Raw genomic sequence first — 60,948 nt, 5'->3', positions numbered from 1 at the left:
TTTTTCACTCCTCAGATGAGCTTGATAAGGCTGAATTCATCTCCCTGGTGAGTTCTGTTTCACCCAAAAATAGCCTAAAAGTTGGCTGAGCAGCTTCACATCATCATGGTTCTCCTCACCTGCAAAAGGCTGTAAATGCCCAGAGAAGCTGTGGCTGCCCCATCCCTGGAAGTGTCCAAGGCCAGGTGGATGAGGCCTGGAGCAACCTGGGCTAGTGGGAGGTGTCCCTGCCCATGGCAGGGGGTGGAGTGAGATGATCTTTGAGATCTCTTCCAACCCAAGCCACTCTGCGATCTTCTGTGTTCATCTTTACACTGAATTCCACATTCCAGCACCCCTTCTGTTCCCTTTCCTCATTAATTTCCTGCAGAACTTCCAGGACACATGCTGATAATACCTGTTTGCCCTTTTTCCATCTCTTACCTAGTTTTATTTTCACCTGTTCACTTTCTCTTTATAATGATTGCAGAAACTGTAGAAAAAAAATGTTGAAATAATACTCTTTTGTTTAGTATAGAGCAACTGCAACACAGGAAACCACACTGAAGGTATAATTAAGACTAAAAGCCAATCCAGTATTTCTGTGACACCTGCTGGGAGTTTATCTCTTTTCACAGTCTTTCACCAGGTTTTCTTTCACAGCTGACATGTTGGTTGATAACAGAAACAGGAAATAAAGAGGAATGAAAGAGCCCTGTGCTGTACAGACTGCTGGCTTCTCTCACCATGAAATGCTCAATAGTGAATTATGCAATTGTTGAAAAGGTATTAGCAAATACTGGAGTTAAAGGTGGAAAAAAGACTTAACAAGTGCAATATTTTTCCTTCTCTGATTTTAAAGAAGTACCTTCCCAGCAAATAGAACAACTTACATAGCCATAAACTCATTTAAATCTTATTTTTCATTGCTGTACTTCTTGGATACTCCTTTGGTAACTGATTTCCTGCCCTATGCCAGATGCTGTTTTCATTCACAATGGAATAACAGTGCTCTGGGAGTGATATCACAGTATAATTGCACAGCTCTTATTGTGACTTCTCAAATTTAACATTCTGAAATACGCTCTTTGTTGGTTGTGTGGGGAGTTTCAGATCTAGGGTTTGATTGAAGTCAGCCTATAAGAAAAAAAAAAAAAAGAGAGAACAGAGCCTGGAGAACTTGGCCAGTTTGCAGTGTGCAGAAAAACATGGAAACCAAAGAAGGGCAAAAAGGAAAAATTTGACTATTTGATATGTTCTTGTATAGGTGGAGGGAAAGCTTGAAATAAGACTTGTGTTAAGTCCTTGTTTTTTAGGTTTTGAGGTGGTGCAGGTATTTAATTACTGACACTGCCAAGGGATCTACACTGTGCTCATGCTGGATGATCCAGATGATGCTGGATCAGCACGTGGTGTTGGCCAGGGGGGACACCTGGCTCAGGGCTGCTCTCATTTCACCCTCTGGCCACAGCTCCAGCTCTGCACCCACGTGCTAAAGGAAGTGCACCAAATACAAATAATTTCTAGTTTTTCATCCAGACCCAGGTTTAGGCCCTTCTAAACACAGGCCAGGAACTTTGCAGTTCCCTGTTGTGAACTGTAGTTTTCCTCTCATGCCAGCACAGTTCCAACCTTTGCTGGGATAAGGTTTATGAAAACTGGTGTATGTGTTTGTGTCAGTGTCCGTGTGCATAGAAATGATTCTTTTGAAGGGTTATGTAAAGATATATTTTCCAGAAGACAGAACGAATAGAAGGAATCCAGTTGAGTTACTTAAGGCCTGATCGTGCATGGAGTGGAGCACTCTGAATTTTAAATGCAGATCAGAGCACTTGCATCCCACAGTTGCCTCTAAGGTTGCAGGGTGTGTCTGTGTGTCTATGCATGTGTTTAAGCATAAATTGAGCTAAGGACATAATTATATATGCTTATTCCCCCCCTTAGAAGTAAACTCGTAATTATGAAAAAGAAAGGGAGATGGAAGACATTCCTTTGGCAGTTGGGAAGAGAATATTGATTTAACATCTTTGCTAAACAGACACTTCTTTTGGATTGCTTTTTAGCCTTCCCCGTCAAAAAAAGGAGCTGGCAAATGGGTCTGTGGTCCAGCCGTATTTTCAGGAAGTATGGAAAGGGTCTCATTAGACTTTCGAAGAGACAAGAGGGAGATCTTTATCATACACAATGGAATATTGATGTATTTAAATGTGTTGATCTAGGAGATTTTAAAAAATAGAAAATGCAGTCAAATTTTGCCTTCTTTGTAGTCCACTGAGACTGCACCAGGTAATATGTTGAGGAAAAACTTAGCCAAAAGCAGTTTTGAGGTAAACTATTAAAATGCAGATAAATGAAGATGTCTGCTGACCCCAAGGATCTGCATTCACGTGGCGAAGGTTTCATTACTCACACTGCAATGCTTTCTGAAGTATATTTTTGTATCATCATTTCCCATTTTAAATTCAGCTCTTAAATCCCAAAAGGGAATTAACTACCAGCCATTTGCATTTTAAAGGGAAAACTCAAACCTCAATAGAGTGCTCTACTTAAGGCTCCTTTTATGTAACTTAACCAATGAGCTGCATCTTGGTGGAGACCTTGGGGAGTCAACCAAGTGACTAGGACAAGGAAAAGCCTAGACTTGGAGGAATCCTTGTAATTTGCTTCAGAAAATGCTGAATATGCTGATATCATTGTGAAGCTCTCCTGCAAAATGGTGTTTTTCGTTATTGTAGTGCAAACTGTCTTTAATGTTGTGGGGGAAAAGGAATCTTTCAAGTCTTAGTGAGCTGGGAGGGGAGAGCACAGGCTGTTCTCTCTTCCTGTGTGTGAGGGAAAATCATAGTAAAATACAGTTGTAAAATAAAGGGAGCAACTTTGAATTCAGCCCTTTGCAAGACATGAGAAAAGACCGTTGGAAAGTTACAGGATGGGGATTTTTATTTTTATTTTTTTTAAAGATCTCTCAGGAGCTGACTCATCTTCTGAGAAAATGTGATTGAGGAGAAGAACTGAGGGGGCTGTGCTCCGCCTCGGGCCATAGGTCTGGGGTGGAAGTTGTAGGCAGCCTACTCCTTCCCTCAGAGACACTGCGATTCATCTTCTCACATGGCCCAGTTCCTTTCAGCTGTGTTCTGCTCTTTGCCTTTATTCACCTGACACTGACTTCAAATACATATATTTCTCTATTTCTTATAACCACAGAACCTCTATCCCAACTTCTTGCTGCTTTAGGAGTTTAAAACTGCCAAAGCACTGCTACGTCTCATTTTCTTATGGCCCCTCCAAAGAACTCTGTTTCAAAGGTTATAAAAACCCTGGAGCACAATACGAAGCCTCTCTCTTGAATGAGTTTATAAATCAATAGTGCTGGAGAGCCCTGTCTGTGTTTGGGGCATTGGAATAAAAAACTTGTAGAGTGAGTTTAGAGGTATGAGTTCCTGTGACTGTAAATTTGAGTATCCCACTGATTTTTATTTTTGTATTTCCCCCCCTCCCCAACTCTCAGTTGAGGACCAGGCTGCTGATTAGACAAGGCCCCTCGGTTGCTTCCCAAAGGTGACAGTGCTGGAGGGCAAAGCTGCAGGTCCCTGTGGCTCCTGGAGCACAACTCCTGCGTCTCCAGGGTGTGCATTTCCAGCACCTAAAGTAAATATTCCTGTGTTGAAATAAGAAGAATGACTGGGTGGTTGGGAGCTGTGAGGCTCCTAAGGGTGATTGTAACAGGAAATGTCTTAATATTTGTTTAAATAGAATGATGCAAACTGCAGCTTTTTGTGCTGATACTGGATTAAAGTGAGTAAGGAGGGGATTTTTGGAGTTATTTTGCTTCTAAGTGGACCAGAAAAATAAGCACTTAAAGGTATCGTGCAGCTGATGGAAATCTACAGTTCCCAGTAATTTGCATCAACAGGCATGATGTGTCTCCTAGACATTTTAAATTCCTTGTTGCCTGTTCCTGTGTCATCAGCTCCTTCCTCACACACCCTGTTGGTTGCAAACTGAGTAACTACTCAAACAACTGATGGGGAGAAATAAAAGGTGACTTTGGTGTGCCATGAAAGAGCTTGTTAGCACAGGTTACTCCATGATGCCTGATGGAGCAGGCACTGAATCAGACCTGATTGTGGAGGGAGGGGTAGATTTTTTTACTGTTGAATTGCACTTATCTTCAAAGCTACTGCAAACGATTCCACGTTTATTCAGCAGAAGTCTTGAGGTTTTTATATTCCATGTTTTTCATTGCTGTGCCATTTGTTAAGATGATTTGGCTTTTAATCTACCAATGAATACTAAATGAAGAGTTCAATCATGAATCAGATCTCTTCTTTTGCTTGCCAGTAACACAAGCCATTTTTATTTTCCATTTCAGGTTTCTTTTACAGTAGAGGACAAAAATAAATTATGAGTGAAAAGAAGTTAAAATTGTTCCTCTTGAGCAACTCTCCTGCATCAACGCTTAATCCTTCCAGTATGTCTGATGTCATTAATCATTCTGCTGTAATATTTGACACACACCTTTGTGGGACAAATGAAGATCTAATATAAAAGCTGCAATAATACTGACTTATGTGGAACTGCAGCTAATTATAACATATTTGAATTTTCATCTTTCATAGAAGACCTCTATAAAATGAACCACCTTTCACACTGATGAAATGAGACTGAGACAGGCAAGCAGATGAGGGGAGAGGGAAGGAACATCCAAGGACAACAAAAGGAATCTCAGCACCACAATGAGCCAATATCTGTGGAAAATATGCTCAGTTGGTGGTGGATTCTTTTCAATTGTGGGATTTTTTTTTTCTCTTTAAGTTTTCAGATGGCTTTCCTACCACGACTGTGGTGTTCAGCTTATTTAACCTGGAGTGGTTTGGTTGCCTTGATACATGAACGACTGATCCTGCAATCTTCAGAGATTAAATGTCACTTCATCTTCACAGGTGGACTAAAAGAAATAAAGAAGACAGGATGCCATTGCAGGAAGATATTACAATGCAAGAGGGTGAGTTTACTACATATTTTCTGCAATGCAGCCTCTCCTTCCTCTCTGCCCCCAAGTGTCTTCACTGTGCCTTTATTTGTAGACCTTTAGACCCTCCGTTTTTTGAGTTCCCTGTGTCAGGGTCAGTGTTTGTGTTCAGCTCCTTGGAGAAGCATCAGGCTTTGCTCTGCCTTGAGATCCTGTCAGTGCCCAAAGCCTCAGATCCATCTGGAGAGAGATAATGAGCAGCATAAATTCCCAGTTTGTGTATTAGCTAAAAAGGAGGTTAGGCTCTGCTATTTCTGCATTTGGGATCCTCAGTCTGAGTGTAGGCTCATTACTCTATTGAATTATATATCACAGGTAATTTCATTTCCTGGATAGTGAATCCTAGAGATGTGCAATTCTATCCCAAAATGGATTCCTTATGTCTCTCAGACACTGCTTTTGCCTTGGGTAGTCTTCAGAAAAACAGTTAAATTCACCATGATCACTGGTTTTGCCCTCCATCTAGAAATGTGAGGAAATCATAGACTTTGGCACATTTTCTGGATGCTGAGATTCATGTGCAGGGTGTTGAAGGAGCAGCAGCTTCCTTTAGCAGCCATGCTCTTGTTGTGCTGGCCTTAAGCATCCTGGATTAATGTATTTTTCATTTTCCAATGCAATGCCACCTTTTTCCTGTGCTGGTGCTTCAGCAAAGCAGTAATATCTCCAAACCTAACTGAAGGGTTATTTTGAAGTTTGTAGTTCCAGGAGAGTGGGGATTTATGCCAGGATTGTTTCCTTAGCAGTGTGTAGACAAGGATTGTGCTGCTAGAGATGAACACACCACAAACTGCTCTTCACATCTACCCACTTGAAACATCTCAGCCCACCTGTGTGGAAGCCAAATTAATGGCACTGTTTCAGGCATGGAACAGAGCAGTGGGAAAATGGCCATAGAGTTAAGGGTTCATAGACAGAATGAAGGGCAGATTTTCTTCCTTCCCTGCCAAGCCTTTTTGAAGATGTTTTTGAGCAGAAATAGAAAGGCTTGTTGTCCACCACTGTGTCACTTCCTTTTCACAGATTCCTGTGCTGCTTCTCCTCACACCTGCAATTATTCCTGCAATTATTATTTATCACTGTTTTTATAGTATGACTCCACTTGGAATGCATCTGTCCTTATTTATTTTCCAGCCTTTCAGTTTCCTAAACTTCACTGTATTCCCATAGAAATCACCTTTCTGTTTCTAAGCTCCTGTCTGCCTTGTGTTATCTCTCAAGGCCTGGAAGCTCTCTGTGCCTTTTTTGTTGCCCTCTTTCTATGGAACACCTTCCTCCTCTCTGTATATCTTAAAGCCAATTTCTCCTGCAGTTGCCTCCATCTCACTGCTGCTGAACTTCCTACGTCTTGTCCCCAGCGTGTTGTCCTTCGAGTCACAGATGGAAGGCTGGGCTGCAAAACTGGACTTCCACACAGAAATGTTGCAGCCAAATATAGATGACCGATTCCAGAGCACGTTGGCAACCTTCTGATGTTATTTCTGGATTTGGAGAAGTATTATTTCCCACAGGCACTTACATAGCTGGATGTTGATCATGTTTTAGTTGGCTAATAACAGTTTTGCACTGCTTTGTGTCCCTCACACAGCCCTGGTGACAGGCAGAGGTTTTTTTTCCAAGAGTTGGGGCAGTTAATTGTGTATAATTTGTGCAAGTTGTACACTGTATTTTTTCTAGAAGCGCTGTTTAGTATTTCTTATATTGCTGAATTGTGTTCAGCAGTAATAACATTGTATGATTGCAATACTCCAATAATAAGTAAAAAGGAGTTCTTTACTAAATCCCACCACATGCTGTAGTTGTTTTCTAACTTTAGTTTGCATTCTACCTCCTAAAACCCAGACTGACTGAACCCTACCTCTGCCAGCTCTTCCTTGCACATACTGGCACACAGAGCTAATGCAAATGATAGGATCTTCCATTTAAATCTTCAGTGAAGATTTTTAATTAAAAGAGCTGTATAATATTACAATTCACAGGCTAGATTGATTTTATGATTTTTTTTTGGTGGAGTTTAAGAGAATGGTGAGACTATTTGAAGACTTTCTTACTTCTCTGAACTCGTTCTCCAGGTACTGGCAGGATCTCATCAGTTTGCTAAAGTTGCTGCTCCCAGAGACTTTAATGGTATACCAAATACATTTCTCTATGACTTCTGTTTGCTCCTTTTATCTAGTTTAACATTACCCTCTCAGAGCACATTTTTGCAATCATAAATATGCTCTTTCTGTTTACACAGTCATGTTCTTGCAAGTGCTAACGGGCAGAGATGTTCACTTGAGAATTTCTTACAGAATAAACAATAGCAGCCAAAGGTGAGGATGAGATTCCTAGTGCTTCGTTAGCACTGACGTCCTGGGGATGGCACCGAGAGCCCTGGGAACAAGCGTGTAAAATGGGATTCTTGGAAAGTTAACAGCAGGAAGGATGTTCTAGGGAATGCTGCAGCATTGATTCAAACTGGTGCTGTTGTCACAGGCAACAGACAAGTACCAGTGCTCACCTGGAAGAGATCTGTACACTGAATTAACCACAACCATTGAGAGTGCCAGCACACCTGCAGTAACCCCTTCTCCCATGTTGACAGCAGTCATCTGAAAACAGTCTTTTCTAAAGCATTTCCATGCTGAAGGCCATTGGGTATTTTTTCCCAGCTGCTGGAATGCCATTTGCATCTTGCTGTATCTCCATCTCCCTCCCTCCCCTCCTGCAGTCGTATGAATTTAGTTGCATCACCAAGGAATGAACAAGATCTGGTGGCTTAAACCTTTTTTTTTTCTGGGGCCTTTTAGTCCTGGGAGGACTGATCTCTGTATGACGGGGAATGTGTTATAGGATAACACTTGGAATCAGGGCTGTCTCAGTCAGGGTTGTGAACGTGAATTAATACTCACCAAGCACTACGTAAATATTAAAAGTATATTAATTTATATAGCACTTTAAATACTATATAAATTCAACCTCCAATGAAAGCTGCTATCCAAAGATTTATAAAGAACTTGTACATTTTTACCTGGGAAGGAAGAAAAATCCCTCCTTTTCTCAAACAAGGGAAAAGCCTAACTCAGAATGTCTTGTTATTTACTCATGTATTTATTTTACACAATAAAATATTTACATTAAATGTGTCAGTTTTCAAAAACAACTTGTTACTTAATTTTTCAACTGAATTTGGCCAAGTGGAAAAGGAAATTAAATATGCCAGAGGACTGCAGTAAAAGAGATATAAGAGTTTTCAAATTGTGTGAGAAAGAGACTATAATAAATGACCAGTGGACTGGTCAGCTGTTTTAATTAAAACGGGGCTTATTGATCTATCATAGATTTGCCCCATTTGCAACATTTCGGCAATATTCCTATTTCAGAAAATAGCACTTGGAAGAGACATTAAAGAACATGGAAGCTGCAAATGGAAAGGTTTTATAACTATGTGACATTTTGTACTATGGTCTTTTTCCATCCTATATTAGCGCCTCACATATCTTCATACAAAAAGGCATAGATTCTATAGAATCTATAGGATAGTCTATCCTGGTCTGGTGGAAGGTGTCCCTGCCCATGGCGGGGGGGGTGGAACAAGATGAGCTTTTCCAACCCAATCCACTGTGTGATTCCATTATACTGCTTTTCTAACTTAATTCTTATGAGTTCACTGTTTATTTGTGCTTAAAAAAAATAACCCTAAAATATATTGGTTTACATCAGATTTTTCAAGGTGTCATGTTCTTCAAACCAGTGGGATCTTTTAGCGGTTGCATCTTCAGTGTGGGCATTTGTCATGCCTGAACTGACTGATGTACATTTCTATTGGGAAAACTAAATAAAGTACTAAAAAGGGGATAATAATTGTTCTGCACCAACGTGGAAGGACTGTGGTATCAGCAGCTTCTGTTGGTAGCTCTGATTTGCTCCTGAAAGGCTTATTTTAAATTTCTGTTTATAAGTAATGTGGTGAAATTCAAATAGCCTCAATGCAAATCTGGCACAAATCCCCTTGGTTTTTAAGCCAGAAATGTGTCTTTAAATAGTGGCTCCAACAGTGGCAGAACATCTGCATTGGAAGCAACTGGTGCCGTGCTCTGGTTGAAAGGAAAGGCACGGCTGTGTCACACCCATGGCTGCACAAACTGGAGATGGTGAATGTGATGTTTAATTAAATATTTAATTAAATACGTGTCTGTTGTTTAATAAAAGTTTGCGTTTTGCTGTGTTTACAGAGGTTGGCAGCACATGTGTTGTCTTCTCTTCCAGGTAGTGCCTGGTGAGTATCCAGTGTTGGCAGCAGGATGAAGAAATTGATGATTATTATTCAATAGTTGTATTTTAAGAATATATATATATATATATGTATATAAAAGCACAACTGTATCGAGTTTTATTGTGAAACAAGAAGGGCTGGGAACTTGCTGCTCCTGTCTTGGGTCAAGGGCTTTAAGGAACCAGGAGTGGATGTAGAGCTGGTTTTTTGAGTGGGAAACCTTGTTGTTTTCTTTCTAGATGAGGAAAACGCCTCCCTTGGCTTTTCCTACCCCAGAGCCCCCTCGCTCACCGCAGTGCTGGGCAGTGTTCAGTCCACAGACCCCCATACAGCCCACGGTCTTTTCGGGTTAATGTCTGTGGCAGCGTGGGGTGACAAAGGCGGGGTGCCGGTGACGCAGCCCAGTCACAGCCCGCGAACTTTCCCCTGAGGGTTCCCTTCAGCCCCGGCCGCCATTTCCTGCCGGGGCGGCCCCGCCCTCTCCTCTCCTCCTCCTATTGGCTACCAGCGGCGCCGGGGCGGGCCTCCGCCCCATTCACCTCGGTGGGCGGGGTCTCTCCGCAGCGCTGCGCGGCGATTGGCTAGCGTGGCTGTCAGTCGGCGCGGGGGCGTGGCGTGGCGAGGCGGGGCCCCGCGGGGGCGCTGCGGCCGCAGTCGCGCTCGGGCGGCGGCGGGTGATGATGGCGGCGATGGGCTCCGCGCTCCTGCTGCTCCTGGTGCTCCTCGGGCCCGCGGCAGCGCTCGCCGGATACATAGAGGTGTGTGCGGGCTGTCGGGGCGTGTGTGCGGGCGGCTGGGCCTCCCCTAGGGGTACCTGCTGCGCCGGCGGGAGATAAGCGGGGTTCGGGGTGTCTCGGCGGGTGTGGAACCCACTCCACCTTGTCCGGCCTCCCCGAGTCCTTCCCGCGGCGGAGAGTTCGCGTTTTCCCCGTGCTCTCGGGAAAGCCGCATCCCTCAGGCCTCTCACCTGGCCAGGAGCTCCGTCTCATCGGGATGCTCGGGGCTGGGTTTTTTTTGGGAAGTGACCTCGGCATTCTTGGCACGGGCGCAGGAGCGGCGAGCTTCAGATGAGTCTGGAAGAGTGTTAAAAGGCAATGTCGTAGAGAAAAGCCTCGGTTAAACGAATCCATTTGTTTGTTGATGGATCTTAAGTAAATCTTCGGGTTGGAACTGGTACCTTGGCTTTCGGGGGAGATGCTTCAGCCGAGTGTAAAGGTTGTGCATTTCACATAGAAAAGGCTTAGATGCTTATATGTATAAATATCTATATACATATATATGGATATATGCACACCCATATACATATATAAACAGACGTATACATATATGAATATATATAACTTTCATATTTATATATATATATATATATGAAATATATACTGCATTTGTATATATGAAAGTAATTGCAGGGGGGAAATTCCATCTTTGTCCCTAAAACCAAACACTCGTGTAATTCAGCTCTCTGAACAGCAAGATGAGTAGGGGAAAATCTTACTATTTTAAAAACTTGATGCTATAACCTGTGTATTAGAGGGAAACAAGGAGCAAAGTATGTGCTGAGCTCCAGACACGTAAATAAGGGTTTAATAATCTACGCCTCGGTGTTGTTTGGAAATGCAAAACAACTGCATCTGTCTTGTGTAGGTTCTGGATTATTTAGGGAGAGAGAAAGAACAGGCTTGTGGCTGCTTGTGAATGGCTTGATTTGAGGGTTTACAGTAAATTTTGGCTAACTTGGTTAAGCAGAACATGTACCTTAGTGTGGTGCAAAAATCCAAAGCCTTGAGCTGGCGATAATTCCTAACGGGCACTAAGCTGGTTTGGGATATTTTTAATATGTGCTGCGTGGAGTTGGTGTAGTCCGTGATTTCTACTTGTTTCACTGCTACTGAGGAACAGTATTCCTCCTACTTTGCACCAATCCTTGTCTTAAATTCCTGTAAATCAAGGGAACATGCTGATAACTGTGGAAGAACTTGTGTGGAGGTTCTCGTAGGAAGGGTGGTGGAGCTGCTCCGAGGGTGTGGAGCTCATCCCAGCTCAGCTTCCTTGGCATTGCCTTGATGGTGGGGACTGTACTGGCTGCTGGTGTCACATCCAGTCCCTTCCACCTGTTTGGAAACTCCTCCAGCTGTAGGTCACTTCCTCCCTTACACTCGAGGCAAATTTGGCTGCCATGCACATCCCTCTGGAATCCACTGCTTATGGACATGTGCTATGAGATACCAGCTCGGAAAACATTATCAGTGGTTTTATTCCAAAGCCTGGTGTCCGTGTGATGAAGCAGATCCCAGGGTTTGCCAGTGCCAGGGTTTGGCACAGAGGGAGACCAGCAGTGTCTCAGCTTGGCTCCCCCAGCCCCGGAGAACAGGGGCATTGACCTTTTGGAAAAGGATTAAAATGAAACCATTCCTGTAATGCAGTTTGCATCCTTGGAAGGCACGGAATCTACCTTCGTCTGCTGGCGCTGTGGCATTCTAATCCTTATTTTTGCTGCGTCCTCTCCCATTGTCTCGCTGGTGGGGGACTGGGGGACTGCAGCTCTTGAGAGAGAGCTTTTCTCAAGAATCTCTCTCGATGCAGAGATTAGGAAGCTAAATGCTTACTGTTCTTGGGTTTTCCTTACTGGATTTTATCAGATAATGTGAGAAAAATATGCGAGAAATTGATTTTTTTCAATAATTGAGCTACCGTTTGAAAGTTAAGGGAAGCAATGTCTGCAGTTATTAGTTGAGTTGCATTGGCACGGTCCCATTAGGTGGATTTTCTATTTTGCGATTATCTCCCAGTCCCTGTCCCTGGAACACCCGCTAATCTTCTTATCAACTACAATTTGTTTTTCTTTCTGTCCTGTACAGAGCAAGGGGAGTGGCAGTTTATTTTTTCTTTTAAATTGTTGGTATCTGAAGCCTTGAAAAGGGCATTCCCACGGGCTGTTCCTGGTGACAGTCAGTCTCCCCTTCCAGATCCTCATGTGTGGATGGCAGATAACCTCTGACAGTCTCTTTTCCAAATGAGTTGGAATATAAGAGCTTAGAGAAACTGTGGATCCCAGCAATTGATGTTTTATTTTAGTGTATGCCTGAATTTTGCTTGTTTTGCTTGTGAAGTCCCAAGGGACCTCAAATAGGACGCTGATGCCAACTGGAAAAAGAAAATAAATCTATGTTAATTTGATCTGTATTCCAATGATAAACTACTTCTGCTGTGCCCTCAAGGCCTTTAGAGATGCAAAGTTTCTTTTTTATCACTTGACCTTTTCATGTAATCAAATCTGAGGCAATGCAGACTCGATATTGCTTTTTTTAATCGTGTTTAACCTTTTTCCAAACCTCTTCTCAGTGCTTACATCTGTTACCTGCCTGTTTGAAATCACCAGGATTTGGGGTGAGACAAAAAACAAGGATGTGTTTTGCAGCAGAATTTCAAGTTATTATTTTTGTCTTGCATTGCTTAAATTCTCCCCGACAAAAATATCAGCCTTATGCCGTTTCTGCAGACCTTGGGGACTTCTAATTGCCTGCTGCATCAAACAAAGAACTCCACCTAGGGAAATTTCCACTTGGTGTTTGAGTCCTGAGTAGAAACAGCTCACAAAAATTCCAGTCCTGAGACCGTGGCCTTTAGTTTGCTTTCAGCTTGTAAAACTTCACTTCCCAGGGTTAGGAAATATGCTTTCCTATGAAGGTGATTATATTCAATGGCTCTTCTGAGCCCCAACAAAAGCTTCTCTGAGGCAGAGATGTGGAAATAAAGCAAATCTGATACTGCAGGGAGGCTCTGGAATTTCTGCTGTGTTGTAGGATGCCACAGGAAGGTAAGCTCTGCTCTTCGGAGGGGGCCTTCGGCTCTCCTTGTTTCACCTGTGAAATCATTATCACACTGTTATTTAGGCATTAATATCTCTACCATGACTTTTTTGTTAATGTGGTTGTTGCATCACCTGAGTTATTCAAAGCCTGTTCTGTGGGTGGCTTTAGCTGTATTATAATTACACACTGAACTCCTCCAGCACTGGGAGTGCAGGGATCTGTGTGCACCATCCATGTGCTCTCTATCACTTGTGCTTCTCTCTAGATGTGACTTGTAAAACTTCTTTTGCTTTTCCCTGTTTGTTCGTCTTTTGGAGGCGTATGGACTCAGTCTTGGAAACATAAGTCACTTTGACTGCAGCATCTGCTTCTACACATGTACTTAAACCAGAGCCTCGTTCCTCAGTTGAAAATAAAAGAGAGATGCAGCATCCCCAGGTATTCCTTATTAGAACACAGAGCCTTTCCCTGTGTTTCTCCACTTGGGCCTTTCAGACTCTGCTCATTAACTCCTCAGGCTTCCTGAATTGACATAATCACTCAGACTCTTGCTCTTGTGCTTCTCCTGTCTTGCAGTAAAACTTGGTGCCATTGATTTCTAGTTCAGGCAGTCAGCTCCTCTGAAACACGGGGCTAATTTAAGATGATGCTCACTTTTAATTGGAACGCTTCAAATACTCACAATGGCCTAGAAACCCTTCTGAGGAGGCTCCTGATTCAGAGCTGTACTTGAACTCACGACACTGCTCCTTTTTCCCCCCCAAAGTGTTGTTTGCAGCCATGATGGACACGTTCTGCTTTCTCTACCTGCAGTGAGTTTATCATATGCAAATGGCATCTCCTGCCCCGGGTTTTACCTGCTGCTGATCTTAAATGGGTCCTTAGGGCTCTGTGCCCGTACATTAACTATACAAATTTTGTAATCACCATTTTGATATTTTCAGCTTTTTGCTGTAGGTACCAGTAAGTCTCAGGTTTGTGAGGAGAGGAAATGGATTGACGACATTGTGCAAAGTCTGAGAGTAACTTCCATATATATATTTATTTATTTACTGTATGCTTACTAGAGTGAGTTACAAAGGAGCAAGAAAGAACATATGAGTGGAGTAAATTGTTAGGTTTCTCTTTACTGTGGATTAACCTAAATTACGTCCTTTTTTCCTTCTGGTTTGGGAGGGCTGATGGCTCCTCATCCGATACAACAGGGTAAAGGCAACTTTAGCATGTTAATAGTGTTACTCATACAGTGCAAGTGGTGCTTCAGATTAGGTGCTGTAGGGGGGAAAAAAGAAGTGAACCCTCACTCCCCAGGGAGTGCACAAGGAAAAGTGCTTTTGAGGAGAAATAATTTGGCTGGATTTGGTTGTTGTTTTTTTTTTTTTTAGAGTAATTTGTTAATGTTAGATTTGACTTCTTTTTAATTTATGAATTTCTTGACCACTGTGCACAGTCAAATGTTGCTGCGCTCTGTGGCATTTGATGTTTTATTTCACTTTTCATTTTCACTGGTGACAATGGGAAGTCAAATCACATGTTGGCTCTGTGTTTCCTGCGGGAGAGGACTGATGGGTGAGGCATGGTCCAGAAAGCCTTTTGTTGTCTGTTCCAGGCAGAGCTGGTTCCTGATCGTACATAGGTATGTATTCATCTGATTTGGAGATCAAGGCTTGATCTCTCCTGGCCAGACTGGCCCGGTGGTGCGTGAGGTGGTGCAGCTGGGCCACTGTGGTGTTGGTGTGCTGGCAGTGCCTTCACTTGAGCTGGTTTTTCCCCTGCTGATTTTTTTCTCAAGGTGACTACATTGGGCTGTGCATTTTGAGCAGGGGTTTGGGGGAATTCTTAGCTCTCAACCTGCAGATCAGTGTCTGCCTACAGAGTTTAGTCTAATCTTCTTTGCATGGGCTTTTCCAGCGGATTCCTCTTCTGAACCTTTGAAAGTTTCAGCATTATTTCAAGTACAGGATTTCCTGCTCAGGTGAGCAGTGTGGCAGGTTGCTGTGGCTAGACAAGGCCTTCAGTGATGAAGCAGGGTCTGAAGTTGTTATTCCATGCAGTGTGTGAGCTTCAGAGAAGCTTATGGAGGAGACGAATCAATAATAGTTTGGCTTGGATGGCTTCGCTGTGCTTTGAGACTAACAGAAAATCATTATGAAATTATGACTTTGAGCTCAAGTTTGTCAAGCCACCAGGCATGAAGGGCATTAAAATCGCCAGCCATTAAAATTGCCCGCCCAGAAAGTCTCACAAAACCCACAGAAGGTGGGAGGTGCCCCTTCTTTCCTGGTTGTGGTGGGGCCCCGAGTCATCCATCGCGGTGTTCTGGTTCCCCTCCTGGCAGTGTGACGGGTCCGTGGTGTCGTGCCGAGGTGCAGGGGATGATAAACATGCCTCAGCACTCGGATCTCAGGCCCTGGCTCCATGACAGGGATGCATTTAAGTGATTTCATACAGTAAGCTTCTCTCTAACAAAATTACAGCAGAGCAAAGTGTACTTTGATCCAGGTCAAGGACAGGGACAGGCAGACACGCACAGGCACACAGGGCTGGCTGGGGCCTTGCTTCCACTTGGCTGTGACTGTGGGTTGATACTCAGCAAAGTTTCCATTTAAGAGTAACCAATTGTCGTCTCCTTACTGATGGCTTCATGTTTAAATAAAAGCAGTGTTTAACCTTGAAAGTTCTCTTACTCATTCAGGTCTCTTTCCCTCCAACATTTTCTGCTTAGGATATGTTTTCAAATGTCTGAGATGTTCTGAGGTGTGGGTCAGGGAATTGGGTTTCTTCAGTTCTTCCATTAGAGTGAGTTTTATTAATCTGTTAACTCTCTACTGTAGCAGGGGCTTGCATTTTCTCATGCAGATGTTGTGCCTGGGTTCTTTAACCTGCTGCCTCAAAGCTCTAAAAGCAGCCATTGAGGAAAGCTCGAAAATCATCTGACAATGATGGTGTTGCAGAGATGAAACAGAGGTTTAGTAAACTACTTGGTATTTTCCAGGAGTTACCCTATGCTAATTTCAGAACTGAAATGCTTAAATCAAAAACCAGACATTTGCATTTTTAATCTTTGGGCTTTTCCTTAAAGGCTCTTACGTTATTTTTAGCTCCAGCTCCCTGCCAAAAGCTTTGTCCCTTTCCTTTTGGATTTTGAGTTGATGAATCCCACTAGTTATGATGTCATTGCATAGTGTGAAATGACAGCAACAAAATGAAAAATCTTAGCAATACCATCTGTTACAATAAATATTATGCGCTCCTGTTAGTTTCCAAGCAGATTTGGATTCCATATTCACAACAGAAGCTGCTCTCTGCTTACACTATGGTACCCTCCAGCATAAAGCCTGTCACCGAATTCGCTATATGGTTCTGGATTTGGCATGACACATTGCCAGGTCTAAGTTTAGTTGGGTTTTTTACTGGGGTTTAATCTTCTCCCAGTCATATCAGGACTAGTAACTTGCCAAAACTGGTCTTTGAGGAATCTGCGTGAATTAGGATAATTCACTAATACCAAGCTCTGGTTGACGTTGGTCGCTGGTCGTCTTACAGTAATTGTGGCCTGAAATAGAGAGGGGCAGATTTGCTTTAATCTGCTGAGTATTCCTCTCAAAAGATTAAATGCAAAATGTTGATTCAAACCTGTGATGGGAGTTCCCAGGGAGTGTATCGCGTTTGGACGGGAGGCTTCCCCTGCATAATTTATCAAAGCCCTCACTGAAGGAATTGAGTTTGATGCTAGTGTCGTGTTGCTGCGAGATCACAAACGCCTTTGGAAACCCTGAAGAGTGAAATGGTGTCAGGATCCAACAGAGCACGGAGCCTGCGTTAGCAGACTGGGTCAGAGAGAAATTCTGAAATAGGGCAGTGCTTGAGTGTGGCCTGAAATGTGCTGCCTGCCAGGAAAAGGGAGGCTTGAGGAACTGGGGAGGGGGGCACGTTATCGGGGAAGGCAGTTATTACTCCTGAATGGAGCAGAATGCTCACAGCTCCGTTTGGACAGGGAGGAAGATTTAAGTGCCTCTAAGTAGTTGGAGTTGCAGGGTTTCAATAACCGCTTCGCTTCCAGAGGCTTTCAGTGGAGCCTCAGCACTGGAAATGCCAGGCAGTGGAGGAGGTTTTTCCTTTGGTAGCTGGCCAAAAAATTGGGATTTTGTGTTTGCGGGGTATTGGTGTTTTAGAGCTCAGCCTTTGGACACGAATGGATGTGATGCTGTGGCTTACCAGGGCAAGAGCCAGACTCGATGGGGTCATGACATGAAGTTATGGTGCTCCTGTGGGTGTGTGAAGCTTGGTTTTGGGACAGAGCATTGTGTCACAACAGGACACTCACTGGAGGCTTTAAAAACAGGGAAAAAAACAGTGTTCCTGTCACTTCTGATAAATGCCGTCTTGTTCGAATTGCATCAGTACTTGCCCTGCAACAAAGCCAGTCAGTATGTGGATGTTGTGTTTGGGGCACAGCCGCTTTCTCGGAAGCAATTTCCCAATCCCAGAGGCAGAAATGAATGCCCTTACAGAGCATGGGCTGGATGCAGTGGAAGGGTTTGCACTGTTGTATTCCTGTTATCCACAGCTGGCTTTGAGGGCTGGATCACAGCTTGGCACTTGCTTCAGTCCCTCTCCTTCCGGCTACGTGCTTATGATCTCGTTTTTATTAATATTTTCATGGTATGGATGTACAAGGTGTATTGGAGTTTGTGAATAACAACTCACTAATCACAAGAGCTGAAATCTATTATCTGCATTTGAATCCATAGTGCTATGTTTTATCTATAGTACTTTTTATTAATCCTTCATTTTAAATCCTTTCATCTTCAGGTTAAAAGACATAAATAAACATCCATCAGCTGATCACCTCGACATCCTTTTGCCTTCTCTCCCTGCCCACCCTTCCCTCAGCATCCTGGCTCCCAGGAAGGTGAACTAGAAGAGCTGGATCCCTCCCGTAGCAGGACTGTTAAACAGCAGGAAATCTTTCAAATTTGCTTAGATGGAAAATCTGCAGCACAGACAAAAGGCATTTTGAAGTTGAGGCTGAAATTCCGAGGTTTGGGTGAATTTGTTGCGCTCAATTATACTGAGCAAGCTTTTGCAAGTGGCTTCACATTAGTGAAGGGAATTAGTGTGATGAGGAGAATACTTTTCAAAGTATAACCGTATGGAAGGCTTTGCCCAGAGCATCTACAGCATGTTAATGCCTCCTTTCACTGCAGGGCCCCAGCAGAATGCAGCATTGTAGTCCCTTTGTAAGAGATGCTGATGGATTTCAGGAGCATTGCTGGTCTGAAATGACCACTGTCATACTTTGTGCTCGTGCAAACAGTGTCTGGGTGCTCCAGACAAGTATATTATGGAGACACCCACAAATTTCATCTGTGCTGTAGCTGAGACATGAGGAGCACTGTTTTCCAAGACCCTACATGGCCTTTTGCTCCAAGCAAAAGCAAAGATGACATTACTTCATTTGCTTTGCTGTCCTTGTTTTCAGTTTGGCTTTTTGAGCTTCATGTTTTTGAAGATTTTTGCAAAAAGTTGCATCGTTATTCCCCATTATGTAAGTGGCTGATAGCATTACTCATAGTTTTCTGTTATTTAATAGGCTGTGATTCTTACATGGATTTTGATCTTATAACTGACAATGACAAACATTGAGCCACAGCTGGCAGCAACATTAAGTGTCTAAGATGGGTTTAATGTGCTAAACTTTGAGCAGCTCTTCCCCTCGTGTTGACTTTGAGGTGCTTTGTGATTTAGAGTTCTTCATTTATTAAGAGGATGCTGCTGTCCTGCTCTAAGCTGCTTCTCAGGCCATAACAGTGGATGGAGCTTTAAATACTCCAAATTGAGCAAAGCAGAGGTTTTTTGTTTTGTAATATTTGCCTTGGAATGAGTTCTGCGCTTTGGAGTGGCTCTTCAGCTCCATCTCTGAGCAGCACCCATCTCACAGAGACTATATCTACAGGGTGACATTCTTCACTGATGAAGAGGATTAAAATAGTCATTCATGGCTAGGCTTCGCGAACGAAGATTTGGGAAAATAGTCATTAAACTGCAGAATACACCACATGTCATATAAAGTATAAACTAAAGATGCAGACAGGCTGAACGTGCTGGAGTGGTACAGTCTGCTGGAATGCATCAGGATGGGAACATCTTTAACTCGAGCCAGATTTCAGATGCTCGTATCACAGAAAGATGAAACTGGGGCTTAGTTTGCATATGGAAACTCTTGGCCTCCTGTCTGCAGATACTTTCGTGCTTTCGTTTTTCCCTTCTGTGTTTGAATGGATAGTTAGTCCCCTCTGCAACTTAAAATCATGTGCTTGGCACTATTTGTTAGGATACTTTCTGTAGTGAATTAACTTGAGGAACAACTCAAAGCAAAAAACTCTTCTTACTCTTCCTTCCTCTCTGGTTTAATATTCACATGCCTTAATTGACAGGTATAATTATGAAAATACAGACAACCTCTAATGTAGTTTTATGACTGAATTTGCTCCCTTTCTCTTTGTTGTCCAGGCTTTAGAGTTGCCACCGAACCTTGACAGCCATGAATCCATTTCGTGCTGTTTGCCTGACCTGTTTTCCTCCTCAAACAGGTGCTACAATCAGATACAGAAACTCTCAGTGAGATATTCTCAGAATGTTCCCAGCCTCATAACACAAATCCAGGTAGTACTAGTCCCAGTAATTCCCTGGGAATCGTGCAGGGAGAGGCAGCCTCCAGCATAATTGAGGCATAGTCTGGTAAAGAGCTCGTTTGGGCTCTCAGTGATTTATTTTTGTTGTAAGATGTCCAAAGTAAGGATATGAGAGTGAGGTATGTTTCTGGCTCTCTCGTGCTGTTGCATCATCAGGCTGTAATTTCAGCACAGCTTTCGGGGGTGCTGATGTGTTATGATGGGAGACATCTGAATAGATTCCATAGGGCTTATCCACAGCTGGGGCTTGCCAGATCCTGACAGAGTTAATATTTGCAGCTGAGATGTGTGCACAGCCGTGTTCCTGAATTAAAAAAAAAAACCCTCAGTGGGCCATGCCTGAAGTCAACCAGTGAAACATAAAACCACCAGTCCCCGGGGTTAGAACTTTATGCAACATTTTCATCGTTTGACTTTGGGAAAGCGGTATTGAAACGACTGAGCCCATGGCTAGGAAAATGGTGAGTGACTGATTGCATCAATACTCAGATCAATCTGCCCTCTAACCACTGTCCCAGTGATGGGATTTGCATGTGAAGTCAGCATTTCCATTGCTATGTGTCTGCTTGGAGGGTCAGGAAAAGCAGAGCTTGGATGGAAGGCTGACCATTTCTTTCTTTTTCATTCAAGTGTGTCTCACGTTGGACAAGAGCATCTGAGCAGGCAGAAAAACATCCTCCCCTGTCTGATAGACTTTTCCAAACAGGAAAATAAAGAGTTGTTTGGAATCCTTGTATTGGAAATAACACATCTGGAAGGTTTTCTCTACAGTTCCTCCAGCTGGGGTATACTCAGTCTTTATACCAAAAAAACCCACAAGCTGCTATGATGGACAGCCTGGGCAAAGGGTCTAAAAAAAATTTAAAAAGTAGTACCTTTCATAGACCTGGAAGAAGAATTTCATTTGAGGTGATGGAAGATCTGGGGTATAGTGGCTCTTTAAGTTATAACTAGATTGTCTAAAACTGTTCTGCCTGCTCTTTTTCAAAGAGCAATTTCCCTCGCTGTTGCAGAAAAGGCAGTTTTTGCTTCCACCTTGGTAATAAAGCTTTCAGCACCTGATGGTTTTGTGCTTCAGAGCCCTTAGTGAAGTGTCACATTCCTTAAAACTGGTCAAGCACTTGACCATCAGTGCAGCTGCAGTGTATAAGTTCTACCGCTAATCTTTTGGTCTATTGTAGTTCAAATAAGTAGAAAGAAAAGCACTTTGTTCTCTACCTTATCTTGAATTTTTCCTACCTTACCTTCCAGAAAATGCTTAAGGAAACTTCAAAGAAATAATGGGTGTCAGTGTACCTAGAGTTCATTCTTCCCACTGAAACCTGGGAGAAATTGTTGACAAGTTAAAAATCTCATTTTACCAAAGATAAAAATCACCTCTCCTGTTTTGTTTTATTTCCATGCGTAATCTTATAAAGCTCAGTAGAGTGAAGAGCTATAAAACTCAGCACAAGAAATTCAGGTGTTCAGCATCCAAAGCCAGTTAAGTGTTCTGCAGTCCTGAAATATTGTAGGTTCGAGGCTTGCTTCTGTCAGGCTTGTTTTACTTTCTGGATCAGCAATTAGTAAAGGGGATCTCAACCCAGCCAGCTTGAGTCTGTTCTATAAATTACCACTTAATTTTCTAATAGCATTAAGCAGCTGTTCTAAGCAGAGCTCTGTTACTTCCCTTAAAGGAACTGGTTAATGCATCCATTAGAGTTCCAGTGTTCAAGCCTAACTGTGCTGTGGTGCTGTGACTGTTAAACCCCAGCTGATAAATTAATGCTTCAGAAATAAAATGTTACTAAATTACTCAAGATTGCTTTTAAAGAGGGAAAAAATGGAAATCCATTAAGCCATTTCTGACATCCTTTACTTTGTATGACCCTGCTGCTGACAGAACTTTGGGGTTCAGAAAGCTCTTTGTCATTTGTCGTCTCTTATGTCAGACTGCTCAATCCAGGTGTTGGAGCTCCAGGGGATAGATGGGAGTCCACCTCTCATCCTCTGCTTTGGAAGAAGGAAGGAAGTTGTGAGATTTGAGCCTGAATTCTGCTGATAGTCCCATGATCTTTCTCAGAGGTGTTTGGCTGTGGGTGATAAGCTTAAAAATAAACAAGTCAAGCTTTTGCCATCAGACCCTTGGAAGTAAGAAGTATTCCTCCAAGCCATCTTCCCACATTTCAGCCTCTTTCCTACTTGAGTGAGGTAGTGCTTGGCATTCTTCATCCTGCCCTTGCTTAGGAGTTTCTCCCTCACCTTTAGTTTGCCAGCATTAGTGGAAGGAAGCTGGCAACCTTTCTCCAGTTTTATTGCTGTTTACTGGGATCAGAAATGGCAGCAGTCAGGAAAATGAGAGACTGTGTTTTGATGAGAATTTGAGATGGTTTTGCTTAGTTAATTCTCTTGCATTTATCTTTTTAGCTGTGAGTGGTAGGAACTTTTCCTAATGAGCAGCTGACTGAAAACTAAACTTTCTTAGGGCAGTGTTTGTGTTGAAGTTTTCTATTTAAGGAAAAAGATATCATTTACTGTAGCTGAAGAAACTTATCGCATCACTATAGGAGTATTTTAAAGCACTGATTTCTGCACCCCTAGACATTGAAGGTTGTTGAAAGATTCTGGTATGTATGTGAACAGTCATGCAAAGATGCTTCATAACAGGCCATGAGCACTTCTCAGAATAACTAACAGGAGGAGGTGTGTGGGAAGCTATGTGGGGAGATGGTTTTGGTTTAAAAATCTCAATTTCCATTATTTCCTAAGTAGACTTACTAAGAGCTAGAGTTAAGTTACCCATCCTCAGTAACAGGTACTAACTGCTGACTATTTTCATAGACCTGTAATTTACAGAAGTAACCTGTGCTTTTGGCTGAACTTAAAAAGTTTGAAGTATAAAGGTATGCTCAATTTTTACACTGAAAATGGCGAGGCTGTTCCATCATTTTTTGGTAACTCATTAATTTTGGTCTGGATCAGGATCCCCTTGGCAGAGCCCAGGGAGCAGCACAAGGACGAAAAAAAAAAGCCCTGTATTTTAGCTGTGGGTTTCCCATTTTCAAAAGATGGTCATTAACATTCTTTGGAAAGCCAGGACTTAAAAACCTCGTGGTTTCCTCGTCCAGATTTGAAGTTTCATCTGAATTGTTTGAAGGACAGAATTACCAGTTAATTTGCGTTGGATTTTAGATTTTTTTTTCCAGAAGATTGTGAATTTAGAGTTGGAAAGCAAGACCTGCAGAGCTCCAGTGCAGTCAGAGCAAGGCCTGGTGAATCGTTCCTGTGAGCTGGAGGAAAGTTGTGTATAGCCTAATTGCAGGACTTTAAAATCCCAAGGAAGTTTTATCATTTATGTTCCAAAACAATTGCACATAAATAACCGATCTGTGATGCTGAACAACATCTATAAAGGGAGGGACACTCGAACCAAACCCACACTGCATTGCAAACTGCATTCCTGCTTGTTATCCTTCCTTTATCTTGCATTTTTTTCCCAGGTATGTTTTCTTGCCACTTGAAATTCTCAGTTAAAAAACGCCCCTCGGTTTCCTGCTTTGCTTTTTGGTTGTGTTAGATAAAAACACAATCTGTGCAGCCTTTTTATCTGGAGTCAGTGAGTGGTCAGACACGTGGGTAGAGCGAGGAACCACAGGTTCCTGCAGTGGCTCTTTTGTGCAGCTTCACAAGATTTGTAAAACCAGCTTTCAGCTGTTTTCGGGGAGGGTTTTGGTTTCTCCCCTCCTGAAATGCTAACTCACTTCGGGGCAGTAGTAGGGGGTTTGTTTTTTGCCTGCCTGATGTGGATAAGTCATTCTCTCAGTCTCCTCTTGGCCAGTTTTGTCCTCTCCAAAAGCCAGTGGGGAAGCTGTATGGGTGTGGGAGTTGTGATGAGTTTTAGTCCAGAAGTTATTTTTGCCTTGAACAAATTACTTTGAAGTGATGAAAGATTTTCTAAAAGTACTTTCCTGTGTATTATGGAATCTGTATCCTGGTAACTACAGTGATTATATTCCCTAACTCTTCTGTAGCTCAAGTGCCTTAGGATGGCACAAACTCTCTACTGAACCATGGAGAAAATACTTATAAAATAGCATCTCTCAGCACTCCTTCACGTGTGCTGCTGTCAGAGATGCCTCAGTGCTATCAACAGTGATGGTTCTTATCAGTCAGCTCAGTAATGAAAGTTAGATCTGAGAGTTAAACTTTACCCTGAGTATGAAACACTATTAAGCCATAGCCGGTGTCCTTAGGTTTTGGTTTGGATCTCCCTTCTGCTTGCCCTGTGGCCATTTTTTCATAGAATTTTACTGTGAAAACATGAACTTGTGCTGAAATTTTTACTTGCTGACTGACTAACAGGACATCTTGGGTTCCTGTGCTTCAGATGCCCAAATAATTAATGTGGAAAAGCAGTAATTAGTCTTGCTGTGCAAGACAGTGATGGCACAGATTGGAGGAGTTGAGGATTAATCCAAGCTGAGCCTGCTGCTGGATGACCTTAGGCAAGTCACTTGACTTTATGCCTCAGTTTAGCCCAGTGATAAATAGGCCTGGCTCTGTGCTGAGGTAGGACTTAGGATCATGCTGTAAAAAGGGAACTTTAAATAGACCATGGCCGTGTTCTGCTGCAAAGGGAAGGAAGTGGCTGTGAGTGGGTGTGTCTGACACAGCATGGAAATTGTCCCTGATGTCCTTGTGACGTGTGGAAGGTGGCCTGACTGATTGAACCTATTTGGACCCAGCTGTGCCCTGTGTGAGGATTAGTAGTGGTGTAATAATTGTGTCTTCCTCTTCTCTTGCCCTGCTTTTAGGTTGGGTTAGTGTTAAACTGTCCCACGCTCAGCCATTACACCCAAGTTGTACTTTTGAAAGCTTGAGGCCCAGCAATTAATCTTTTTTTAAAGGACACAGTTCTGGGTACAGTAACATTTGTTCAGGGAATGTTCCAACCCAGTTGTTATGAATTTTGTCTCTCCAGGGATAGAAAAGAGGATGCCAAAGGCAACCATGTTACACAAGCAGCTTCAGGAAGCTGAGGCAGTGCTGAGTCGTGGCTTTACTGGATGTGATCAGCACTGCAGCAGCACTGCCTGCAGTGTGCCATTCCCTGTGGAATGTGCCAGTTCCCAGTGCAAAGGTCTGGCAGGCAGATTATGTGCCCAGTAACTCGGGTAGGCCAGGTTTATGGAGCGTGATAAACTAGAGGAGGAGGGGGAAATAATCTGAGACCTCCTAATTACAAATTCCAAGTCAGGGACTGGGAAATGTCACCTTTGCTCTTAGGAAGACAGAGGAATGTGCAAAGCAGTAAGGAATGCTTCGGGCTGCAGCAGGTCTTCGTAATCCTGGGATTGCTGTCAGCACATATGGAAGGACGTGGATTATTGTCACTGAACTTCCGAGTGCTCAGAGCTGCCTGTCAGCCATAAACAGAGGCATCTAAATATAAACTGCACCCGAGTTACTGCAGCTCCTACCTTGGCTCCCAGTTCTCTGCTGGTGCAGAATCCTCTGCCACAAAAGTCGATAAAGGACGAGCAGATGAGAACTCCACCCCTTCCAGCAAGTTAAAGCAAGTCAAAGACTGCTTTACTGAGATTTCTGCCATTTAAATTCAAAAGCAAACACAGGCTGGTATTATCAGCTCACACCAGATCTGCCTGCAGACAATAATTCTTCCTGTCTTGGACCCCTGCCCATGTGCATTATTGTAATTATCAGCAATTTTAAAAAAAATAAAGCAATAAAGCTAGGATGAGCTGCTGGGCTGTAGATTTACTGCCTGCTGTGTCAGGCATTCATTAGCCTTCCTGGGTTCAAGCCACCTATCTGCTGAATAAAAGCAGGAAGAGAAGCTAAGGAAAACAAAGCATGGAGCACCATTTGAAGCAGGAATTGAGAGCTCTGCCCGTGTTTAGAAGTTACAAATCCAGGGGAATTTCAGGTATTCTGTGCAGAAGTCCTGCGTGAAGTCCCTCTGTCAACTTCCCTTGCTTTTTAACTGAAGTGTTGGTTTCCTGAGTACTGGAATTAATTCCCAGGTGAGGTTCATGGCAATGAACATTAGGTTTAAAGGCTGTGTGGCATGTTGTGACCTGGGAAGTCTCAGCTCTGCAGTGCCAGGCCAGCTATTCTGCTTCCAAAGGCTTCGGTGCTGTGACTGCAGCAGCTCTTCATTTTGATTTTGATTTTGCAAAGGGCTGGCCTCTCCTTATGGAAGGAAAAGTGCCCATGGATATCAGCTCTGGAGACAGTGGGGTGTGCAGTTAGGCTTTGAAGCAGTTGCTTCAAAGTTTATCACAGGATGTTCTGAGTTGTAAGGGACCCACAAGGATCAATTCTTAAGTGAATGGCCCATACAGGGATCAACCCCCAACTGGCATTATTAGCATGTCCTTGCACAAATGTCCACACCAACTTTTCAGCCCAGAAAGTGCAGAAAGTTGGAATACTCACGCATTTAAAAGCAGCAGCTGTCAAGGGCTGTGCTCATAGGAAGGCTGGTAAGGTAACAAAGCTCATTTTTATATCAAAGGAGCTGTTGGAATTCCTCACTGATTTTGAAAGAGTTCAATTTATATCCTCCATATCTGTGGGTGTTGCACTGACATAGGGAGAATTACAGTGTTGCTCCAGATGGAATAGGAAATGCAATTAAAAAAAAATCCAGAAAAGCCTCTTTCTTTCTTGAATTAAGAGAAGGTGGGCAGCATGATGTATCTGGATAAAGACTATGCTGAACAGCCTGTTCTGAAGTCTCTCAGGTTGTGGTTCATGTGCACCCTGATTTAATAAGCAGTATTGCTTGGGGGGGGCTTCACTTAATTAAAAACAAACAGCACAAATCATCTTCTCAAGTACTGCCTGACATTTTTTGTCAGTGTAGCAGCAAATAGTTGTGGAATACATGTAACTCTTGGGAGCAGGAAATGTGATCCAACCTGCAGAGAGTCCTGCAACAAGCTCTGCATGGGAATGCCCCAAGCAGTAATTAATCTGTTCTCTGGCCACCAAGTCAGTGCAATTCTCAATGAGAGCTTTCTTCAGCAGCTTATAAATTCTAGAAGCTGGAGTTTCAGTCTTAAAACAGCTTAATCTTCTGTGGTTTTATCCGGAGAGCTGCTCGTGTGTTGCTGCAGAGGAAGCCTGATGGAAAGTAGGGACAGTAGGAGTTCTCCTTAGCAGGCTCTTCATCCTTCTTGGCCTAAAATCCCATCCACTCTGTTTTTGCTGGAATAAAGGCTCATTCTGGCTAATCTAATCAGATGGACGAGGTTATGGTTGTGTTTGACCTCACTGAAAATGCAGAATTCAGTTAAATATGACATTTTGCAGATACCTTGGTGCTATTAAGGAAAGCTCTCAGGAACTCATTTCTGTGAAATAAAATAATCAGCTCCTCTTCATAAGAGAAACATTCCAATCACCCTTCAATCCTCCAGTCCCCAGTAGCATGCCAGAAGGCTTTCCTGAGTAGCAGCATTCCATAGGGAGCTGGATGGACAGCATGTGAAATAATATGTGGTGTTGTGAGGTTTAACAGATCCTGGAAATAAAAGGCAAGGATCATGGTTTTCATGTTTAAGTCTTTATAAACCAGAACTGCAATAGCATTTTTGAGGGGTAGATGTGAAATATTCCTTACTTTACTAAATAAATTCCTTATTTTACTTTCATCCCTCCTTTGGGGTGGGGGATACTTGCAGGAAGAACAGCCCTGACACTTTTTAGCATATGGAGCCAACCCACAGTCACAAGCTGAAGAGGCGAGTAGTAAATAAAAACTGGGATACTGGGGGAGACACTTCCATCAGAGAAAAAGAAGATTTAGGGGTTTGAATTCCAGTGTTTCGGGACCGTAAATCAGGCACTGCATGACAGGGTGAGGAATTTAACTGACATTAACTGGCTTGAGATTTATGTGTTTGTGTTTTTGGTCTTGAAAGGCAAACTGGGTTACAGAATTATACAAAAGGCAGAGCCCAGTTTATCATGAAACATCTTGTAAATGCAAGTGCCATTGAGGAAAGTAATGGTTTATGGAACAGTCTTTCCCCAAATATCATTTGTCTTGCTCTCATGTTATGGATGTGTATTAATAGGATAATAGCCACTAAAATAATGTTCACCGAGGATGTACACAACTGGATGAACTCTCCTCCATCATGTGTGTGTTGTCCCTCCTGAGCTGTCAGGCTGCTTATTTAAGGGATTGAATCGTTGCTACCCAGCACTACAAGAAGCAGCTGCTTCCATTTATGGCTGGGAAATTCCCCAAGAAAAATGTGCTGTCAAGTTGTTCATCCCTCTGCAATGTGGAATGGGTGAATTCTCTGAAGTACTAAAGAGCTTAACTGAGGACGTGGTTTTATCCCAAGCTTCGTGCTGGTTTACATGTTTCCCAGCCCTCCTTTTGCAAAGTGATGTTTGAATGTAGCCCGAGGGATCCACTTCTAGATTTGATACCTCAGTTGTGGGAAGCAACAGAAAATTACTTTGTCCCAAAAACTTCTGTAGGTGACTTTCCTCCCTATTTAAATGTCAGTGATCAAGATGTGGCCTCCACGGGTACAGATGAAGTTTGTGGTGCTATATTCTCTCATTACAGATTAAAATACTAAATTAAATAATTGATGTGATTGAGGGCTGAAGGGGATTGCCAGTGGAGGAAAAATTGAAGCCCATCGCTCAAAAATCTTACCCTGCAGGTCATGGGGTTAAAGAATCAGTTCGTGTATCTCAAAGTTCATTAATTCACCCAGCAGCGCAATCCAGGAGAAGATTTCTGCCGTTTGATTAAAAGTGATGAAATCAAGCAAGTAATTAGTGTCGTTTGTTCAGCTGGGAATTGGGGCTTAGCATGTTCTGGTAGTTACGGCAACAGCACTCGCTGATATGCAAAGTATGTGAGCAATCCAGGGAGGGGAATGGTACCTTAAAGGGAGCAGAGGTGACAGGAGAGACGGCAAAAATAAACACGGGCTCCAGCAGCATGTAAATAGGGGGTGGGCATGATTTCAGGAGCTTGGTATGTGTTTGAACAGGAGCTTTGCTCAGGCAGGGGCTGTGGTGAATGGGTTACTTATGGATGTTTCTACACCTCTCCTGCTCCAGGAGTTCCCTTGTTTTGCTGCAGACTTGTTAAGTTTGCCTTGATGAAAACAGTTTTCAGGCATCAACAGTGCCAGCAATCTCCAGCCATAGCATGTACATTTTATTCTCTTTTGATGCCGTTTATTCTTTCAAGGGTTAATGCTTCCTGTGTACTTGATCTTGCATCTCTTTTGGTTCTTTTCCAAGGTTGGATCTTGCATGTGGTTGGAGTGTTGTCATAAAACTGTCTTGTGGATTGTTTCCTTTAACATGTCAAGTCTTGTGCTCTGTGGAAAGTGGTTGTTGGTACTGAAGTGGTGTTTGTTTGGAGGGGGATGAAAAGGGCCTCGTACAAAGTTTGCGTGTGTTTAGAGAGTTAGGAAGGATCATTCTACATTTCCCTCTTTCTTCTGAAATGATACACCAGGAGGGAAAGCGATGCAAGAGTCTGCACTTGTAAGAAATTTATTAAGTGGTTTGATTTCTGAAGGAACCAAGTTCCCCAGCCTCAGTGCAATCCAGAACTCAACCTGCATCTGAAGTACATAACTGTTGTCTTTTCCTTGGGACAGAGAGTACAAAAAATGTACTCACACTAAATTTGAAAATATATGTGAATTTGGCAGCATTTTGATACTGGGACATTGATGCCAGTATCTGTTATATATAGTTTAGTATTTCATTACTTTGTGGTCTGCGCTAAAACATGCTTTCATGAGCATCTCTTGGTTGGAAGGGTCAGAGTAAGTAGAAGCCACTCTATAAAACTGTTTCTCTTAAGTGGTGCACAGTCAAATAGTTCTTAAAACTCAAGGGGTCATTTTTCTGCAGGTAAGACATGAATTTATGCTTTTGTGCCTCAAGTTCATTTTCTCACCCGAGCACTGGTGGTGTGTTCAGCACTAAACAATCCTTGACTCTCTGAGTGTTGAAAAGTCTTATCTCCAGGCAGTGAGATAAGAGGAGGGGGGGAGAAATGAGCTAATTATAATGGAGTTATTCTTTTTCCTAATATCCAGTAACTAGGATTAGTATCCAGTTATTAGTATCCTAATATCCAGTAACTGGATATTTTCCTAATATCCAGTAACTGCACATTGGCAGTTGAATTTGCTTTAAGCATACATATATTGGTGTGAGATGATGGGGGTCTGCAGGCAGTAGGGGGTGAACAGTGCCCACAGTAATTTATGCATTTTTGAATGCATAAAAGTTAAATATGAAGGCAGGACTGGTGGCCTGGGGTTGTGCTGCCTGCCAGGGAAGAAAGCAGCTTAGGGGCAGCACTGCCCTGCAGCCTCTGTGCATTGCCGTTTCTGGGCTGGAATAGTTGAAGTGGATTTCATTCCCTTAAAGAGCTTTTGGTTTAAGAGTTCATCTGGTTTTTGCCTTATGCCTCTTCCTTCTCTTTGACAACATCTAGTAGTTATTTAGGGAGAGCACATTCAGCTCCTGCATCCGCTCGGTCTCCTCAGAAAAAAAACAAGCCTGCAATTTAATTTACTCCCCTTTTTCCTCTTTTGGTTAGCCAGCAAGATTTCAGAAAGGGGCCTTGACCTTGTTTTCATTGATCAGTCTGCATTTTGACCCGAATGTGAGCTGGAGCTGTCGGGTTTTGTCTGCCGGTGCAGGCTGGGAAGTGCACAGAATACACTGCTCCCATGGGAATGCACTGAATGGGACACAAGAGGCTTTGAAGAGCTGGTTGCCACAGTTGTTTTTCTGATTCAGCAGAAGTCATCTTTACTTGTATGTTTGAGCAAGAATCTTAGGTGTTTCTATCCCAAATATTTGATGATATTGGGAGAAATACATGACTTCAAACTCTGAGCAGGATTCTTGCAGTGGGACCCAGTTAGTAGTAGCTTATGTGTAACACAGAGGTGTTTCTGCCAAAAGTTAGTTAGTTGTAAGGTTTTTCAGACATCAGTTTTACCCTTTGTGGGCACAGCCTTTAAATGCGAATTAATCTTGGTTTAGGTAAGGTGCTATTTCAATAATGAAAATAGAGTTTGGGAAAACAAGCACTAGGAGTGGGCTCAGCATCTTAAGGAATGTTGTTACAAAATAGATTGCAAGACTGCCGATACTCTGGATTAAGCAGGAGCTGTCTGAGATGATGCCAGAGGGTTTCTGGTTCTTGGAGTTCTGCCTTTCATCAGACAATGCAATCAATGTGTTTTGTTTTCCTTTGTGTTCACAGGCCCTCGCAGCCAATGCTGGGACAGGGTTTGCAGTGGCAGAGCCTCAAATTGCCATGTTCTGTGGGAAGCTAAATATGCATGTGAACATCCAGACTGGGAAATGGGAACCTGACACTTCTGGAACCAAGAGCTGCTTTGGAAGGAAGGAAGAGATTCTGCAGTACTGCCAGGAGGTGAGTTTTTCTGGCTCTTCACTGCTGCAAAGGAATTGGATTCTAATTTAGCTGGTCAGTGGTAAACTAACCCTGCAGGAGACAAGATTGCTGTTGCCCAGCTCAATTCCTTAGGCTGTTTTGCTGAGTTACTGCCCGGGGAGGACACAGCAGTGGGATTTAGGAGCTACCTCTGACTTAGATCAGCTTATGCTGCTGTAAGAAGGTCCTTGGTCTGTGAGTCAGAGGTGTCCTTATCTGTGTTTGCAGGGCCTTACCCAAGTGTTCTGCCTCTGAGCAGGTTAACCAGTATCTGCTCTGTGTTGTACCAAATGGAACCTGACACTTGTCTCAGTGACATGTTCATATCAACCAGAATATTAGAAAGAAAATTTTCATTTAAATGTTGACAGTATTTTAAGCTCTTTATACTTCATTGCAAAAGATATAGTCTACTTTCACTGTGCTCCAGGTACGCTGTAACGTATTGGCCTTGATAAGTGTCTTTAATTGCTCCTCTGAGGTGTCAGGCTCGTAAAATACCACAAGGAATGTAGGGGTTTTTTTTAATGGGAAAGGGACAGAATGCACCATGTCTGGACTGGAAAACTTTTAAAACTGTTTTATAAGGCTGATGTAACTGGGGCTGCATTTGGTTTACGTAGTAGAAGCCTAAATATAAGTCAGTGTCTGGACTTGCGAACTCAAGCAGGACATAAGGATCAAATGAATACATCATAAATGGAGCAGGCATGAGGAAACCTGAGGAGGTGGGTGCGTGTTGGCTTGACAAGAGATGAGAGAGTCCGGGATGCTACTAAACCCTCTTTGTTGGTGATTGCCCTCTTCCAGAGGATTTTGTACTGCACCAGAAAGAATGGAACAGATAAATCTCCAAACACAAATACTCCTCTACTGCCTGCAAAGCCAGACCCCTCAGCTTAGTGCCAATGAGGGTTCTTGCCCCTGACCTGGCTTTCTCCTGCCTCACAGAAGTGATGACATATTTCCTTTCTCAAGCCCCGTGTGACAGACAGCTGGGAGCTTTTTTATGTCTTCAGCTGTCCTAATTTTGATATAGAGGAAAGTGTGTGTGTCCATGTGCAAACTTGAGCTTGTTTCTGTGTAGAGAATCAGCCTCACCACTCCTGGTAGGAGCTGCTTTGGACATTCTGTGTCCTTTCTGGAGAGAAACCTCTGTGTGTGTGCTGTTAACAGATGTACCCAGACCTGCAGATCACCAACGTGGTGGAAGCCAACCAGCCCGTGAGCATCGACAGCTGGTGCAAGCGTGGGAAGAAACAGTGCAAGGACCACACTCACATCGTGGTGCCCTACAAGTGCCTGGGTGAGTGCCGGGGGGCTGTGCATTCTGTGGGAGGAGCAAGCAATTCCTCCCAGGAACAACTCAGTTCCTAAGGGTTCTCTCATATCAGGTTGCCATTTCCACATCCAGCTTCCACGTTTTTCTTCCCATAAGATGGAACTCTGCCTTTCTGGAGCAGATCGACAGCTTGATAACAGCTGTGGTGGGATAATGGTGCCTGGCATGAGAAAGAAATTCCCATTCTCTCTGCAATTGCCATAAAAACCTGAAGGCTATTGTATCTGAGTATCACAAAGACACTGGGCTTTAATACTCTGATCCTATTTTTGTGGAGCTTTAATATTTTGTTGCCTTGGAGACTTAATGCTCAGTGTGCTCAGGCTTCCTGCTGTGGTCTTGGCAAGAGATCTCTATTCTATTTCAATGACTATATTTAAACTTTGCAGTTTCAAAGAGGCCTTGCTTCTTGCAGCTGTATCCCATGTCCCCACTTTGAACTGTGAAAGAGTAGGAGATAAACTCTGATGGACTTCATGGTGCTTTGCAGAATGTCCCCACCCACTGGAGTCAGGCAGCGTGTGTGACTGGTTTACCTTGTGCTCCCTGCCCCAGGCGTGGTTCTGACGCTGCGCTGCTCCGTGGCTGTGCTCAGGACTGAGCTTAGTCCCAGCTGGCTGAGTTTTTTTCAATCGTCCACTGGAAAAGGCTTGTTCTATAAGAAGTCTTAGGAGAGTCTGATTGCTGGGAGCATTCATTGGGAACCAGTTTTCATAGTTGATATCCATATCTCGGTTAACATGTGATTTGACAGAGGAGAACATCAGCAAACCTGCAGAACCATGTGGGTACTTTGTCCTGTGTTTTATACCTTCCACTACACAATCATAAAGCATTTCATTAAAAATGAAATTTAACATGGACACATCCTGGCAGAAAGGTGCTTGTCTTTATAAATGTGGAAATTCGGGTTTGGGAAGCAACCAAACCCAGCTGATTATACAGAGAACTTCAGATGGAAATAAGGATGAAAGCAAGATCCCCGGAGTCATCTCTTTCAGAAATAATCCTCCCCCAAGCCTATTCTCCAGCTGAAAAATAAGCTGATTTTAGTGATGCTGCCCTAAAATTTGATAAGCATTAAGCTGTGTGTTCAGGTTTTTCATGAACTGTGTCTCTCACAGTGTGCATGACTTGCACACCCCAGCCTGGGAGGCAGCTTTGCTTTTCAGATGCAAGCTGCAAGTCAGGAGTCCACATCTATAAAGCACCTTCTCCTTTAGCACTCCACAAATTGCTGGTTGTAAAAGGATCTTGTGTTTCTCTGTGATTATAGTCAAACTATGGAATTTCATTCCCATTCCTGCTTGTGTCTTCCTTGATACCTTAATGCACATTGTATCTTGGGTGGGATATAAACATACCATGTTTAACCCTCTCTGCTTCCCTTCACCAGAGAAAGGTCCTTTGTATTTCAAAGGTGAAGAGGAGAACCCAAAGCCTTCTGCCTTCAGTCCACAGAACCACAATCTCTTGGTTTTAAAGTTTGCTCAGTTTTAGTTTTCTTATCAGGAGCATTTAAACTTTTTTTACTTAACTTATTAAACTGATAGGGAAGGACAAAAGATTATTAACTCAAAATTCTAACTGGGCTGTTTTGAGACAAGAAAATGGGGAAAATAGCATCTCTCTTAGTTTAAAATGTAACTAACTGCAAAGGGATGACGAAGACCAGTTGATTCCATTATCTTCAATTGTCATCAGATAATCTGTCCCTAAACTCTCTTTAACTTCTCTGTAGAAGTGTCCATGAGCCTTTGGTATCAATACTGAGGGGTTGCAAAACACACTGGGTGTGCAGAATATTTAAAATATATTTTGACAAGATAATGTTGAAGATTGATTGAACAAAGAATTGTGCTCCCTGGAGACTGTGAGAAAAGACCTTTGACTTAAAAACCTTTTTTCCAGTTTTAACAAATGATTCCTAAAGCTGCTGGTCATGTATGCAGGGAATGTTGCTTTGAAACAGTTGAAGATCTTTTCCTGACCTTCTTAGAGTATCTAGTCACGCCCTTATTTTAAAATTATTGAATGTGGCATTTAAATCGACAAAAAAGAGAGAAAAACCTCAACTTGGAGAAAATACCGTGGTTTGGATCCCAGTGTTCACTGGGACTTCCGGGCTAAGAACAGGAAGTGACGCTCACTTAGTTCTGATCCTTATTTTCCATGTGTTGGTACCACACTGAACGATGATGGAAATTTAGGCTAAATAGCTTTTAAGTGCAACTAATACAGAGTCTGTAGAGCAGACTGATTCTTTCTCTCCCATCTTCCTCAAAAGCAAAAGTCTGGTTTTGGCACAAAGATTGTGCCAGAGCTTCCTCTTGCTGGTGAGGTTGTGGTTTTCTAAATGTTGCAATACAGCGTATTTGCTGACTCGGGTTGTACTCTGGTTTTTGGGCTGTACAGTTTTTATTTTTCCAGCCCTCTGTGTTTTGTTTAAGGACTGTCCCAGGCAGGGAATGTGCTGCAGTTGATCCTGAATTAAACCATCTGGAAACAAAACAAAACAAAACAAGACTTGCTCAGATACTGAAAACATAGATAACACTCAGGGCATATAAAAATTTCCAGGTTGTTTCAGCAGCAGCCAGTGTGTGAAGGAACTTTGATGTGATGCAGCTCATTTAGAAATAGGGGATTAAGTGGTTTGAAAACTTCTGTGTGCAGACACAATCTTTTCAAAGACTTGAGTGAAATCTCTTCAGTCAGTTCTTTTGGTTCCTTGAACAACGGTTTATTAACTTGCACTGTAAACTTTACCTTCAGGGTCAGCAGTCAGCCCCTATTCCTGGTTTTACCGTGGAAATTCAGACTGGTTTTGTGTAGAGTCTCAGAGATAACTTTCAGAACTGATGTGACTTGTTCCCATTAGGAATATTCCAACCCTTCAGGCCACATGCACGACGTGTGCTCTGGGGGGGCTCCGGTGGTGGCTTTGGGCAGGTGTGACCTGTGTCCGCTGTGTGTTTTTCAGTGGGTGAGTTCGTGAGTGACGTGCTGCTGGTGCCTGAGAAGTGCCGGTTCTTCCACAAGGAGCGGATGGACGTGTGTGAGAGCCACCAACACTGGCACACTGTGGCAAAGGAGGTAATGCAGCTGCTGGAGCAGCAGTATTTAGTCTGCACTTGGATGCATGCAGTGTTGGAGCATAGCAGTATTTATCTCTGGGCTGTTATTCCCATGTTCCAGTCAATGGACTGAGGCAACAGCAAGGAAATGAACATTTAGAAGTACTCAGGTGACTCAAAAAACCTGTGGAGCCACTGAGTTATTGTTCCCTCATGAAAAGCTGTCCTAAGTCGCTTACCCAGATCATGGAGCTAAGAACTGAAATCAGCTCTCTGGGATGCTGCTTTAACCAGTGCTTCATCCCTCTTTCCAGGGAGCTGCAGTGGGCATAGCATAGTTCCTGTTTTTCTTGCACATTTTGCTTTAATGTACCGACTGCTGCTGGGGATTTGGTTGGGAGGGTTTGCCTGGGAGCAATCTGAGTTTCGTTGGGACTGATTAGTGGAGGTTTTACATAAGAGATGGATTATCTTCTCAGGATAAATGCAGCCCGTGGTTTTGGGGTGTTTTTTTTGTTCTTTATCTGACTAGCTAAACTGCTGCAAATGCTCTGCATACCCATTTGAAGCTGGGGTAGTAAAAACAGGATCATGACAAAATGTACATGTTTTCTATTTTGTAGAAGCAGCAAGTGTAGAAGCAGCAGCACATCAATCAGTTGTGATGGTGCTGAAAAAGATGAGGTTAAGGATGTTCCAGTTAAAATTCCTATTTCTTTAAAATCCTGTGGGCAAAAACCTCTCTAAATAAAGCTGTACTAGAGGAGTTGCCTTTTAATTGAGGATAAACTTGTTAATGTCTAGCAAATTGAAAAATCATTTGTTTTAAATGTAGTTGGAGAACTTTTCCAGCAATATTTGGCTCATTTAAAATCCTTGCTGTAACAAAGCAAAGCACAAAAGGGTTCTGATGTGCATAATAAAGCTTTTCTTACTTCATTCTTTGCTGAGTATGGCGAAGCCAAGTATTTCCTTAACTTAAGAGAGGTGTATAGACATAATGTCTGATCATAGTTTGCATTTAACTTTTTACTTGAATTATCTGATTGATTTTCATCTACAGCATGTTAAAATAATCTTGACACAAAGTCCATTTGAGCTATTATTCACTTACTCCAGTGTAAAGTTTAATAGATAACGTTTAATGAAACAGCTAGCCCAGAAAAGCAAACACCCGTTCTGGTTCTTTCAAGTGCTCTCTCCCTTGAGTTGGCACAAAATGTTTAGCTGTTTCTCCTGAAGTTTGCCAGGCTGACAAACCAGCACTTGTTGGGGCCAGGGTGTGATACATAAACAGCAGGAAGCTCTGAATCTGGGAATTTTCTGGGGATTTTTTGCCCTGCAAGTTTCAAATCCACTTTCCTTTGATGTTCACTCCTAGGTCATATGTTGCTGTTGTGTTTTTGCTGTAAAATTTAAACCATTGGTCACATTCTTGGGACCTCTGATAGGCAAACTTGAGGTTTATCCAAAGGAGGGGCACGATGCTAAACTGACCTGGCTGGGCTCTCCTTTCAGGCCTGTCTGACAGAGGGGATGATCCTGCACAGTTATGGGATGCTGCTGCCCTGTGGGGTGGACCAGTTCCATGGGACAGAATACGTGTGCTGTCCTCAGACTAAGGTTGTGGATGAGGCTCTGTCCAAAGAGGAGGAGGAGGAGGAAGAGGAGGAGGATGAAGACTATGACCTTTACAAAAGGTAGGGTTCTTTCTTACTGGTGTAGGTGTTACCACCGGCTGCTTGGGAATATTTCACACAGCAACTCCCTTGTGCTGAGGGTTGAGAGAATTTCTGTGCTTCTGAATTGTGTCCTGAGCTTGAAGGAGCCTTGCAGGAGGACAAGTGACTTTTTTATTACTGGAGGAGCTCAACAGCCCCTCTCCCTTCATCCTTGGACAGAGAGAGTTGGGGTTACTCAACCTGGAGAAGAGAAGGCTCCAGGGAGACCTGAGAGCCCCTTCCAGTGCCTCAGGGGGCTCCAAGAGAGCTGGAGAGGGACTTAGGACAAGGGTCTGAAGGGACAAGACACAGGGAATGGCTTCCCTCTGCCAGAGGGCAGGATTAGATGGGATATTGGGAAGGAATTGTCTCTGAGGGTGGTGAGGCCCTGGCACAGGTTGCCCAGAGAAGCTGTGGCTGCCCCATCCCTGGAAGTGTCCAAGGCCAGATTGGACAGGGTTTGGGACTGAGGATAGGGGAAGGTGTCCCTGCCCATGGCAGGGGGTGGAACGATATGGGTTTGAAGGTCTCTTCCAACCCAAACCATTCCAGGATTCTACAGCAGGCACCTCCCCCAGGGATAGGCTCTCACTTCCTGAGGAAAGCTGATGGGGAAGTTCAAGGAAATGAGAGATGTCCCGTTGCTGTGGGTGATGGGCCAATCAACAGTCGCTACATTTATTTTTCTCATCTCTAGTGTTTCTAGGACAGATGGAAAGAGAATCATTATTCTGGTACATCCCTGATCAGCCTTAACTTTACCCTCTAATATAACCATATTCTTCTAGTGAGTTCCCTACAGAGGCAGGTGTAGAAGACTTCACAGGAACAGCTGTGGAGGAAGATGAGGATGAAGATGACGAAGGGGAGGAGGAAGAGGACGTGGTGGAAGACCGTGATTACTACTATGACAGCTACAAGGTGGATGATTACAACGAGGAGACCCCCACAGAGCCCAGCAATGACAAGGCTGTGGCTGAGAAGGAAGTGAGCAGTGATATGAAATGTAAGACACATTCCAGCATCCAGGCCTCTTCCTCCCTTGGGATTATCTCTGTTGGCTGTCAGTTAGTGATGGGGTTTTGATCAAGTCAATAAATGCCACTTGGAAGTTGTATTTGCCAGATAAGTTAGCAAACAGAGGAAAGGTGATGATGCTTGTGTTTCAAGTGTTGAAATTAACTCTCGAGAGCACGGGCCATATGTTTGCAGATAAACAGCAGTTCTGCTGGCAGGGAGCCCAGTGTTTGGCACGCTGAACAAGCACCTCCACCAAGGTGCAGTGATGAGTCAGAAAAACTGTATCTGCGAATTCTGGAAAATCTAAAAGAGGCATTTGGGGCACACCATAAGTTTAAAATCCCTGTTTGGGGGTGATTATCTTGGATTTGGTGTTTTATATAAAAAGGAAGCTAGAAGTGGGCCATACTCTGCAGAGGTGGCATCAAGGTGCTATCTGGCTATTTAAGAGTGAGGAACATCCTTAGTGCTGCCTTTGCATAAACACTTCTCTTCCACAAAAGAAAGTCAGCAACCTGGCCCAGCTTTGTTCTATGATAATATATCCTTTGTGCATTATTAAGATCCACTGCAGCTTTTGTTCAGTGGTCGGTGCCCTCACAGAGGGTTGATGGCGTGGTGCCTCAGTTATGTGATGTCCTATACTTTGTGTGTAGAAGTGTCTGTAGAGGAGAGAGGAGGGGAGAGGGAATGAAATTCAATTAGCTCCAGATCACTGAATCATTGCCAGCAGTTCTTGCATCTTTTTGGTAAAATGCCAGCATGCTGCAGATAATTTTACTTGCTGAAACAAGGCTTAGCTCATATGTGTCCGGGGCTGTTACAGGTCTGCAGGTATTGAAAGAGACTTAGAGTAGGATGACTGGGGTGTCTGTTTTGGGGGCACACTGCTTTTTTTCTCCTAGTACCACAAACGGTTGCTAATTTATACACAATATCTGTTCTCTTGCCTCAGAATAGCCCAACTGCTGTTGCTGGCTGACCATGAAGCAATCCACGTGCCATGGCTGCACAGAGTTTTAATATTTAGTGCACAGATGTTTCAAAACTTAAAAACTGAGGCTGGCATAGCGGTCATTCCTTTTGGTTAGCCTGCCTTTTCCTGTGCTCTTACACCTCCCCTGTAAGATGTGGAGTGTCTGTCCAGGCAGAATGCAGCAAACAGGACATGTTGGGATGCTTTAATGGACCGTTCCATCACATTGGTTTTATACAGTGGAGGATCTCCCCCTGGGGCACCCAGGGCATAATGCTGTGCCATCAGCAGAACAGATCCTTGCTGTTCCAGCCCCTGGCTAAAGAGAAATCACCAATGAGAGCTCTATGTTGAGAAAGAGTGAGCTGCTCAGCTCACTCCAAAGCACCATGTGCAGGCACCTCCCTGACATTATGATGGATGCTTTGGCCACATTAAGCCCCCCAGAACTGACAGAAGCCCTTTGGTCACTGAAGGATTTGGAAGGAGAGGGATATTTATAACTGTTCATTTGTGTTGCTTTTGGACTAGCCACTGATATCCCAGCACCCCAAAGGCCTGGGACAGAAAAATAATTCTTTTGAGACAACTAATCTCTCCATTCGTGTCATTCCTCTGAAAGCAATTCTGCACCCTTAATATTGGTCAGAATGTTTGATCTTGAGCCTCAGGCCAGGGAAAAACTGGGAAACTCTGATAAACATTTCCTGCTGTTGAGGCCAGCGCTGGTGCCCCAGAGGAAGGTGTGAGGCAGAGCCACCCCTGCATTGTGTAGGTCACTGAGCAAGGCCTGTGCTCCTCATAGCTCATGTTCTACCCCATCTCCACACAGCTGTCTGCTCCCAGGAGGCCCTGACAGGGCCCTGCCGGGCTGTGATGCCTCGCTGGTACTTCGACCCTAACAAGAGAAAGTGCATTCGCTTTATATATGGAGGCTGCGGAGGCAACAGGAACAATTTTGAGTCAGAGGAGTATTGTATGGCTGTGTGTAAAAAGATGAGTAAGTCCTGCCTCCCACTGGCCCTTTGCAGCTGGCCACTGTCTGTCTGGCGTGTGGTGTCTCCTCCTCCTTGCCTGGGGCAAGAGAGGACCCGTCTGTAGCTTCTCCCTTTGGTTCTGGTGTCTGTCTCTTTGCAGCAGTCTCCTCCTGTCTCTGCTTCCCTAGGTCCATAGGGTGATCATTCCTGGGAAAAGTAGCTCTCACCATATGCTGTCTGTGCTCCCTGTTGGTTTGCAGCTCTTGCCAAGGGCTCAGCTGTCCTCTTCAGGTCTGAACCTGGGACCAGGGACTGTCTCTGACCTTGCCTAACTGGCTTTCTTTCCAAAACAAATGAAAGGAAGCCCTTGCTCCCCCCAGCCGTGTTACCATGCCTGTGTTTGACCAGTAGGTCCTGAAAAGCAGGATGCTGCTCGCTGTTCTCCTGGTAATAGGCATTTTGTTGCTATTTTAATTTTGGAAAGTATCAGACAAACAGTATAGAAATCAGATTCTCAGTTTCAGCTCAGTATGAAATATGAATCACGACTCAATCCCTGTGTTTTTGAGTGCTTGAGGTTTTTGGCACCAATTTCAACTGGCTTTTATGTCAGATGATAAAGCTACCAAAAACATTTTAACCTCCTTATTAATCTTATTGTTGAACTCCAGCACTTCCACTTCAGCTACCATTAAAGCCTTTTGAAAGGCTTTTTGTGTTATCTGGGGCTTGGCAGCCTGACTATACAGCCATAATCCTGTTTACAAAATGGGCTTCATGCAAGTGCTTTAGATTGGGCTGATCTGACTGAGGCAGGGAAAGAAAAGATGTGGATGTCAGGAGCTTTTGGGACAAAAGTTTGTCCTGTTACAGAGGGATTTGGGGTTGGGAAGAGGGTTATCTGTGTCCAAGCCTGGTTCAGAAATGCCATGAGCAGGCCCAGAATCCAGCACTGATGTGACATTGTCCTTTGCACACAAAAGTGCCTGTGTTGTATGTTCCCACTATTTTCCCTCAGTTAGAGGGAAGGTGGGTGGATGCAGGTGTGTGTTAAACTCTCCTCCTGTGTTCATGCCGAAGTGCCAGATTAATTTTTTTCCAAAGCATGCTCTATTTCAATGATGTGTTGGAGGTTTTCCCCCCAAAATAACTAATACGGATGAAAGGTTGCCTTAACTGTCTCTTTCTGCCCTCTCTCAGGCAAAGGGCAACGATGGAGTGCATCATGTTTGCCATAGTTCCTCTCAGAAAGGCTCTGGGATGTGTAGTGTCTAAAACTGTATTACAGGAGCTTGGTTCAGCACTTCCTAAACTGCAGAACACAGCGTACAGAGCCCCTGGTGTGGATTTTGCAGATGCTTGAAATTTATCTGTTTTGAAATTTTGTTTTTCCCCTTGTCGAATTTGGATGTCTTGAAGTTACAAACCATCCAATGTATTGGACAAGTCACTTTGTCACACTGAGCCTCCTTCTGTCGCTGTCTTGTCTAATATCATTGCCTGTTAGTCTTGCATGGTGCATCTGGTAGGGAAGGTAGGTTTGAAGTGTAAAATATTGGGGAGTGTTTTGTGCAGATTTATTGTCCAAGCTCCCTAATCATATTAATGATGTCTGGAGCCAGCTTGTTAGTGAACAGCTAATGCACAGAATGTCATTTAAACCATCCAAAGCCAATGTGGAAGGGAAGAGAAAAGGAGTTCTTTATCCTGCCATCCAAGTCCCTGTTTTTGGAGCTGAGCAGTGCTCATCTCAGAACTGGGAAGGCTGAGCAGGTGCTGGTCGCCACAGTGCATGGCTGTGTTTTGGGGTGATGTAGCTGATGTGCAGTGTATTGGCAGCTCAGAGATTCCAAACTGGACTCCTGGTAGGTGGTTCAGTAGACTCAACCTGCCAGATTGTTAATGATGCAGGTGTGGAGATCCCTCTCCTGCCCTGCCCTTTGCAGTCCAGGATCCCAGGTTTCCAAGCCCTGCTGACGCTTCCCCTGTCCTGGCAGTGCCCACTGATGATGTGGATGTCTACTTTGAGACCCCAGCTGATGACAACGAGCACGCCCGCTTCCAGAAGGCCAAGGAGCAGCTGGAGGTCAGGCACCACAACCGCATGGACCGGGTGAGTGTGTGCCTTCAGCCCGGGCGCTGCTGCCTCCCTGCTGCCTGGCTTTATCTGGGCAATCTGATGGTGGAAAGGCTTCCTTTCCAGTTTCCAGCCTTCCATGTGTTTTTTGCGGTATGACCACACCATGGCAGTTAGATTTTTATTTCTGCAGTGTTGGAAGAGAGGAATTAGGTTAGATTAGATGTTAGGAAGAATTCTTTACTCAGAGAGTGGTGAGGCCCTGGCACAGGTTGCCCAGAGGAGCTGTGGCTGCCCCATCCCTTGAAGTGTCCAAGGCCAGGTTGGACAGGGCTTGAAAGGTGTCCCTGCCCATGGAAGGGGTGTTGGAATGAGATGGGCTTTAAGGTCTCTTCCAACCCAAACTATGCTGGGATTCTATGAATCATTGAGGGTACTTGGCTCGCTGCCCAGGGGGCTTAAGTTTTTAAGCCCCACAGCAGCTCTATTGTGCCTTCAAAACCTGGCCAGGCTGTGGCAGGATCTGCCTGTGGAGGCAAATGAATTTGCAAAGATCCAGATGTAAATTTGTCTGTTGTTGATGTCTGTCCTTTTTTTGGCCAGGTGAAAAAGGAATGGGAGGAAGCTGAGCACCAAGCTGTAAATCTCCCCAAGGCAGAAAGGCAGACTCTCATCCAGGTAAGAGTGGAAGGACCTAAAGAGGAAAGTTACTGAGAGAGATTGTAATATTCAGAGCCAAAAGATGACTGAGATGGAAGCACAGCCTTCCTGCTCTGTCAACAGCTGCCTTTTAGAGCAGGTTTGATTCAACTGCATTCTTTGTTCTTAAAGCTGGAGATGATCTGACCTTGTGCCAGGTCCTTTCCTAGACCCACTAGTAGGAAGTGATCTCGCCCTTCAAGCGTAGCGACAACAGAGCCAAATTGTAATTTCAGACCTTTGGCCTGTTTTGCACTACCCAGTGGCCTCAGAGTCTAGTTCAGACTCAGCCCTGGCTCTGTGGACACACATTTCCTGTCGGGACAGACTTAGTGAAAACCGCTTAGACAGCAGATAAAGCTGGTTTGCTGCCAAAATGCCAATCTTGGGCCTTATGGGGGGAGTTCAGCTGGACTGTGAAGTTAATCAAGGATATTCGTGGTGTGGGATTGTTAGGGGAAGGCTCTTCTGGTAGTGACAACTGTATGAATTTCCCTCAAACTAAGTGACTGACTCCAGCTTTTCATCCCACTTCGGATTTTATCCTGAAACACAGTTTTCTCTCTGCATTTTTTAATGTAAGTCACTGTTTGGAACTATGTGCAAGTCCAAGAGCTTGCCATCGTCTCTAGTGGAACATAACAACTCTTAGTCATGTGTTCTAGTTGGTTTGGAGATGCTATGACTTTTGGAGGGGTTATGACCTTTCTAATAGAAGATACAGAGATTTGATCTGAAGGTATGCTGATGGAAAATCACCTATGCAATATGTAAACCCTTGCAAATTCAAATTAATGGCTCCAGGCTGAAGGGATCAATCCTGTTTCCATACTGCAGGGTTGAGGGAAAGAGTTGATACTGTGTCAGTCATTCAGCACAGCCTGATCTTTATGTGCAAGGTCATTTTCCTTCTTCAGACCTTTGTAATGGCCTATGAGGGAAGTTTGGAAGGCAAATTGTCACTATTGAATTTGCAAAGATGAAGTCTGCATCAGCATCTCTCCTACTCCTGTAAAGGGGTTAGACATGGAGTTTGACAGTGACTGTTAGTTCTAAGGAGTGACATGAGTGAGAGCAGGTGATCCTGGTCACACAGGGCATTTCATGCAGACAGCTTTCTTTGTCCTAGCACTTCCAGGCCATGGTGAAATCTCTGGAGAAGGAAGCAGCAAGTGAGAAGCAGCAGCTTGTGGAAACTCACCTGGCTCGTGTGGAAGCGATGCTGAATGATCGCCGTCGGATCGCCCTGGAGAACTACCTGGCTGCCCTGCAGGCTGACCCACCACGGGTGAGCTGCTCTCCACCACATTTCTACAGCAGGACAGCACTGGGTAGGAAGTAATGTGGCAATGTCTTGATGAGAAGGTGGCCTGTGACTTGCCAGGGCAGAAATTGGGAATAGGTTCCTGGGAAAGCTTTCTCCATCGTGGCAGTTTGTGCTGCAGACTTGGCAGTGGGACTCCTAATTGACTCGCTGGTGAAAAAGCCCTCTACTTTGTTTGGTGTCCATAAGGCACAGTTCAGAAGGTGTGGTGTTCTCAGTCAAAAAGGCTTAATTAATAAGTGTTCTGAGTCAAAGAGGCTTGATTTGAATATGTTCTGAGTCAAACAGGCATAATTTAAAGAGAAAATATCCAAGAGGTGAGTGCAGGTGACAGATCTGCCCAACACCAAAGCAGGCTCCCATCTGAGGTGCTGTTTTCAGCTGTGAATCTGATTTGACTCCCATGGGTTTGAGCTGTTCCCTGCTCCCCTCCCCAGCCCCACCGCATCCTGCAGGCCCTGAAGCGCTACGTCCGTGCTGAGAACAAGGACCGGCTCCACACCATCCGCCACTACCAGCACGTCCTGGCAGTGGACCCCGAGAAGGCTGCACAGATGAAGTCCCAGGTGAGGAGGTTTCATTTTCACCCAGCCCTGGCTGTCAGAGGCTCTGAGAGCCCTGTGTTGTTGGGTACTATAGCAACGTCGCCCTTGTGCAGAGCTTTCCCTCTCACCAGATACACTCCCTGCACAATTTTCCTTGGTGCTTGACTCTGTAAAAAACTGAAACTCTGATTTATTTTGGCCACAATGACAAGTCAAGGGATTTAGAACTAGTTCAGTATCCGTATTGTGTTTCCTTTTATAAAACACCCATGAAATTATTTGTTGAGAGGTTGGTCTTCCTTGAACATCCTTCCTCACGCCCTCTAAGACCTCATGTCTATGTTCCTTTCATTAGGCTTGTTCTTCACTGTTTTGGGGGGTTGTGGGAATTGTGCCTCTGCAGAGTTGTTGCCTGGTTTGCAAAGCATAATACGTAACCCTTTCCAAGCACTTGATCATTGTTGTTAACCTTATCACAAGTCTTGTTTTGATGTGTGTACGTTGCGCTGTTGCACTGTACTGTACTCCTGAACAGCTAGAAAATAATTTTCCTCCTACTGGGTAGTGTGTGTGAATGTGCTGCTTGAAACCTGGCAAGAATAGTTACAGATACTCCACAAATCTTTGGAATTATGTCCTGATACTTGTTTTCACTTGTTTTAAAATGGTAAAAGGTTATCTAAAAGGTCCAACTGATTCAAAATTCAAATGAAGAATGGCCTGATAACATCGAAAGGTCTGTTCATAAGGGCTCAGAAAGAACTGACTGTCCAGTCGCAGCTTTAGGAATGTTTTCCCAGTTCCAGTTTGTGGTTGATATGCTGCTTTGGAATATTTTTGAATTTTGTAATGTATGAAATATAAGGAGAAGGGAAAAGAAGAGAGAGCTGCAGGGAGACAGTGTAGTAGAGCACATCCAGTGCTGCCAAATGGAAGAAATAAGCTGAGGAAAAATGCAATAAAAAGTGTATAACCAGGAGATGGAAATATCCTGGGTTACGAGTAGGACAGGGAGGGGCAGAGCAGTATCACAGTGATTTTCTAGAAGTGAGCCTCACCCTTGGAGGTGCCAGGTCCCATGGGTGTCACCTTGTTTCTGGGTACTGGCAGTGAACCTTCTCCTCGTGTCTCCCGGGTTGTCTCCCACTGGCTGTGTGACTCAGTGTGATACTCCCTCAGCTCCACATCCTCAGGAGGGGTGGGGCACTTATGCTGGGCAGAGCTGACCTTTTGCTCTGGATGCGGAATTTGCGATCGCCTTTTCGGAGACACATCAAGCACAGTCCACCCCAACACTTTGTTCTGCTGCCAGAGCCCAAGAGAGAGTTTGTGAACTGTATTCTTGTGCTAAACCCTGAGCAGTCCTTAATTCGTTCTGAAGGCTGCAGTGTCAACAGATCGACATGAGAGGGATGTGGGTGGTACAGTTCAATTGCCATTCCCTTAACTTTTCAGCTGCACTTTAAGCTCCTCAGTCGATTCCCTTGATTGACAAGCTGCCACATGTAAAATTAAATTGCTTTCATCCTTGCTCTTAAAGGTCAGGCACACATCAGACTGTAAAGCAGGTCCGTCCAACTCCTTGGGTTTCTTCAATGTTGGGCCGTCCATATAAATGTTCTCCAAGCTCTGTGCGATCCTTGATTATGCAGCACCCTCTTCAGGTCAGGCCTGACTTCACCACTGGGCTTACTGTGCTTGGGAGGAGCAATTGGAGGTTGCACACAGTTCGAATGTATTTCTCAAATGAAGAGAGAACACTGTTGCCAGTGAGTGGGTGTCAGACAAATGTAATGCCACCGTTGGTATGAAAGGCACCTTTGTTCTGAGACCAGAGTTGATAAATAATATTGTGTACTCCCTTTGCCTGTACTTTTTCTAGCAGTCAGGGATGATAATCCATTTAATAAAACACTTGCAGCTGCTGCAGGAGATGAATTATGACCCTGTCTGGCATATGGGAAATACCAGCCTCGGTGGTATTTTGGTGTTTCCAGAGGAGAGCTGGTTACAAGAGTCAGCTGAATGCTCTCTCTTACCCCCAGCACTTCCCAAAATACTGAGAGTAACATATACAGATGGCCAGTTCCAGGGAAGAGTGATGTGGTGGAGAGATCAGTCAGAGAATTGACTAGATAGCCCTGTGTCCCATGGCAGACCCACAGTTGTAGATATTTTATTAAGCAAGGGAAGAACTACGAAGTGACTGACAGTCTATGCCTACTCCAACACACTCTTGTACATCTGCAGGTGATGACACATCTCCATGTGATCGAGGAGCGGATGAATCAAAGCTTGTCTCTGCTGTACAAGGTACCATATGTGGCTGAAGAAATCCAGGATGAGATTGGTGAGTGTGTGTGCCAGTTCATATGCTGTGTTAAGACTCAGCTTTTATATCCAGTGGGCTCCCAAATGATTGGTAGCTCCTTTGGGGGGATGCCCTTGACAACAAGCACTTGGGCTTAGGCTTAGGTACCGCAGGGCAGACACTCTGGGGTTTGTAGCACAGGCAGTGAGAATAGCTTGTTCCCAAGAACTTTCACTGTCTCCATTTAAAAAAAAATCAACAACATTCAGAATAGCAAAGCTGTCTCTCTAAGGGAGGTGAAAAAGGTCCATAAAAATAAGCAGATGGTTTCCAGTTTTATAGTTTAATCCCATCTTGCCAAACTCTCTTGCCACATCAAGCCTCTTGGCCCTTATTTGCATGTATTTCTAACAAATAAGAGAATTTACTGAGAATTCCAGATGAGACTTCAGAGCCTGCAAGATAAATAACCTGGCAACCTTGAACATGTTCCCCTGCAGCTCTGCCTCAGCGAGGTTCAAACCATCTGCCCCTCTCTGTCCCTGCCAGGCTTCGTGCAGTTTGTGGAATAATTTCCCTTCTTCCTTTCAGATGAGCTGCTCCAGGAGCAGCGTGCAGACATGGATCAGTTCACGTCCTCCATTTCTGAGTCCCCGGTGGATGTCAGAGTGAGCTCTGAGGAGAGCGAAGAGATCCCCCTAGATGGCAAACCCTTCCGCCCATTCCAGGTGAAAACCTTCCCAGCCGTGCCCGACAGTGAAGGTATGTGCAGCTGGAAATCAGGCTCACTGGTGTGGTTTTGTAGTCTGTAGGCTCAGCTGGAACAGAGAAAGCTCCATCCTTTTGGGTGATGTAAGAGTAAAGCATTTGCCCCAGCAGTACCCTCAATCTGTCCATTGGAGAGACAGTGCCACTCTGAGCAGTGCCACTCTTGATTTTCTGATTCTCCTCTTTGCAAAATTGTCCTCTCTCTTTTCATTTTGCAGCAAGTATTAAGTTTTTCCAGTGTGGCTTGACTCTGAATTTTCAGTCTTTAACCAAAATGCTGTCATGTAGCATTAAAGACTTTGTGCTGTGACCTGCTGAAGGGCTGCAGGAATTCTCTTTATTTTGTTTTTTTAAATACATATCTCTATTTTGTTGACAGCTGACGTGTGCTTGTGTACGTATTTTAAAAATGCTTGAACAGAGTCCTGAGCTTAAAGAAAGCTGTAGACTAAAAGCTTTTCCCAGGGTCTGAGTCAGAAATCATGCACAAGCCTTTTTTCCTTTCTCTCTTAATCTCCTTTCTCTGCTATTTTTGTTTTTGTTTTCCCTCCTGCTAGATCCTCAGCCGGATTTGTACCATCCAATGAAAAAAGGTTGGTTCTAAGCTGCTCCCTCACAGTGCTTTTAATCACTCTCCTACCTCCTCAGTGTGTCTGATAGCTTCATTTTAGTTCCATGCTCACCTTGGTTTTCATTTCCCTGCTCTCACTTAGATCAGTAGCATTCGATTTGCTTGTCTAGGGCTAGAGTTAAAGAAATTACTTAGTCTGAGCATCTAATTATGTGTGTTCCTCCCTGATGGGCTCACAAGAGTCTTGGAGTGTGTGGAGGGGCTCCTTTGCCCTGGAGAAATGTGGCGGTGTGTCTGCAGCCCTGTGGTACTTTGCACCTCTCATGTGACACTGCTCAGATTAAACCTTGCCATGCTGGTGGAGTCCAGAGGCTTTTGTGCCTCCTGTGGAATCTGTGCTTGATCCCTGATGACACCACTAAACCAGGAATGAGTGTTTTGTTTCCCAGCTAAGTGTCCTCACAGGGTGCAGCTAGTCTGGGACAGATAAATACGGAGTTTCCTCCTTTGTGTCTCCTCAGCATCACCTTTTCACATGTAGCATCTCTCCATACCAGCAAAGTCCATGTGATTATCCATTTCTCCCTTAGCTCGGTGTTAATTCTGCAGTAACTCAATGCCTGGCTAAAAACAGGCTTTAAGAGCAGCATAGAAATATTGGCATTAAATCAACATGTTGTTTAGCAACACAGTCTCAGGTAAAGAGCAGTAGAAATGTGAGACTCTTGCAGATCAGTGCTACATGTGCTCTGTGTGAGGAGTAAACCCAGTGTTTTAATCTGCCTTTGGCTCCAAATACATAGTGCAGACCTCAAAGGAGAGCAAAGGATTTTGCTAATAACCATTTCACATGAGCACAAATAGTTCTGTAGCACCATGAAGGCCAGATAGCTTGAAACTGTTCTCATTATCCTGCTTTTCGTTACAAATGTAAGTCACCTTCATCCCTCTTGTGGAACAGTGTACAGCTGATTCAGTGCGCTGACTACTCTGGAAAGAATTGGGATGGCCTTTAGTTTGATTTTATCTGCTAGATTTTTGGACAACTGCTTTGTTGACTTGAAGATGATAAATTTTAAATTTGTGCTAGTTCTCCCCGTTGGAGTAAATGTAAGAGTTTCTGATGACCTGAGGACAGAGTTCCTTCTCTTCCTTCCCTTTTCATTGAATTGCTTGAGGGCTCTGAGGGAGTTTTGGGATTGGTTTTTTTGTGCAGGTGTGTGGAGGTTTTATCCCCTGGGAAGTATATAATTTAAACTGTGCCTTTGAGCTACGTAAAGCTGGGTCTGTTACTTTGTACGGCACTCTGAGACCAATAGCAAAGCTGAACTGCCAGCCCTGGAGACTGTGCTGCCTTGGCTCCGGAGACTGGAATGAAGCAGCCACAGGCCAAAAGCTGACACAGTAGTTCTGTGCAAACTGTTTGTGGCCAGTGTCTCCTGAAAATCCCAATCATTGACTTCCACAATAACGTGACCTGCTTCGACAGCCGAGAGAAGTCAGACTGGCAGCCTTGGCCATGCCTGGAATCTGATTACTGCCTCCAGAGAAAAATGGGATACACTGAAACCCAGGATGCCTCGGAGTTGGAGCGAAACATTATTTCCGTGGCATTTTCAGGCAATAAAAGCTTGTCACTGTAAAAAGTTGCCTTGGAGCCAAGTAACCTTTCCCTGCAGCTCATCAGAGCACGCTGCCAACTTCAGCAGCAGTTGACATAATGTCTTAGGCAACCTGCAAGCTCAGCAGCCCGTGCAGAGGGGTTTGCAGTGACCAGCAAAGCCTCAAGTGCTGTAGTGGTGTTTCCCTCCCCTCTTGCTCCTGATTGTAAGGATCCCACTGCGGGTTTGAGGCTTGGCTGTCCTGCTTTTGCACCCGTGAGTCACAGGTGTGGTGAAGGACGCGACATTGTCCCTCCTGACAGTGGAAAACTGGTGTTATCCCAACATGCTGTGTTATGTGAGGTCAAAGCAGTTTGCATCAGACTCTTCTCTTATTGATCTGGTCTATTTATAAACTCTTTGGATCAAAGCAGTTTATGCAGAGCAGCTGCCTTCTGTTAACTGATGCCCTTCTCTTGAGCCTGTGCTAGTTCCAGCCTGGAAATGGGGGAGTGATGTCCTGGTACAAAGTCTGCTGTAGTTCTCTGCTCCTCCCTTGCCCTGGGATTTATTGTTTCTGGGCCTGTGCCAGATATGGGACAGCCGCTCCTTATAGAACTGAACCGGGTGACCTTGGAATTCTCATTCCTGAGGCTCTTGTTGGTGTGCCTGACTCCAAAAGGATGGGTGATGCTGCCTGTGGGAGTGAAGGCATTCCCTGTGTGCTGGCTCTTGGCAGAGGGGTGTGTGTGTACTTCCATCCCGGGGGTCCCAGTGAGGTGCTGGTGACCCCGGGGTGACACTTGCAGATGTCACTGTGCTCACAGTTTGTGTTACACCTTGCCTGGGGCCTTCTAACAGCAGCACTTAGTGCAGTATGTCTGCATTGACACTTCAGCCTGGTTTTGGTGAGTCCTGTCTGCTCCTCTCATTGCCACCTCATTTCCTCTCATTAACAGCCCCCCCTAATCACTTGTCACTGTAATGTAGCTTGTGAGCTCCCTTCTGACACAGCAGCATGAAGACAGGTTAATACTCAGCGGTTAAACACGAGCCATGGCAGCTCTGCAGATATAAGTGACCCTCCCAGAGTGTCCTGGGGGCTGATGGGCTCTCCTTGCTCTTTTGGTGCAGGTTCTGGCATGACTGAGCTGGACGGGCTGATTGGTGCTGAAGAAAAAGTGATTAACAGCAAGAACAAAGTGGATGAAAATGTGGTGAGCTCTCCACCTTTATTTTGGGAAGCCAAGCCTGCCGTGGACACTAATTAATAGCAGTGGCTTGTTTCCATGTCTTGTTCCTGCTCACAGAATGTCAGTGTGTTCATTATCCATCTGGTGTGGGGGAGTCAGTTTGTGACTATTGTAGGCTCTTTAAACTGATTAGCATCAGAAGGGTGGGAGGGGGAGGGAAGGACAGCTCAAGATCTTTGGCAGTCTGAGCTGGAGAACTCTGATTTAGGAACTGCTTTTCCCAAGCAGAGACCCTTTGATGTCCCTTTATTTTCATAGGTAGCTTGCTGTGTGAACACACTGAGTGCTGTGTATTCTGTGTTCCCACCTATTTGTCATGGCAGGAAAGGCCTCACCTTCCTCTGAAGGCAAGTGGCCCAGCAGGTATTGGCTCTGTCTACAGCGCAGAGAATTCTCGAGGTTCTAGTGGCAGCTGCTGTGCCTCAGTTCCCTGGGCTTTAAAAAATAAAAAAGTCACCTTCTGACTTTCCTTTCAAAACTGTTTTAAAGCCATGTGTTAGATCTTATACAGAAATGCTGACTCCAAAGTTAGGACCTATTTTTTATTTTTTTTTTTCTTTGGGGCTTTAGTTTGAGGTAGTCTGGAGGTACATAGTTGTGGTACTGACTCTGGTGGCTTTAAGTGGTGGGGAACATCCCACACTGTTGAGACCAGGGCAGAGAGAGATGGTAGGTGGTTCTGAGCCTTTGCTAGTGTTCACTGAAGGTCTCTAGTCTGCCTGCCTCTTCCTTTTCCACCCTGTTTTGTGTGGCTCCTTTCATAAAACACTTTTGGCACCATTTTCAGGTAATTGATGAGACCCTTGATGTGAAGGAGATGATTTTCAACGCGGAGCGTGTTGGTGGGCTGGTGGATGAGCCGGTACGTGTGTACAGTGATTGGCAAATTCCAAGCTGGATTTTGATTCCCATGCATTGCTGAATTTGGGGTTTGGTGCCTGGATGCTGCTCTGGGAGGTCAAGCAGAGTGGAATAATTTACAGCCCTTCTGTATAAAGATGTAAACAATGAACACACGTTGGATACTCACCTGGCTCTTACTGCAAAAGTGTTTTGTGGGATAGGGAGTTGATGTGGGTCAGTGCCTGCCCAGAGGCACTAAGGGGGGAAAGAATTCTGTATTCATTATTCTTTTGCTGGAATGTTTAGGGGTGGAATATATACACTGTCTAGTTTATAATGAGTCATGTCTTGATACCACAGATGGTTGAAGACCTTATTAGTGACCACCATTTAGGTTTGTGTTGAGCATCTCCCTCATGGCTCTTACTCAACCTGCTCTGTTGTTTTCTTCCCTCCAGGATAATGACAGCTCCCTCCGTGATGATTTCAGCTTCAGCAGCAGTGCCCTGATTGGGCTGTTGGTGATTGCTGTTGCCATAGCTACTGTGATAGTCATCAGCTTGGTGATGCTGAGGAAGAGGCAGTACGGGACCATCAGCCATGGCATCGTGGAGGTGAGAAACAGCTCCATAACCAGGGATGAAAATAGTCAGTGCTGAATCACATGTTGTGTGTGGGGGGCGAAGATGGCAGGAGTTGCCAAGCCATGGACAGCTCTGCTCCTGCTGGGTGAAAATTAACTCTGTCGCTGCTGACACTGTCACTGGTGTGCAGGGGTCAGTCCCCGGCGTGCCGTGCTGGCACCTGGCACTCACACTTACCACCAGGATTCAATTAGGCTTCCTGGCTGGCCCAGGGCAGGATTTAGCAGTAAATGAGCTTTTCAGGGGATATCTTTAGCAGGGCAGTCTGTCACTCAATCCGTAGCAATTTGTCCTCCTGGCTAATGGCAGTGACTGTTAAGATGGGCTGAACACTGAGGAGCAGCTCCTTCCTTGCACATTTCTAATGACAACTTAATGGAGTCCAGGGAAAGCTGCTTTTCCCTTTGCCCAACTGATGCAGGAAATCATAACGACCTCTTTAATGAGAGAAGTGGGTCCCTGATTTGTAGCATTAGCTGGGTAGTAATGACAGATTTGTGAGAACATCCCCACAGAGGCTCGGCTGGGCAGTAGGCACACAAACAAGCAAGTCGGTAAAGCTAATTAATTTTGCAGCTTACCTTTTTTCCCTGTTTACTGCTCACCATGTTAGTTATTCAGTGTTTGTTTGTCACCTCTTATTCTATGGAATGAATGCTGGACGTGCCTCCTGTGAGCAGTAACGTGGTTTTTCCTCAGGTTGACCCGATGCTCACCCCGGAGGAGCGGCATCTGAGCAAGATGCAAAACCACGGCTACGAGAACCCCACTTACAAATACCTGGAGCAGATGCAGATATAAGAGAGATGAAGATACAACAACCCTGACCGGGCAAGGTGCAGGGCGGAGGGCCAAAGTGGTCCAGTGTTTTGGATCAATTACTGACCAACAGTTGCTTCGAGAGGACTTCATCTTACATTCAGAACTCCTGGATCATTAAGACTATAATTACTACTGTAGAGTTGCAATTTCCATTCTTTTAAATGGGTGAAGAAATGATAATATAACAATATGATATATAAATCTCCTTAAATGGGAAAAACGGATCTATTGCAGATATTTGACTGATATGTAGTTTTCTTTTTTTTTTTAAATAATCTAAAAAATACCAGTTCCATTGTACTGTTGTCCGTTACAAGCTCTATATATATAAAATGGGAAATGTTGATTTTTATTTCTGATAGACCACCTGTATATTGAGGGTCGTTTGTACCAGCCCACCTTGTAAAAAGGAGACAGTTGTGGCTCTTCAGTCGTTTTGGCTTTTATATGTAAAGCAGTATTCTTTTTTCCTTTTTTTTTTTTTTTTAAAGAGAATTTCACTGGGAGTTGCAAAGAGATTAATTTAGGGATAGGAGCTATGACAGCATAAGCAAGGAAGCATTGGGAATTGTAACTAACAAAAATCCTTATAATGAAAAAAAAAAAGGAAAAAGAGAAAGAAAAAAAAAAGAAAACCCCCATCCTCATATGCCAGTGGTGTGCACCCTGCTGCTTAGCAGCTCGGGCTCTAGGAATCAACACTCCCTGGAGGCAAGGAGTTAAAAGGCTTCTAGCATCTCTGTTTATAGCTGTTCTAGTGGAATGTTAGAACATGGTTTGTGCATACAGGGGTCTGCACATTCCCCTTCCTGATTCAGTTCTGCTCTAGAGTTGGAAGTTCCTGGTGTTGAATTGAAATCCTTTGTTCGCAGTCAGTTTCCTTCAGTACTCACCTGGCATTAACAGCCCCCTCTTGCTACTACTTTCTAATTTCCCCAGCTCTCCTGCCTCACCAACATGGTAAGTAGTTAAGAGCCGCAGATTTTGGAGCCTTTGCATCTCTCTGGGTGACGTTGGGCCCTGGGCACAGCTCTGGGTGTTTGCCCAGAAATGACAAATCACTGCAATAACCGGGACCTTGGGAGCTGATGAACACTGAGCTGGGGAGGGAAGAGAGACACCTTGGGAAAGGGATGCTGTCTGCCTGCTGTAAGGGAAATGGGATGCATAGGCCCCTAGAAGACCAGAAGGGGTATTGTTCCACTCACCATCATGTCTTTGTAATGCTTGTATAGTTGGTGTTAATGCTCACGGCTTTTTTAAATCTGGAGGTTCTGGTAACCTGTGGTGTATTTTTTCTATTTTTCCTGTGACTTTTATTTTTTCTTCCCCCTTCCGTGTCTCTTCCCACTATGCACAGATTTACCTGCAAACTCCTTGGTGTGATCTGTGGGGAATGTACAAAGTTTAAACACATCAATAAACACTTTAACTTCCAGACTGTTTCTTCTCTTTATTCTCGGGCTCAGTTTGTTCTCCCTCCTCCCACGGTGTCCTACTGAATCTACAGAGACCTTTCCCTGCCTTCTCAGTGAGAAGGACTGTGCAGGTATTGATGTATAACCATGCCTGGAGTCTTTAGTGGTATTTGCAGGTCCTTTGTGGAGAGAAGGAGGTGGGATCATAACCAACTCTCTGGACCTTGAGTAGATTTACAACAAACTGGAGCACAGGCTGGGGAGATCTGGGACTGCTGCTTGTTTCTGGCTGTTTGGGGAAGATCCTGTGGAAGGTTCTCCTCATTCCTGGGATGCAGGTGGCCGCTGGCACAGCCTGTGGGAGCGAGCAGAGCCAAGGCACCCTGTGGTGACAAACTGTTCTGTCCCCAAACATCCACCTGCACTTCCCTGGGACAGAGCTGGGCTGGGAGCACAGTGGCTGTGCTAGCTGTGTCTCACAACCTGGGTCACCCACAGGCCTTAGGAATGGGGTTGGGCACAAGAAGGGCTGCAGGAAATCTTAAAATTCCTGGGTATGAGGGCATGGAAAAAGACCTCACAGTGACACAGGTTCTGTGAATGCAGATTCGATCCCTGTATGGGCCATTCACTTGTGAGCTGGACTTGGTGATCCTTACGGGTCCCTTCCACATCAGAACATTCTGTGAACTCTGTGAATGCTTCTCGTGAATGACCATATCTGAAATACTTTGAAGACGCGAAGCCCAGGGCAGGATTTGGCTGACAATGGTTAGTGTTCCCTGTATCACTGCAGATGTTTTTGTTTTATGAAGGGAAATAACTGTTTGGTTTAACTCTCTTTTCCAGAACATCCTAAAACTAACAGCCTGTAAAGCTCAAAGCTGTCTCTGCTCCTCTGTGTCATTTCTCTCCATTCTCCTCCTTTGAAGTGTGACCTCGAACACTCTCTCTCATCTCAGTGAAATGACCAAAGTCATTGCCACTTGAATGTCATTTTAGGAGGCAAGAGACAGAATTAATCTTTCTCCACGTTGATCTGTGCAGTTCCCAGTAGGTCTGGATGAAGAGAGGGACAGGAGGAAATACGAAGGTTTAGTGATTTTGAACAAGAAACAATCGCGTTCCCTGTTTCTCCTGAAACATGGGCTCCTTGGTTGCACTGGAACCTCCATATTCTGGTTAAATTATTCAGACTCCGAGGAAAGAGCAGATGCCATCCTAGAAATGCCGTCTGTTGGCTTGTCACAACTACTTGGGAAAGAGTTTTGATTTCAAACTGAATTTAATTTCAGTGATGCCAGAGCGTTTCTTCAGCCCAAAGCCATTCTTGGACTGCACCTCAGGTAGAGTGACCTGCAAGAGAGACAAATTACAGAGGCTGTGGACTGAATTCCAGAACTGAATTTGCGTAGTAGATTTTTTCCCTTTGATAAATTTTATTAGCCCTGCAAAATGAATACATCAGCCTGGAATCAAAGTCTATTAGTCCCATTCCTTGGCAGGGACTGCCAAGCGCTTGGGATCAATTCTTTAGGATGGATTTTGATCTCAGCTTCCAAAAAGTCATGTTGAAAAGTAGCTGCTTGAAGATTGATGCTAAGACATGTCCCAGGTGTTAGTGGTAAATGTTGTCACTGATCCCCGCAAAGAGGCCGCGGGGTAGTTTGAGGGAATATCAAAAGTCCTATGTTGATAATTCACTTTAAAATTAGATGATTTGGAGCTCGCTGGAGCAGTTCATTGTGGGAAGATTTGCAGGGTGGTGTAGAGAGCTGCATTTCAGGAGAAAACTCTGATTTTAAAAAGTACTTTAAGAGGAGAACGCAATTCTCTGGAAAAGAGGAAGGATGTTGGAGAGAGGGGCCCTTGGGAATGCTGAGTGGAGGAAGCGCTGGGTCAGTTGTCTTCCTTCTCCTTGAGAAGCTCTTTGTTTCAGCCCTTCTATGAGGGTGCAGTGGGGTAATGAACGTCAAAACCCTTCTGTGCATGCTGCCAGCTGGATGGAACGTGGGTGGATTGATTTTTTTTCCAGCCTTGCTTGTCTTTGATGTGCAGAGCAACACTTGTGTGAAGTGTGTTTGTGATGGTTCAGCCCCGGCCAACAGCAGAGATGGAAGGTGCCCGTGAGGAGCTCAAGGACATGCTGAGGCAGTGCCTTGTGCCTTTCCCTCTGCTACTCCATCAAAAGGTGACGTTCACCTGATAGAGCACACGGATCCTTAGCCCTGGGGTGTTTCAGGAAGATGTTTGAGAGGTGCAACTCTCAGGGCAAGGAGTCCTTTGGTCCAGCCTGAGAGCGGCACCTAAAGTTGGTGTCAGCACACAGGAATTCGTGGGGGTCTCCAGGGCAGGTGCAACTTGTGCTGAAGACTCTGTTGTGACAGAAGCTGCCAGATGTGCACAGTGAGGGGCAGCAGTGATGAGCCAGAGCATGTTTTTATAGGACATAGTAACTATAGCAGAGACAGAGTAAGGTAGGGAAAGGGAGGGTGAGTGGAGCTGTTCATGATTCGGGTCTCAGTGGGACCATGTGCAGTTCACCTGGCTGTGACCCTCAGCAGCAGCACGGGATGGAATCCTCAGGGAGCTGTAGGACAGCAGGATCAAAACCTGTTTCTCCAGTGCAGGAGTCAGAGCATCCTTAATCTGTGCCAAATGCCTCTCCCCAAATCCATGCTTTCATCCCTGCAGATGGGGGAGAAGGCAAGGAGAAGGCAACAGAGGCAAGGTTTTAATCCATGTATATGTGATTCAGCAGTAGTGAGTGGGTTAAAAGCATGAGAGTTTTGCTGTATTTACCACTGACCTGTGGGTAGCCCCTGCTTTGTTGCAGGAGCACTTAACCCCTGGCCTGTGGGCTCTCTGTGTGGGCTGCCAGGATGGGTTAATGTAGAATTTTATTTCCAGCAGCTCTGCTTTCCTGAGAGCCATTTGAGGGCAGGCTGTGGGCTGAACGAGCTGGTTGTTAAATATCATCAGCCCCTGGATGGCATCTGAGATGTTCCCTGAGCCCGTTGGGCTGAAGGTGAGGGGAGAGGCTGGGACCTGAGGAAAGTGGTCCCATCTCCCCAAAACCTTGGGGTGCATGTCAGTGGGATGGGGTAAAGACCCTTAAGGGGTCCAGGTGATGGAGCACAGTCTGTGGAAATTAGTACTCTTCCAAGATTGCTAGCTCTGACTGGGAGAGCTTGGGAATATTCCAACTCTTTGGAGGCTTCCTCATCCTCCTCAGAGCTTCATGGAGTTGTGGGTCCCACAGCCTGGCTGTGTGTTGTGGGAAGGTGGTGCCTTAGCCAATGTTCAGTTTCTGTGCCTTAGACTTCCCCAGATGATCCCTGGGTGTGAGCAGAAAGGACGAGTTTGCCTCTGAATTTTCCTCCTGGCATCCTCAACATCCCTGCAGTCCCTACAGCAACATGAGCTGGTCCAGCCTGGGCTGGAGGCTACTCCGGAGGCAGAAACTTCTCAAGATCTTCTCACCCTGCTTTCATGCGAGAGCAGAGATTTCTTTCGTCCTCCTCCCTTGTGTCCTGGGAACATTCCCTGGCATGGAGCACACTATTCCCTGTCTCGAGTTCCTGCTCACACCAGGGGCTTTTCTCTGCCCGACTGCAGCAACAAGTGACGCACCTGAGGCTTTACACAGATTTACTCTTGGCTTTGGAACTGCTGCTCACGCTACTCTGTGTGTCCCTGCTCCTTCCAGGTGCTGTGCTTGAGAGAAGGATGGATATCCATGGAGGCTGCTTTGGATGTGATTCCTGCTGACTTCCCAGATGAGGCATTGGTTTTGTCAGGAATTTCTGTGGTGTTTCTTCCACATGAGGAAGCAGAAGATGAATTTCCTGGTGAAAGGAAGCTGGTGATGAGGATGGAGGTACTTTACTCAGCCTTTGAGTGACTGGTGAACTGTGTGTGGCTCTAGAGCTGATTAAAGGTGTCTCTGGTGCTGTAGCCTCAGGAAGCTTCTGCTCTTACAACATCCTGAGTGCTCGGCGTGTAGCTCTGAGGCCCTGAATTTGTGTTGCTTGTGGGCATGTTTGGCATCACTATGGGCTTGTTGGGTGGCACAGACTCTTCCAACTGCTTTCCCCAGCAGGCTGAGTTTATATCCTAAATTTCTGGGGAGGTGATGTCATGAAGGAGGCTGTGTGTCCTGCAGGAGGTCTGCTGACTACACCAGGGCAGGTTGAACAGGGCTCTGATCTAGTCAAAGATGTCCCTGCTCATTGCAGGGGGTTGGACTAGATGGCCTGTAAAGGTCCCTTCCAACCCAAACCATTCCATGATGCCAGAGGCTGTAGGTTCTTCTACTGGGAGAAATAAGTGTGGGCTTAAATTGTGAAAATCTCTCCTGGTGAAACATGGCTGTGATGTTGAAGAGGCTGAGGGTGTTTTTTAGTTTTCCTCTCTGGACAGTGTTAGAGAGGGATAAGGATGATGCAGTTGTGGTTGATTTGGATTGAATATCCCTTCTGGATTGTATTGTAGCAGTTGTTTGGTGCATCCTCCTGCAAGGTCTCTGAGAGGAAGGGCTCTGCCTACGGCAAGCTCAAAATAGAGGGAAATCCTGATCTGGATGATGCCAGGGTAGATTTAGTTTTTTAGCTGAAAGCACAGGCACTTCAGAGGAAACACTGGGAGGAAGTGGTGTGAAGGCTCTCTGAGCAGAGGGTTGGTCCCTCCCCTGCTCCCTGGGCGGCTGCTGGGATGGGGACCCAGCACAGACCTGCCATCCTGGAGCTGGGCTTGGGGCCTCCAGGGTGTGTTTGGAACATCTGGCAAAGATAGGCAGTTCTTAGGGCAATCTAGCTGAAAAGAGGCATTACAGGGTGGGCTTTTAGTGTGGGTTTGCAGGGTGGATTTGGGAAGGGGGAGTTGTTCCCCTGTGTGTTTACCAGGGCCTCTTGTTCCTGCAGTGGAGACTGTCAGGGGAACACAGCAGAGCTGGTTCTCCTCCTGGGCTGGCACTGCCTAATCCAGTGCAAGGTGAGGATTAATTGTTTTCTCCAGTGTGGTGGTGTGCTGGTTTAAAAGTTAACCAGCAGGGGAAATGAACTCAACTCAAAGGAGAGATTATAAGTCAGAATAACAATTTATTAAAGTAATACAATAAGTACAATTATACACACAAACAATTGGTCTTAACCCACAAAACCCAAATGTATAACCCAGCACCCTGGGGCACGAACAAAGTGGTGTTCCTTGGGCCCCCCCTTGAGTCCAAAGTAAAGGGAGAGGGGAAAAACCTGCTGGTGGGAGAGCTGTTGCAGTCTGGTCAAAAGTGGTGATTGCAGTCCAGTTGGGGGTGGTGGTCTCAGTCTGGTTGAGAGCGGTGAGCTGCAGTCTTCCTCTGCACCCCACAAGTGGTGGCAAGGTTCTGAAACTCCAGGTTTATATATTCTCCAGTTCAGGCAGGAATGTTCAATCCCTCCCTCAGAGCAGGGAATTCCATAAAAGGGTATGAGGATGCTCAGAGCGGGGAATTCCATAAAAGGATATGAGGACAGGAACATCCCCCCACCTCGCAGCCCCCCCCCCCCCCCCCCCCCCCCCCCCCCCCCCCCCCCCCCCGCAACAGTTTTTGGGAAATGGCATGGAGGGCCACAGAATACACAGTTTTGGGCTACACCTCTCCAGTGATGAATCGGTCCCAGCTGTTCTAACTAGGACAGGTGGTTTGGCAGGGAATAATCCTGCAGCT

The 60,948-nt window shown here is 44.7% G+C and overlaps 1 protein-coding gene and 1 long non-coding RNA gene across 7 annotated transcripts; both read left to right on the top strand.

The window, feature by feature from the left end:
• The first annotated feature begins 229 nt into the window (after positions 1-229).
• Positions 230-9,119, top strand: LOC108494775. 2 transcript variants are annotated; one of them, XR_001873955.1, is made up of 4 exons: positions 230-765; positions 4,352-4,450; positions 4,923-4,984; positions 6,324-9,119. It is a non-coding gene; the product is annotated as an uncharacterized LOC108494775 (long non-coding RNA). The 2 variants fall into 2 exon arrangements; XR_001873956.1 differs by having other exon boundaries at positions 4,795-4,984.
• Positions 9,120-9,920: 801 nt separating this feature from the next.
• APLP2 (amyloid beta precursor like protein 2) lies at positions 9,921-55,261 on the top strand. Of its 5 annotated transcripts, none has more exons than XM_017809628.1 (18): positions 9,921-10,027; positions 31,058-31,231; positions 32,429-32,558; positions 35,578-35,690; positions 37,190-37,371; positions 38,181-38,398; positions 40,221-40,388; positions 42,363-42,478; positions 43,046-43,120; positions 44,271-44,429; positions 44,903-45,031; positions 47,261-47,360; positions 47,913-48,083; positions 48,647-48,682; positions 51,396-51,475; positions 52,302-52,376; positions 52,816-52,971; positions 53,701-55,261. In XM_017809628.1, the coding sequence occupies exons 1-18, from the start codon at positions 9,947-9,949 to the stop codon at positions 53,800-53,802; spliced, it is 2,265 nt and encodes a 754-aa protein (XP_017665117.1). In that variant the 5' UTR covers positions 9,921-9,946; the 3' UTR covers positions 53,803-55,261. The 5 variants fall into 5 exon arrangements, with proteins under 5 accessions (XP_017665117.1, XP_017665116.1, XP_017665120.1 ...); XM_017809627.1 differs by having other exon boundaries at positions 51,396-51,478; XM_017809631.1 differs by lacking the exon at positions 40,221-40,388 and having other exon boundaries at positions 51,396-51,478.
• The last annotated feature ends 5,687 nt before the right edge of the window (positions 55,262-60,948 follow it).

The sequence above is a fragment of the Lepidothrix coronata genome, unplaced genomic scaffold (assembly GCF_001604755.1).
Source record: "Lepidothrix coronata isolate B3197 unplaced genomic scaffold, Lepidothrix_coronata-1.0 Scaffold27, whole genome shotgun sequence".
Taxonomy (NCBI): domain Eukaryota; kingdom Metazoa; phylum Chordata; class Aves; order Passeriformes; family Pipridae; genus Lepidothrix; species Lepidothrix coronata.
The sequence above is the reverse complement of the archived record's forward strand: the minus strand, read 5'-3'. Positions and strand labels throughout refer to the sequence as shown.

What these genes read in the sequence shown, in the direction of transcription:
- APLP2 (XM_017809627.1), top strand. Translation starts at nt 9,947, where the DNA reads ATGATGGCGGCGATGGGCTCCGCGCTCCTGCTGCTCCTGGTGCTCCTC. An exon ending in GGCTGTGTGTAAAAAGATGA is followed by an intron (nt 40,389 to 42,362) that starts GTAAGTCCTGCC and finishes CTGTCCTGGCAG; the next exon opens with TGCCCACTGATGATGTGGAT. An exon ending in GTGGGCTGGTGGATGAGCCG is followed by an intron (nt 52,377 to 52,815) that starts GTACGTGTGTAC and finishes TCTTCCCTCCAG; the next exon opens with GATAATGACAGCTCCCTCCG.